We start from the raw sequence: 54,432 nt of genomic DNA, 5'->3' as shown, positions 1-54,432 counted from the left end.
CCTTGAAGGTGGAGGGGAAACTGCTAGACTTTCTAGTTGATACTGGTGCTCAGCATTCGATCCTGAAACAGCCCATGGGACCCCTGTCCACCAAAAGGACATGGGTCCAGGGAGCCACTGGGACAAATCAATATTCATGGACTACTCAAATAGAAATAATAAAGAAAAACCAGTCAGAATTACTAGCAATAAAGAACACAGTTAATGAAATAAAAAACTCTATAGAAAATCTCACCAGTAGAATGCATGAAGGAGAGGACAGACTATCTAAACTAGAAGATCAGATGGCAGATCTAATACAGTCCAACAAAGAGAAAGACAAACTAGTAGGAAAGTATGAATGGGAATTTCAAGATATTTAGGACAATATGAAAAGATCAAACATTCTGAGTAATATTTAAGTTTAGTTGTCAGGTGACAGTGTAAGGTATATCTGGGACATAAAAAGCATACACATTCTATAGTTTTTTGCTGTCTTTTTTTAAAAATTCATTTTTTTATTAACAACTTCCATGATTGTAAACAATATCCCATGATAATGCCCTCCCTCCCCCAACTTTCCCCTTTGAAACTCATGAAATCAAAATAAAAGAGAGACTGATTGAGATGGGGAGGGGTTATAAAGGAGAATGGAGTTTCAAAAAAAAAAAAAAAAGCCCCACTCCAGTGACTACTGGCCTGTGCAGTATCTGAGGGAAATTAATAAATGTGTGGAAGACATTCACCCCATGGTGCCAAACCCATACACTCTGCTAAGCAATCTGTCCCCTGACCAAAATATGTACACAGTGCTGAACCTCAAGGACATCTTCTTCAGTCTGCCACTGGCTCTGCCAGTCAACCTCTGTTGCCTTTGAATGGAGCGATCCAGAATGTGGATTCAATGGACAGTTGGCTTGGACCCGACTGCCCAAGGATTTAAAAACTCACCCACCATCTTTGATGAGGCACTCTAGAGATCTTGAGCAGTTTACAAAGGACCCGACCAGATCTTAAGGACGTTCTTCTTAAAGGGGCAGAGCTGACCTGGTATACAGATGGAAGCAGCTTCCTTAAGGATGGTGTCCAGTATGCAGGAGCTGCAGTGACAACTGAAGAGATAACTGTATGGTCAGAAGCCCTCCCTCCAGGTACATCTGCCCAGAAAGCTGAACTGATAGCCCTGACCAAAGCCTTGCAACTAGGCCAAGGAAAATATCTATAATATCTATATTGACAGCCATTATGCTTTTGCAATGGTACATGTTCATGAGGTCATTTATAAAGAAAGGGGACTATTGACAGCAGAAGGAAAAAAACATTAAAAATAAACAGTAGACTTTTGACCTCCTGTGGGCTAGATGGCTCCCCAAAGAGATAGCAATCATGCACTGTCCTGGTCAACAGAGAGGGGAGGATCCTGCTTCTAAAGGGAACTACAGGGCTGACAAGGTGGCACGAGAGACAGTCCTCCTGGTCACTACTGCCCTGGTGACAAAATTACCTCCAATGGTGGTGCCAACCTTGCCAGAGACACCAAACTACACTAATTCAGAACTACGGAGGATTAAGACCTGCACAGCAGCCTATAGGAACAAGGATGGTATAAGACTCCTGATGGAAGGATCATCCTCCCATCATACCTTGCTAGCCAATTCATCAGACAAATACACCAGAGTATTCATCTAGGACAACAGAAGATTGAGGACTTACTTAGACAGGCCCACCTTAAAGTTTTGACTTGAGACAAAAGGCAGCAGAAGCCATAGCCTGATGCCATGCCTGCTGCCTGGTAAATGCAAAAAGGGGAGTTTCTCAGTTGGGAATAAGGGAAAGAGGAACCTGACCAGGAGTAAATTGGGAAATTGACTTTACAGAGATAAAATGTAGTTTATATGGATACAGGTATTCACCAGTATTCACAGACACCTTTTCAGGATGGACTGAGGCTTTTCCAACTAAGAATGAGACTGCTACAACTGTGGTCAATAAACTATTAGATGACAGCATCCCAAGGTATGGTTTACCTGTTCTTTTGGGGTCAGACAACAGACCAGCCTTCATCTCACAGGTAACCCAGGCCACAGTTAAAATTGTGGGGACAAATTGGAAACTCCATTGTGTGTATTGTCCCCAGAGTTCAGGACAGGTAGAAAGAATGAGTTGGACCCTAAAGGTGACCCTAAGTAACCCTTGAAACTGGAGATGACTGGCTATCTCTCCTTCCCTTAGCCCTCTTCTGAGTTTGAAACTTCCTGTATACCATGGGGCTGACCCCTTTTGAAATCATGTATGCAAGGCCCCCACCCTTGTTGCCCAATATAAAAGCAGAAATATTAACTGAATTTGACGATGAAAGATTCCTCTCCTCCTTACAAGCTTTGTATCAGGTGCAAGAACATCTCTGGCCTCAACTACAGGCCATCTATGAGAAGGCATCTCCACCTACACCACACGGGTTCAGGCCAGGAGATCTAGTGCTCATCAAAAGACACTGAAAGGAGACTCTTGAACCTGGCTGGAAGGGACCCTTCACCGTGATCTTGACCACCCCAACTGCTGTCAAGGTGGACGGCATCCCTATCTGGATACATCACTCACAAGTGAAGCCTGTTGACCCACACGCAGATCCAGATGGCTACACACCTGAAGAAAGCCAGTACTGTGGTGAGCCATTGCACACCCGCAGGATCCACCCAAACTGAGGATTCGTAGGTTAGAGACTCAACAATGGTGCTAGGGATGTTTATGTTTCTTACTATGTTTGCTTGCTGCTCAGAACTCCGGGTGTCCCCCATGAGCCTTGCCTCCTGTCACAGTAACCCACATGAGCCTTATAATCTCACCTGGACAATCTCCAACCCCACCATCAGGACTGTTGTCAACTCCACCTGGCTGGCCCCACCGTATACATGGTGGCCAGAACTCACCGTAGACATGTGATATCTTTGAAGGGGAGTGGGAACCCAATGACCAAAACCCCTTTCCCCTTTTGGATGCACTCACCTGGCTAGAAGGCAGTGAAATTAAGCTTTATCTATGTTTGTCCTGGGAGTGACCTGACAAAAGCCCAAAAATCTAGATGCAGGGGCCCCCACTGCTACTACTGTGCCTCCTGGGAATGTGAAACAACTGGCACCTTTACATGGGCATCTTCTAACAACGGAAAAGACTTAATTACACTAGAGAGGGCTGCATGGGGAAGGATACAGGAGGACACCTTATAAATGGGGCATGTAAGAAAAAACAGTGCAACCCCCTAACCATCAGATCTACAGAGAAAGGAAAAAGGACTCAAAATTGGACCTGTAGCAGAACATGGGCACTCAAACTATATGGAACGGGGACAGATCCTGGTGCTCTATTCACTATTAGACTGGCAGTTGATCCAATGCCCCCCCCACTGCTGGCCCCTAGGGCCCAACAAAGTGTTGGCTCTGCCTCAAAGAACCACAGCCCCTTCCCTAATCGCTCAAACTTCTAGAGCCCCATCCCCATTCCCCAACACTGAACCAGCGACTTATGTCGTCCCTCCACTCACCATTGGGCCACTGGAACTATTGGAGGCAACTTATAAGGTCCTCAACTCCTCTAGGCCTGAACTTACTGAGGCCTGCCGGTTGTGTCTCAACCCACAACCTCCTTTCTATGAAGGCGTAGCAGTACCAGACAATTATTCCGCGGCTACAGAGGCAACAGGCTGTCATTGGCAACAATCAGGAAAAGAAAAACTAACCCTCCAGCCAGTGACAGGGAACAGACTTTGCATTGGAGATCAGGTTCCTCAAGCCTACTTCATCTATGTAACCAAACTCAGTATCCCACTGGTTCTGGGTACTTAATCCCCCCCAGAATATAGATGGTGGGCTTCTACTACAGGATTAACCCCCTGTGTCCATACCCAGGTCCTTAACCAAACAGAAGACTTCTGTGTGTTAGTACAGCTGATTCCCTGGATAGTCTACTACCCCAACCAAGATGTTCCTTCACAATTAGAGCCAATGGGATGGGAAAAATGAGAAATAGTTGCTGCTGTTTTACTGTCTTCTCTTCTAGGCCTTGGTGTAGCTGGGGCAATAGGCACTGGCACCTCTGCTCTGGTGCTTCAAGACAAAAACTATAAATACCTAAGCTCAGCCATCAATGCAGATTTAGAACAATTAGAAAAAATCAATCACCCACTTACAGGACTCTCTCTCCTCCCTAAGTGAGGTAGTACTGCAGAACAGATGGGGACTAGACCTACCATTCCTCCAACAAGCTGATCTTTGCACCGCCTTAAAGGAAGAATGTTCTTTCTATGTTAATCACTCTGGTGTTATAAAAGAATCCATGGCCATACTTTAAAAAAAAAAAATAAAAAGACTACATGAAAGAAAATTGGAAAGAAAAAAATCTCAGCTGGGCGTGGTGGTGCACACCTTTAATCCCAACACTTGGAAGGCAGAGGTAGGAGGATCACTGTGAGTTCGAGACCACCTTGATACTACATAGTGAGTTCCAGGTCAGCCTGGACTAGAGTGAGACCCTACCTCAAAAAATGAAAAAAAATCTCAAGGATGGTATGAGTCCATGTTCAGTTGGTCCCCCTGGCTAATGACTTTAATTTCTTCCCTAACTGGTCCCCTTATTCTTTTACTGCTTGCCCTCACCTGCAGACCTTGTATCACTAATGCTTTGGTCAAATTTGTTAAGGATCGCTTAGCCACAGTATGATTAATGGTTCTGAGACAGCAGTACGAACCTTTGGAGCCTTTGGATACATCTCAAGGATTCACAAGGGGGTAATGGTGGGATCAAACTCATGCCAGGACAGGCTTTAGTAAGGTGCCACTCTAACTAGGACTAAGTTTCAGTTTCCCAGAAAGGCAGGCAGGGCTTCTGGAAAGGGCCTGCCCTGACATGTGGCCAGCAAGATAGCAACCCAGAGGCTGAGCCAGTTCCTGGACATGCTGCTTGCCTAGCCAATCATTTTAAAAATTACCTAACCCATCTGAAATTCCCCTAGACCTAGCCCGCCAAAACCTTAGGACCAATCAAAAGAATACAAGTACAGTTACCGTCCAAATTAGCCAATCATATTAGAAAAGACTAAACCCACCAGAATTCCCCTACCTGTGCTTAAAAGGAGCCTGTGAGCTACTCTCAGGGCTGCCATTTTGCATGAATGGTTGACCCCCGCATGCTGGCTGATTCTGCAGAATAAACGCTCTTTGCTTTTACATACTATTTGAGTCTGTGGTCATTCTTCAGCAATTCTCGGACCCTTACATCCAGTCAAAAGCAGAGGGTGAGGACGAGTATGGGGGAGGGGTTGAGTGAGAGCGCATTCCTGAGACCTTGGCTAGAAGGACCTGGTGAGAAATGCAGGGAGAGCAGAGAGAAGGCCGGGCATGCAGAGTCAACAATAGGGTTTTTCAGACCATTTGCCTATACATTGGCAGAAGTTTGTTTTAAATCAGTGAGAATTTGGAACCATTGACCAGTTTATGGATGTTGCAGAGAAAGATATCGTCAAGGAGTTGTAGAGGCTTTAAGTTCTTAAGGAGACAGAGAAAGAGCAAAACAAGGGTGAGAGAAAAATAAACCAGAGCTTAAGCTGGGTTTACACAGAACTATGACCACCCCCCCCCGGCCCATTAGGGTGAATGGGCCTGCACCTCCCACGTGGGCAGAGGCCGTACAGGTTACAACTGTTGGCTTTTTAGTCTGTTGGTGGGTGAGGAGGGCGACTGTGCTCCTGTTGGCAAAAGCAGCTGGCTGTGGAAGACTAAAGATGCTGACAGGGGAAGATGAGAGCTCCGGAGGGAGAGGGACAGGAGGGAGGGAGGGAGGGGGAGTGTCCCAAGATGGTAGCTGAACCAAAAGGTGCCTCTTAGGGTACAGTAGACCAGAGAGTGAGACCCGAGGTGTCGAGAGTGGGTCTTTCTGGAGACCTGGGGTGGGGCCTAATGGCCCAGGGGTGTAGCCTGGCATGCCGGCACAATTTCCACGAGGAGGGTTGAGACCCGAGAGCAGGCCAACCCAAGAGGGACACTTACCGAGAAGGAAGGAGGAGACGGAGAAGAGAAGGGTGAGGCTGAACGGAGGCGGGTGTGAAAGCCTGTATCAGGCAGAGATGGTCCGCAGCCTTCTGAGGCTCAAATGGCAGCTCGGTGGTCTGGTCAGGGGAAGGAGTTCTGACCCCCCGAGAGGGCAACCAGAATCCTTCCTATCCAAGTCATGAGCACCAGATGTAGGGCTCAGGGGTGACCAAAACCACGGAGACCACCCTGAGGCAACGATTGAAACTTTTATTCAGGGAAAACACGAGCAGCCAGGACTGACTCTCGAGAGCAGAGCACAGTCAACTTTGAGATTATAGATAGTGGGCTATATAGAGCTCTTTAGTTGGGGGAAGGTGAGGAAGGAAAAAGAACTCCTTTGTTCTTTACATTAGCCATTTCAAATAGCTAGAATGTGAGACCAGAACAGTGATCTAATGACCTGGGAGATAAAGGGGCAGGAAACCAACACCTGGGGCATTGTTAGACAAGGAAGGGATAGTGGCTGGGTGGGTTTCTTGAGGAATGTGGATGACCTACTTCCTTGTGTCTGTTGCCATCCTGCTGTCTTTGGTGACTCCATTTTGTCCCACCCTAACAACTGTCACTAAGGGAGGGGTCCATGAGACCCTGCCCTCCCTGAATATATATAAAGGTCAGTGGTGGCTGAGACAGACTTATTCCCAGTTCAGTGGCTCTTACGTACCCCAGCTCTAGTGAGTTACTCTAGCTAGTGACTCAGCCACTCTTGGGTGGTATGTGTCTATGTTTGTAGTGTGGCATGGGTAAACATCATCGCATCTTCTGAAGAAAAGTTCACAGGGGTTGGGAGAGAGGGCTCGTGGTTAAGGCATTTGTCTGCGGAGCCTAACAACCCAAGTTCCATTCCCCAGTACCCACATAAAGCCAGATGCACAAAGTGGCTCATGCATCTGGAGTCTGTTTGCAGTGGCTCAAGGCCCTGGCACATCCATTCTTTCTGTCTGTTTCTATTTTTATCTCTTTTTCCTTGCAAATAAATAAATATATTTTTAAAAAGATAAAGGTCACAGAAACCTTACCCCTTGCCACAAGCCCATCCCTGACTCATAGCCCCACTCAGATATTAGTTCATTTGCCTTTTTAAAATTGTATTTAGAACACTCCAGGGACTTCCGGCCAAGATGGCGACCACCTAGCTGCGCTGCAAATACCGAGAAAAGAAAGATAGATGCAGATCCTAAGAAGAGAGCCACCCCATCATACCTCAAAAGGGCCCTGACTGAAACTAAGGAAAATTGGTGAAACAAGCAAGGGTGCTGTTTTCCTGATGAACCGGACACCAGCACAAGGGGAAGGAGACCAACACAGAGAAAACTCAACTCCTACCAAATCAGAGAGCCAGAGCCTCAGAGGCCCCCAACACCTCATCACTGAAGCAGACCAAAAATGAACCCAACATGGCTCAGGGAATGTTTGCAGAAGAGGGGGCAGAAATAATGTCAGAGCCACATGTTGGGTCATGATATGCAGAGACATTTATCATACCAATAACTATGGGCTAACTCCACAATGCACGACCCATATACATCAACAAGGAGGGGCCATTGGGGAGGGGGTAGGTCACAGATGAACCTAATAATAGTACCAAATTGCCTGTATTTGCTGAATAGAAAACTAATTTTAAAAAGGGAAAGAAAAAAAAATAAAATAAAATTATATTTATTCATTTTCAAGCAGACAGAGAGAGAGAGAGAGAGAGAGAGAGAGAGAGAGATCACACACCAGGGCCTCCAGTCTCTGCAAACGAATTCCAAATGCATGTGCTACTTTGGTGCCTCTGGCTTTATGTGGGTATTGGGGAATGGAACATGGATCCTTAAGCTTTACAGGTAATTGCCTTAACTGCTGGGCCATCTCTCCAGCCCTGCCTTTTCTTTTGTTTTTCTTTCTTTTTCTCTCTCTCTCTCTTTCTTTCTTTTCTTCTTTCTTTCAGAGCGACAGACAGAGAGAGAAAGAGGCAGAAAGAGAGAAAGAGAGAGAGAGAGAGAGAATGGGTGCGCCAGGGCCTCCAGCCACTACAAACGAACTCCAGATGCATGCGCCCCCTTGTGCATCTGGCTAATATGGGTCCTGAGGAATCCAGCCTTGAACTGGGGTCCTTAGGCTTCACAGGCAAGCGCTTAACCCACTAAGCCATCTCTCCAGCCCTCTTTTGTTTTTCTTTTGAGACAGAGACTCACTTTGTGACCCAGCCTGGCTTTCAACTCATAGCAAATTTCCTGCCTCAACCTCCCAAAAGCTGGAATGACAGGCACAAGTCACCATGCCTTGTTCATTTGTCTTTGCAGCTCTATGCTGCAGACATCGAGCTAGATCATTCTTGGACAGACACCTTGGGAGCCAAGTATTACACACATCCACACATGTCCTTATGAGCAGGTGTGGCTGCAGGGAAGGATCTGGCAACTGCCATGTGCTCACCATGCTCTGGCTGAGGTCCAGCGAGTAATTGCACCATGCCGGCCTCCAAGGCCTGCGGTCTTAATTAGGTGAGGCTTAGTTCCTATGAGGCAGGGCTCTTTCAGTCATCCTCTGGGCTGCATTCCTTTTCTCCTTTACTGTAATTTGTTTGTTTGGTGGTGGTGTGCAGAGTTTGTTTGGTTTTTGTCTTATTTTGTTTCTTTTTTAATATTTATTTTTTTTAAGAGAGAGGGATAGAATAGTCCAAACAGACTCCAGACACTTGCGCCACCTTGTGCATCTGGCTTATGTGAGTACGGGTAATTGAACCTGGGTCCTTAGGCTTTGCAGGCAAGTGCCTTAACCCCTAAGCCATCTCTCCAGCCCTTGTTTTGTTTCTTGAGAGAGGGTCTCACCGTGTATTCCTGGCTGGCTTGAAGTTCATTATTTCGCCCAGGCTGGCCTTGGACTTGCAGCAGTCCTCTCACATGTTCCTACCGAATGCTAGGAACGTAGGCATGCACACCATGCATGAATTTTGTGTCCATGATTCCTGTATCCAACCAGTCCTGAGAAATAGTTCTAGTTGATTGGTTTTTATTTTGTTCTATACTGTTGCGTTAGTGAACAGCAGCCATCATTGCTAAGAGAAATACACATGATAGAATATCATTCAACCATGGAAAAGGAAAGGCATCCTGACCCCTATCCCAGTGTAGAGGGACCTTGAGGAGATGATGTTCAGTGTCATGAGCTAGACAAAGGACATACCTTGCAGGATCCCACTTTCAAGAGGTCCCCAGAGTCCTTAGACCCACAGAGGCAGGAAGTGGATGATAGGGCCCAGGGACTAGGGAGAGAATAGGAGTTACTATTAAGTGGGGACAGAACTTCAGTGTGAAGAGATGAAACGTTCCAGACATTGATGGTAGGGTCACTCACGCAGCCATTTGAATGAGCTTCATGGAGTTGAGATGCATGCTTAAACATGGTTAAGATGTGCCAGGCATGGTGGCACACACCTTGAATCCTGGTACTTGGCAGGCAGAGGTAGGATCACTGTGAGTTCAAGGCTAGTCTGAGACAACATAATGAAGTCCAAGTCAGCCTTGGATACAGCAAGACCCTACCTCATAAAAAAAAAACAAAGAAATAAAATAAAATAAAAGGCTGGGCTGGGTGTGGTGGCACACGCCTTTAATCCCAGCACTCAGGAGGCAGAGGTAGGAGGATGGACGTAAGTTCGAGGCCACCCTGAGACTACATAGTGAATTCCAGGTCAGCCTAGGCTAGAGTGAGACCCTACCTTGAAAAAACAAAACTGAGCCAAACTAAAAAGCTGGGTGTGATGACACCAGCTTGGGAACCCAGCACTTGGGAGGCTGAGGCAGGAAAATCACTGTGAGTTCCAGGTCAGGCCAGACTAGAACAAGACCCTGTCTGAAAACAACAACAACAACAAATAAGCTAGATGTGGAGGCACATGCTTTTAGTCTTAGCACTTGGCAGGCAGAGGTAGGAGGATTGCTGTAAGTTCAAGGCCAGCCTGAGACTACATAATAAATTTTAGGCCAGCCTGGGCTAGAGTGAGACCCCTACCTCAAACCCCACCCCCGCCACCAAAAACACAGCGAAGATGTAAATTTTATGTGATGTACATGTTACCACAATTAAAAGGAAAGGGAAACAACAAAAGGACAGGTTGCTGCGCGAAATGGCCCCTGGAGTTCAAGAACGGTGGCTTCAGCACTCTGGACAGCTTCCTGCGCACTGTGATGGGCGGAGCTGCTCTCTGCAGAGCTTGGGCCTTCTCTGCTGGACTGCGGCCGGGCTCCGAGTGCCCTTTTCTCTCTCCCTTTGCCTGACTCCTGCTCACTCCACAGAGCCCCATCCCCACTGCCCTGTTAATGCCTCTGTGGGCCTTTAATGATCTCTAAATCAGCAAAACTTCCGAAAGGTCCACTTTCTTGGCTGGATGAGCAGATGCCCCAGCCTTGTGCCAGGGGTTCTGGGTTTTTGGCCTCTGCTGTGCTTACTAGAACTGGGACTATGCAGGCAAATTCCCTGGAATCTTCCAGTGAGCCAAGTAAACCTTTTTCCTTTATAAAGTAGCAGCCTTAGGCATTTCATTGTGACAGTGCAAACCACTGCATTGCATTTCCTGAACATTTAAACAAATATTTAATTAATTTATTTGAGAGAGAGAGAAGCAGATAAATATAGAGAGAATGGACAAGTCAGGGCCTCCAACCACTGCAAATGAACTCCAGACGCATGCATCACCATGTGCATTAGTGGGTACTAAGGAATCAAACCTGGGCTGTGAGCCTTTGCAAGCATGCAAAGACATTTGCTTCCTGAAAAAAAAAAAGAACAGACTGCAACAAGCCAGAGGTAGAGACACATGCTTTCACAGTTTGTAGACCACAAATCTGAAACCAAGGAATAGTGTTCCAAAGTCTAAGAGAACCCTTCCGGGCCTCTTGCCTTCCAACGCTGTGGACTTCAGCAGCTTGTAAGCAGGCAAATACATCTGCTCAGCTCAGCCTCCAGCTTCCACAGGGCCTGCCCACTCATATGCCTCTTCCTTCTAGGATGCTGTCAACAGATTAGCGATCACCCTAATCCTGGGTGACCTCATCCCAGCATCTTTAGCCCATTACATTAACAAAAACCCTCCTACAAATAAAGTCACATGCACAAGCTCCCCAGACCCAGGCTTATGGGGAAGGCACCAGGGACCTGGCAAATGCTAGGCAGATGCTGTCCTGCTGACCACGCCCCCAGCCCTCACTGTGGATTCTAGGCTGTCACTCTGCTGCTGACCACGCCCCCAGCCCTCACTGTGGATTCTAGACTGTCACTCTACTGCTGACCACGCCCCCAGCCCTCACTGTGGGCTCTAGGCTGTCACTCTATCCCTGAAGACACCCCCAGCCCTCACTGTGGATTCTCAGTGTTGTTTTTTTTTTTTATTTGTTTTTGTTTTGTTTTGTTTTCAAGGTAGGGTTTCACTCTAGTCCAGGCTGACCTGGAATTCACTGTGTAATCTCGCGGTGGCCTTGAACTCACAGTGATCCTCCTACCTCTGCCTCTCAAGTGCTGGGATTAATGTTGTGTGCCACCACCCCTGGCTTTTTTTTCTCTCTCTCTTTTTATTTATTTTTTTAAAAATTTATTCACAAGCAGAGAAAAAAGAGAGACAGAGAGAATAGGTGTGCCAGGGCCTCCAGCCACTGCAAATGAACTCCAGAAGCATGCACCTATCTTGTGCATCTGGCTGTATGTGGGTGCTGGGAAATAAAACACAGGTTGTTAGTCTTTGCACCTTAACTACTGAGCCATCTCTCCAGCCCCTTTTAACTTTTTAAAAATATTTATTTATTTATTTATTAAAGACAGAGAGAGAGATTGAATAGGCACACCAGGACTTCCAGCCACTGCATACAAACTCCAGACGCGCGGGCCACCTTGTGCATCCGGCTTATATGGGTCCTGGGAAATAGAACCTAGTTCCTTTGGATTTACAGACAAGAACCTTAACTGCTAAGCCATTTCCCCAGTCCCCCCTTTTAACTTTAAAAATTTTTTAAAGTATTTATTTGAAAGAGACAAAGAGGCAGGTGAAGAGAGGTGGGAGGCAGGGAGAATAGGTGCCTCAGGGCCCAGTGCCACTGCAAATGAACCCCACACACATGTGCCACTGTCCATCGGGCTTTATGTGGGTGCTGGGGAATAAAATTTGGGCTGTCAGGCTTTGCAAGTAAGTGTCTTTAATGGCTGAGCCATTTCTCTAGCCCTTGTTTTGTTTTACTTACTTATTTTGTTGTTGTTGTTTTGAGGTAGTGTCTCACTCTGTAGCTCCAGCTGCCCTTGAACTCACAGCAATTCTCCTGCCTCAACCTCCTGGATGTTGGGATTAAAGTTGTGTGCCACCATGCCTAGCCAGTTTTGTTGTTGTTGCTGCTGTTGTTTTGTTGTTGTTTGTTTTTCAAGGCAGGGTCTCACTCTAGCCCAGGCTGACCTGGAATTTACTATGTAGTCTCAGGGTGGCCTCGAGCTCATGGCAATCCTCCTTCCTCTGTCTCCCAAATCCTGGGATTAAGGGTGTGCGCCACCATGCCCAGCTTCCTAGCCAGTTTTTTATTTGTTATTTTGACCTAAGGTACTCACTAAATTGCCCAAGCTGACCATAGAGTCGCTCTGTAATGCAAGCTGGCCTTGAACTTGCAATCCTCATGCCTCAGCATCTGGAGTAGGTGAAGATGGTCTACAAACCCTGTTTCTTTTTCTTTTCTTTTTTTTTTTTTTTTTTGAGACAGGGTCTCACTGTAGCCCAGGCTGACCTGGAATTAGTCTCAGGCTGGCCTTGAACTCATGGCGATCCTCTTACCTCTGCCTCCTGAGTGCTGGGATTAAAGGCATATGCCACCAGGCCCTGCTTCCTTCCTTCCTTCCTTCCTTCCTTCTTTCTTTTTTTTTTTTTTTTTTTTTTTTTTTTGAGGTAGGGTTTCACTCTAGCTCAGGCTGACCTGAGATTCACTATGTAGTGTCAGGGCGGCCTCGAACTCACGGCGATCCTCCTACCTGTGCCTCCCGAGTGATGGGATTAAAGGCGTGTGTCACCACGTCCTGCTTCTTTCTTTTTAAAGATATTTTTTTATTTATAAGGAGAGAGCGAGAGAGAATGGGCGTGCCAGGAACGAACTCCAGATGCACACGCCACTTCGCTGCAGCTGGCTTACGTGGGTACTGGGGACTTGAACACGGGTCGTTAGGCTTTGCAGGCAAGAGCCTTAACCACCGGGCAAGCCCTCCAGCCCTCCAAACTCTCCACCATCCTGCATCACCCAGGGTCGGGCGCCTTTAGCACATCCATGAAGTGGCAACCGGAGTCCACAGCGGTTTCAGAGGCTCGCCCGGAAATACTTTGCTGCGGGATGGTTCCCCAGCCAGGGGGCCTCGGCCTCCGAGCGTTTATTTACTCCTCTCTCGTCGGGGTTTTGCGGGGCAGATCGGCGGTGCGGGCGGTGGGAGCCGCGGTCCCCCAGCCAATGGGGACGCGAGGCCGGAGCTTGGGCTCCTCCCCCGGCGGTCCGCGCACACAAAGCGCCCCGAGCCGCTCCGGGAAGCCGGGCTCCTCCAGCTGCGATGGGTGCGGGGACCTGAAGACTCTCGGTAACCCCAAAACCGCGAGTGACCTTCCTCGGGCGGGGTGCGGCGCCCCCGGCCCCGCGCGCTGAGCACCGTCGCCAGCAGCTGCAGGCCAGGGACCAGCTGCGGGAGATGAGCAGCCACCTTGTGGGCCTGTGACCGGCGCCCAGAGTGAGGTGAGGGCCTTTCCCCGTGGGCTGGCAGGTCGCCTCCCCTGCCTCCAGCCCAGCAGGTTGATCCGGGTCGCGGGCCTTGGCAGCCGGGTGGGAGCCAGAGGCTCAGTCAGGGAGGATGCGCATCCCTGTACCCTGCTGGTGCCCCCACCCTCCTTTCTCCAGGCTTGGGGACCCTCGGAAAGACGGGCTCACCCCGCCTCTGCACCTCCTATTTATAACTCCTGGAGCCTGCGTCAGCCTTGGGGTGGGGGGAAGAGGGAAAAAAAAAAACGATTTTAGAGTTGTGCCTAGGGAGAGGGTTGCAATGGATGCTCGTGTTTTCCTGGCCTGGCCTGCGATGGGCGGATAATCCACTTCTGTAGACATCCCTTCTCATGCCTCCTTTCAAAGACCCACCACGCCCGTATGTATATGGGGGCCTGTGGTTGTGGGTCTCCCAGCCCCAGAAGAGGGGAACAAATAAATGCAAGGACCCCTGCCTTTCTCAAGCCGGCGCCCCGCTCCTTTCCTCCGGATTTGCTGCGGCCTGTAATGTGTAGAAGGATTTGGGGGTGGGTGTCTCTCCAGTACTGCGTCTCAGGTCCCTCCTCCATGAATGAATGACGACATTCCCGGTGATGCTCCGCTGGCTCCTCATCCCTCCCTGTCACTGACACAAACCTTCCCTGCGGGGTGTCAGCCATGGCCAGCCCTGCAGAGGCGCGGCCGAGGGGTGAGCCGGGCTGGGAGTCCGGGATTAGCGGGTGGCCTGCGGGCAGCTCTTACAGTAGTGTTCTGCCATGGCTGCCGAGCTTGAACCTGATGTTCTGCCGTCCACATGCAAATAAGGAAAACATCAGCTACTTCTTTTAAAATGGGGTCTTTCAGCCATGCTGCTATGGACACTTGGGAAGGGTCATTGGTTGGAGGTCCTGGGCATGACTGACCTCCATCCAGAAAGGCCTGTACCCATAATCAACAACCCAGCATGCCACCATATGTTCCAAGATGTCCCTTGAGGGAGTGGGGAGGTGGAATAATTGTCCCCAAAATGAACCACTGGTTTAGAAGACAGAACAAGGCTGTTGTTATTGTTGTTGTTTTTCCTCCAGCCATAAGATCCTGGAAGGTTCCCTACAATATATGTCTAGGTCAACTCCTTGACACAGGGAAACTGAGGCCCAGGCTAATGATGACTGTGATGTAGCCTTAATGGAGGGCTCAGATCCCACCCTGTGTTGTACATCAGAAAAATAAACAAAATCAACCTCAGCCACTGAAATATTGCCTTCTATTATTTTTTAATATATTCATTCATTCATTCATTCATTCATTGGAGAGAGAGTGTGTGTAAGGGAATGCCAGGGCCTCCTGCCACTGCAAATGAACTCCAGCTGCAAGCACCACTTTATGCATCTGTCTGGCTTTACGTGGGTACTGGGGAATCGAACCTGGGCTGTCAGGCTTTGCAAACAAGTGCTTTTAACTGCTGAGCCATCTCTCTAGCTCCACATTTCCTTCTTAGACCTGGGACTTGCTTCTTTATGAAGACAGAAGGACAAGAGCAAGTGAGTTAAAGCAGACCAGGTTGTTTTAGAAAGTGTCACTTCCAGTGAGGAAAAAAATAAGCATATCAGTCATTCACATTTTAGTATGAGTTAGTTTTTTTTAAATCATTGCTTCACAGTTGAGGTCCCAGAGAAGAGAGAAAGAATGAGTGTCACAATTAGTTCTAGAAATTGGATTTCAGATCCCTGTGGAGGGGCTTGTGGCTGAGGCTCAGTCCCTCACCTAGGTTCTGACACCACATAGATATCCTTGGTTCTTTCTCGTCTGTGGAGTGGGGATGCCTCATGGGCTGGTTGGTGATTGGTAAAAACCTGAGGTGGATGCTGATCTGTGTCAACAGGGCAGACGAAGCTGTTGCTGAGATGATGGTCTAGCTCAGTCCATCCCTTCATCCTCAGATCTGGGATTTCCCCTGCCTCCAGTTGGCTCCTACTCCTGACCCCATGGGGACCACAGAAGCCACGCTCCGGATGGAAAACGTGGATGTGAGGGAGGAATGGCAAGATGAGGATCTGCCCAGGTAGGGCTTCCAGTGTCCTAGTGCACCTCATCCCTCCAGGTAGGGGTGCCAGAACTTTCTGGAACCTCTGCCCCCAGAGCATCTTAAGAACTGAAGCTGAAGCTGGGCATAGTGGCACACTCCTTTAATCCCAGCACTAAGAAAGCAGAGGTAGGAGGGTGGCCATCCCTGAGACTATATAGTGAATTCCATATCAACCAAGGCTAGAGTGAAACCCCACCTAAAAAACAAAAAAAGAAAGAAAGAAAAAGAACTGAAGCTCAGAGCCAATGTGATGGTATACACCTTTAATCCCAACACTGGGAAGGCAGAGGTTGAAGGAGTTTGAGGCCATCCTGTGCTGCAGAGTCAGTTCCAGGTCAGCCTGGCCTAGAGTCAGACCCTGCCTCAAAGAATTAAAAAAAAGAAATGAATCTAACTCTGATAGACACAACTGTATGCTCAGAACTTCAGAAGGATACTGAGTTCCAGGCCAGCCTGAGCTACATTGTGAGGCCATAATTCAAAAAACCTAGGACTGAAGATGGAGCTCCACAGTACAGTCACAGCCTAGAATCCACAGTGAGGGCTGGGGCCATGGTCAGTGGTATAGTGACAGCCTAGAACCCACAGTGAGGGATGGGGGTGTGGTCAGTGGTAGAGTGACAGCCTAGAACCCACAGTGAAGGATGGGGGCATAGTCAGTGATAGAGTGACAGCCTAGAACCCACAGTGAGGGATGGGGGTGTGATCAGTGGTAGAATGACAGCCTAGAACCCACAGTGAAGGATGGGGGCATAGTCAGTGATAGAGTGACAGCCTAGAACCCACAGTGAGGTCTTGGGGTGTGGTCAGAGGCATAATAACAGCCTAGAACCCACAGTGAGGGCTGGGGGTGTGGTCAGAGGTAGAGTGACAGCTTAGAACCCACAGTGAGGGCTGGGGCGTGGTCAGAGGTATAGTGACAGCCTAGAACCCACAGTGAGGGCCGGGGCCGTGGTCAGAGGTAGAGTGACAGTCTAGAACCCGCAGTGAGGTCTTGGGGTGTGGTCAGAGGCAGAATGACAGCCTAGAGCCCACAGTGAGGGCTGGGGGCATGGTCAGAGGTAGAGGGACAGCCTAGAACCCACAGTGAGGGCTGGGGGCGTGGTCAGAGGTAGAGTGACAGCCTAGAACCCACAGTGAGGCCCGGGGGCGTGGTCAGAGGTAGAGTGACAGTCTAGAACCCGCAGTGAGGTCTTGGGGTGTGGTCAGAGGCAGAATGACAGCCTAGAGCCCACAGTGAGGGCTGGGGGTGTGGTCAGAAGTAGAGTGACAGCCTAGAACCCACAGTGAGGGCTGGGGGCATGGTCAGAGGTAGAGTGACAGTCTAGAACCCGCAGTGAGGTCTCAGGGTGTGGTCAGAGGCAGAATGACAGCCTAGAACCCACAGTGAGGGCTGGGGGCATGGTCAGAGGTAGAGTGACAGCCTAGAACCCACAGTGAGGGATGGGGGTGTGGTCAGAGGTAGAGTGACAGCCTAGAACCCACAGTGAAGGATGGGGGCATAGTCAGTGATAGAGTGACAGCCTAGAACCCACAGTGAGGGCTGGGGGCGTGGTCAGAGGTAGAGTGACAGCCTAGAACCCACAGTGAGGGCTGGGGGCATGGTCAGAGGTAGAGTGACAGCCTAGAACCCACAGTGAGGGCTGGGGGCATGGTCAGAGGTAGAGTGACAGCCTAGAACCCACAGTGAGGGCTGGGGGCGTGGTCAGAGGTAGAGTGACAGCCTAGAACCCACAGTGAGGGCTTGGGGCGTGGTCAGAGGTAGAGTGACAGCCTAGAAGCCACAGTGAGGGCTTGGGGCGTGGTCAGAGGTAGAGTGACAGTCTAGAACCCGCAGTGAGGTCTTGGGGTGTGGTCAGAGGCAGAATGACAGCCTAGAGCCCACAGTGAGGGCTGGGGTGTGGTCAGAGGTAGAGTGACAGCCTAGAACCCACAGTGAGGTCTCAGGGTGTGGTCAGAGGCAGAATGACAGCCTAGAACCCACAGTGAGGGCTGGGGGCATGGTCAGAGGTAGAGTGACAGCCTAGAACCCACAGTGAGGGATGGGGGTGTGGTCAGAGGTAGAGTGACAGCTAGAACCCACAGTGAAGGATGGGAGCATAGTCAGTGATAGAGTGACAGCCTAGAACCCACAGTGAGGGCTGGGGGAGTGGTCAGAGGTAGAGTGACAGCCTAGAATCCACAGTGAGGGCTGGGGGTGTGGTCAGAGGTAGAGTGACAGCTTAGAACCCACAGTGAGGGCTGGGGCCGTGGTCAGAGGTATAGTGACAGCCTAGAACCCACAGTGAGGGCCGGGGGCGTGGTCAGAGGTAGAGTGACAGTTTAGAACCCACAGTGAGGTCTTGGGGTGTGGTCAGAGGCAGAATGACAGCCTAGAGCCCACAGTGAGGGCTGGGAGTGTGGTCAGAGTTAGAGTGACAGCCTAGAACCCACAGTGAGGGCTGGGGGCATGGTCAGAGGTAGAGGGACAGTCTAGAACCCGCAGTGAGGTCTTGGGGTGTGGTCAGAGGCAGAATGATAGCCTAGAACCCACAGTGAGGGCTGGGGGCGTGGTCAGAGGTAGAGTCACAGCCTAGAACCCACAGTGAGGGCTGGGGGCATGGTCAGAGGTAGAGTGACAGCCTAGAACCCGCAGTGAGGGCCGGGAGCGTGGTCAGAGGTAGAGTGACAGTCTAGAACCCTCAGTGAGGTCTTGGGGTGTGGTCAGAGGCAGAATGACAGCCTAGAGCCCACAGTGAGGGCTGGGGTTGTGGTCAGAGGTAGAGTGACAGCCTAGAACCCACAGTGAAGTCTTGGGGTGTGGTCAGAGGCAGAATAACAGCCTAGAACCCACAGTGAGGGCTGGGGTCATGGTCAGAGGTAGAGTGACAGCCTAGAACCTGCAGTGAGGTCTCAGGGTGTGGTCAGAGGCAGAATGACAGCCTAGAACCCACAGTGAGGGCCGGGGGTGTGGTCAGAGGTAGAGTGACAGTCTAGAATCCACAGTGAGGGCTGGGCGCATGGTCAGAGGTAGAGTGACAGCCTAGAACCCACAGTGAGGGCTGGGGTATGGTCGATGATTAACATTTGTCTAGGATTTCAAACTCCTGAGCTCAGTCTCATAACCAAAACACTGGAAACTCTGTGCTTCTGGATACACCCTGCAGGCCCCACCTCTTCAAGTTCCCAGTACTTCCCATATCTTCACACAGTGGACCAAGTGATCCTTGAAGACACACTCAACCCTGCTACATAGTCAACACTTCCTACAGTTGTTGTTGTTGTTGTTGTTGTTGTTATTATTATTATTATTATTTTGGTTTTTCGAGGTAGGGTCTCACTCTAGCCCAGGCTGACCTGGAATTCACTATGGAGTCTCAGGATGGCCTCAAAGTCACGGCGATCCTCCTACCTCTGCCTCCCGAGTGCTGGGATTAAAGGTGTGTGCCACCATGCCCGGCTTATATATTTTATTTTATGTTTGGTTTTTCAAGGTAGGGTCTCACTCTAGCCCATATAGACCTGGAATTCACTATGTAGTCTCAGGGTGGCCTCTTCCTCACAGCTATCCTCCTACCTCTGTCTCTAGAGTGCTGGAATTAAAGGTGTGCGCCATAATGCTCACCTCCTATGGTTATTTTTTAATAATTTATTTATTTATTAGATAGAGAGAGAAAATGGGAATGCCAGGGCCTCTAGCCACTGCAAATGAACTCCAGATGCATGTGCTATCTTGTACATCTGGTGTTCTATGGGTACTTGGGAATTGAACTCAGTCCTTAGGCTTTGCAGGCAAGTGTCTTAACAGCTGAGCCATCGTTCCAGCCCTTCCCCCTCCATGGTTATTTTTTACACACTTTGTCTTGCCATTAAAGTGACCGCCACAAAAGTAGAAGTCTGTTTTTAATCAATTAACTTATTTTTGTACGTGTGTCTGTGCGTATGCATGAGCTTGTGTGTGCTTGTATCCAGAGGTCAAGGAGGAACTTTTGGGTCTGTTCTTACCTTTTTTCTTTCCTTTCCTTTAATTTTTTTTCCCTGACGTCAGGTTTCACTCTAGCCCAGGCTGACCTGGCACTCACTCTTTAGTCTCAGGCTGGCCTCAGACTCATATCAATCTGCCTACCTCTGCCTCCCAAGTGCTGGGATTAAAGGTGTGCACCATCACACCTGGATCTTTTTTTTTTTTTTAATTAAAAAATATTTTATTGACAGTGTCCTTACTTACAGACAATAACCCATGATAATTCTCTCCCCCACTTTCCCTTTCACAAACCCACACTCCATCATATCCCCTCCCTGGCTCTACTAGTCTTGCTTTTATTTTGACGTCATCATCTTTTCCTCCTATTATGAGCGTCTTGTGAACACATCTGGCTTTTAAAAAGTTATTTTTTAAAGATTTTTAAAATTTATTTATTAGAGACAATGAGAGGGAAAGAGAGATAAAGTGAGAATGGGCATGCCAAGCCTCTATCCACTGCAAATGAACTCCAGACACATGCGCCACCATGTGCATCTGGCTTACATGGGACCTGGAGAATCGAACCTGAGCCCTTAGTCTTCACAGGCATGCACCTTAACCACTAAGCCATCTCTCCAGCCCATGCCTGGCTTTTAGAAAAATGTTTTTAAAATGTTTATTTGAGAGACAGAGAGAAAGATGCAGACACAGAGAGAGAGAGAATGAATGGGCATGCCAGGGCCTCCTGACAGTGCAAACAAACTCCAGACACATGCGCCACTTTGTGCATCTGGCTTTATATGGGTACTGGGGAATCAAACCTAGGCTGTCAGGCTTTGCAAGCAAGTGCCTTTAAATATGAGCCACCTCTTGAGCCCTCCCTTTTTTTAAATTTTTTTTTACATTTTTTTTTGTTTGTTTATTTGAGAGTGACAGACACAGAGAGAAAGACAGATAGAGGGAGAGAGAGAGAATGGGCGCGCCAGGGCTTCCAGCCTCTGCAAACGAACTCCAGACGCGTGCGCCCCCTTGTGCATCTGGCTAACGTGGGACCTGGGGAACCGAGCCTCGAACCGGGGTTCTTAGGCTTCACAGGCAAGCGCTTAACCGCTAAGCCATCTCTCCAGCCCAAGCCCTCCCTTTTTTGAGGCAGTGTCTCACTGTAGCCCAAGCTAACCTCTAACTCATTGATCCTCCTACCTCACCCTTGAGCACTGGGCCTAAAGGCACGCAGAGCTCAGACCAGGTCTGTCTGCCTCACTGAGGCAGTGTCTCCACCTGGATCTTACTCGGCTATTGTTTTATTCTCCTGTCTCTGTCTCCCATCTTGCCTCAGCTTGCTGATAACACAGAAGCCTGCCACAGTTCCTGCCTGCTAGCTTTTCCCATGGGACCTGGGCATTGACTTTGGGTACGCAGGTTTGAGCAGCAGTCACTTTATCCACTGAGCTGACTCCCCAGCCCATGGTTCTGTGCTGTACCTCGTGTGCATGTGTGCTCTTGTGTTTGAGGACATGCGTGTGTGCATGGAGGCCAGAGGCTGAGGTTGGGTGGTCCTCCTCAGTAGCTCTTCTTGGTTTTTTTTTTTTGTTTTTGTTTTTGTTTTTAATTTTAGATAGAGCGGGAGAGAGAGACAGAGACAGAGACAGAGAGAGAATTGGCCACCACCATAGAAAAAGATGATGACATCAAAACAAAAGAGAGACTAACAGAGAGAGGGAGGAGATATGATGGAGAGTGGAGTTGTGAAGGGGAAAGTGGGGGAGGGGAGGGAATTATCATGGGTTAGTGTCTGTAAGCATAAAAGTTATCAGTGAAGTCAGACTGGCTGGTCAACAAGTCCCAGGGGTCCTTGAGTCCCAGGGTCCTTCTGCCTCTACCTCCCCAGCTATGGGGTTATAAATGCCCACCACCATGCCCAGCTTTTATGTGGGTGTTTGAGATCAGAACTCCAGTCCTCATGCTGGCATGGCAAGCACTTTACCCCCTGAGCCATCTGCCCAGCCCCCTTCTGTTTTGTTGGTTTTTGAGGTAGGGCCTCACTCTGGCCCAGGCTTACCTGGTATTCACTATGTAGTATCAGCCTTGAACTCACAAGTGCTGGGATTAAAGACGTGAGCCATCGGGCCTGAGAGAGAAAGATGGAGAATGGGTGTGCCAGGGCCTCTTAGCCACCACAGTCGAACTCCAAATGCACATGCCACTTTTTGCATCTGGCTTTATGTGGGTACTGGGGAATCAATCTCGGGTCATTAGGCTTTGTAGGCAAACGTCTTAACTGCTGGGCCTTCTCTCCATTCTAGTTTTTGTTGTCGTCATCATCTTTTTTTTTTTTTTTTAAGAAAGGAACTTAGGCTGCAAAGATGGCTTAGCAGTTAAGGCACTTGCCTGCAAAGCCTAAGAACCCAGGTTTGACTTCCCAGTACCCACATAAGATGCACATGGTGGCACATGCACCTGGCGTTCCCTTGCAATGACTAGAGGCTCTGCTGTGCCCATTTTTTCTCTCTCTCTCTGAAATAAATAAATAAAAATATTTAAAAAGAAAAAACGAAAGAAAGGAAGAAAAGAAAGAAGGGAGGGGGGGAGCCCGGGCGGTGGTGGCACAGGCCTTTAATCCCAGCATTCAGGAGGCAGAGCTAGGAGGATCACTGTGAGTTCAAGGCCACCCTGAGACTACATAGTGAATTCCAGGTCAGCCTGAGCTAGAGTGAGACCCTACCTCGAAAAACCAAGAAAAAAAATAAATAAATAAAACAAACAACAAAAGAAAGAAAGAGACTCACTGTGTCACCCAGACTGACCTTTAACTTGTCATCCTCTTGTCTCAGCCTTATGAGTGCTAGGATGATTGGTATGTGCCCCCACACTCATAGTGCCTGCTGTACAGTTGGCATACGGGTATTAGATAGATGTTGAGTGAATGGGTGATGGGAACGAAAGTCTCATGCTGATGCTGGGTATGGTGGTGCACGCCTTTAATCCCGGCACTCAGGAGGTAGAGGTAGGAGAATCACCATTAGTTCATAGTGAATTCCAGGTCAGCCTGAGCTACAGTGAGACCCTACCACGAAAAACAAAACAACAAAAAAAAATTGTTTTCATGCTGTTGCGATCCTGAGTCTGATTGGTTTCTGACACATTTAACACACTATTGACCTCCCTCTCCCTGGGGGCCAGGGGTCCCACTGGGAGACAATGCCCAGAGTTGCTTTCTAGCTACCAGGGGAGGGACAATATGAAGAACCAGGTATACTCAGCCTGCTACAGAGAATTTGCAAACAATTTCTAGTTCTAGAAAAATCCAACTGTGACAGTTCCCAAAATTTGAGTGGCATAAAGGTGACTCAAGCCAGGCATGGTGGCTCATGCCTTTAATCCCAGCACAGAGGTAGGAGGATTAACGTGACTTCGAGGCCACTCTGAGACTACATAGTGAAATCCAGGTCAGCCTGAGCTAAAGTGAGACCCTACCTCGAAAAAAACAAAAATAAATAAGTAAATACATAATTTTTTAAATTTTTTATTAGCATTTTCAATGATTATTAAAAAAAATCCCGTGTTAATTCCCTCCCTCCCCCCCCCCACTTTCTCCTTTGAAATTCCATTCTCCATCGTATTACCTCCCCATCACAATCATTGTACTTACATATATACAATATCAACCTATTAAGTACCCTCCTCCCTTCCTTTCTCTCCCCTTTATGTCTCCTTTTTAACTTATTGGCCTCTGCTACTAAGTATTTTCATTCTCACGCAGAAGCCCAGTCTACATATTTTTTTTTAAAAAAGGAGACTCAAAGAGAAGTGGAATTGAACCCAGAACCGTTGGAGCTTACCACTGCCATCCCTGCTCATATTGAACCAAACAGCCCAGGGTTTCATATGTCATTGTGGGATGGAGGCACCCCATTTTTGAGTTCTTTATCCCTGAATCTATTCATTTCATTTCCAGACCCTGAGTCCGTGAAACTGCATGTGCTCAGGGCAAGAGGGGACTCAGAGCAGCCCAGGATCTCTTTTCCGCAGGGGCCATTGTCTTTAAGGGTCTTTGCAGGTGTCGCTCTCTGATACGGGACAAGCCGGTGCTCAAGCCCATTCTACAATGGCACAGTGTTTACACAGAGCCTGTGCACACCCCCCACATGCTAGATATCACCTCCAAGATCTGTAGTTCTAGGGCATCCTCAGCAGACAGGGAACTTCAGCCCAGCCTGGGCTATGTGACACCCTGTAGGAGGGGCGGGGACAAGGAGAGGGGCTATTCCCATTCCCAAGCCTTCTGGGGACAAAAATGGGGCTGAACATAGTCCCACATCACAGCAGGTGAGTGGCCAGCTGGGCAGGGCTAAGAGGGACTTGGCCATGAAGACTCCAGCTGCTGGGCATCCCCTCCCAGCTCAGCTGTTCAGGGTTAGCAGAACAGTGGCCTCGCTGTGTGCCCAACCTGGCTCTTGGCCAGCAGGCCTCTGCCCTCCGTGTCGTGAAGCAGAGCTGCTGCCCATCACAGATGCCTGTGTGGCAGGAGGCCTGAGTGTGACCAGAGCTTGGGGAAGCCAGGTGTGCTGGCATATGCTTGTATCTCAGCAGTTGGAGCTAGAGACAGAGCAATCCCTGGGACTCGCTGGTCAGCCAGTCTGGCTGAATTAGCTCCAGACCAGTGAGCTAAAAAAAAAATTGTATAGGCAGGGCATGGAGGCCCGCGCCTTTAATCCCAGCACTTGGGAGGCAGAGGTAGGAAGATTGCCATGAGTTCGGGGGCCACCCTAAGACTATGTAGTGAATTCCAGGTTGGCCTGGGCTAGAGCGAGAACCTACCTCAAAAAAACAAAAACAAAAAGAAGAAGAAGAAGTAGATAGGAGGTACCAAGAGATGGCTCAGCAGTTAAGTGTGCTTCCTGTGCAAGCATGATGTCCTGTGGGAGTCTAAGACCACCCAATTTTGAATCACCCACTCAAACAGCTGGTCATGGTCACACATACCTGTAACCCCAGCTCTGCAGGAGAGCAGAGACTAGAGAATCTTCAGACCCCCACAAGCTCCTGAATCAGTAAAGAGACCTCAGCTCAAAACAAGACCCTGGCTCAAAGCTGAGCAAGGGAGCAGGACACCTGAGATTCTGGCCCATATCCACCACAGGAGAATGCCTCCTACTGTAGGCGAGGGTGTGGGGCACTGTTCCACACCTCACAGAAAACACACACACACACAGGACAGTGTTCCTGAGGGTGACACCTGAGAATGTCCTCCGGCCTCAATAGACACACACACAAGTACCCACACAGATATGAATATGCACTCACACATAGCGAAAAAGGAACCAGAGGGCTAAGAATGCAGATCACAGTAGCAGAGCTCCTCCCTAGAATTCACAGAGAAGGACTGGACCGTCATTCTTGGGTCTCTGCTCCCCTGCAGAACTGGGGTTATAGATGTGTATGGCCATGACTAGCTGTTTAAGTGGGCAATTCAAACTTGGGTGGTCTCAGCAGTAGATTAACAGTCTAGCAACCACAGTAAAAGGGCTGGGGGCATGGTCAGAGAGTAACAGCCTAGGATCCACAGTGAGGGCTGGGGGCGTGGTCAGTGGTAGAGTGACAGCCTAGAACCCACAGTGAGGGCTAGGGTGTGGTCGGAGGTAGAGTGACAGTCTAGAACCCACAGTGAGGGCTGGGGGCGTGGTCATAGGTAGAGTGACAGCCTGGAACCCCCAGTGAGGGCTGGGGGCGTGGTCAGAGGTAGAGTGACAGCCTAGGACCCACAGTGAGGGCTGGGGGCGTGGTCAGAGGTAGAGTGACAGCCTAGAACCCACAGTGAGGGCTGGGGTGTGGTCGGAGGTAGAGTGACAGCCTAGAACCCACAGTGAGGGCTGGGGGCGTGGTCAGAGGTAGAGAGACAGCCTAGAACCCACAGTGAGGGCTGGGGGCGTGGTCAGAGGTAGAGAGACAGCCTAGAACCCACAGTGAGGGCTGGGGGTGTGGTCAGAGGTAGAGAGACAGCCTAGAACCCACAGTGAGGGCTGGGGGCGTGGTCAGAGGTAGAGTGACAGCCTAGGACCCACAGTGAGGGCTGGGGGCGTGGTCAGAGGTAGAGTGACAGCCTAGAACCCACAGTGAGGGCTGGGGGCGTGGTCAGAGGTAGGGAGACAGCCTAGAACCCACAGTGAGGGCTGGGGGTGTGGTCAGAGGTAGAGTGACAGCCTAGAACCCACAGTGAGGGCTGGGGGCGTGGTCAGAGGTAGAGTGACAGCCTAGAACCCACAGTGAGGGCTGGGGGCGTGGTCAGAGGTAGAGTGACAGCCTGGAACCCCCAGTGAGGGCTGGGGGCGTGGTCAGAGGTAGAGTGACAGCCTGGAACCCCCAGTGAGGGCTGGGGGCGTGGTCAGAGGTAGAGTGACAGCCTGGAACCCCCAGTGAGGGCTGGGGGCGTGGTCAGAGGTAGAGTGACAGCCTGGAACCCACAGTGAGGGCTGGGGGCGTGGTCAGAGGTAGAGTGACAGCCTGGAACCCCCAGTGAGGGCTGGGGGCGTGGTCAGTGGTAGAGTGACAGCCTGGAACCCCCAGTGAGGGCTGGGGGCGTGGTCAGAGGTAGAGTGACAGCCTGGAACCCACAGTGAGGGCTGGGGGCGTGGTCAGAGGTAGAGTGACAGCCTGGAACCCACAGTGAGGGCTGGGGGCGTGGTCAGAGGTAGAGTGACAGCCTAGAACCCACAGTGAGGGCTGGGGGCGTGGTCAGAGGTAGAGTGACAGCCTAGAACCCACAGTGAGGGCTGGGGGCGTGGTCAGTGGTAGAGTGACAGCCTAGAACCCACAGTGAGGGCTAGGGGCGTGGTCAGAGGTAGAGTGACAGTCTAGAACCCACAGTGAGGGTTGGGGGCGTGGTCAGAGGTAGAGTGACAGCCTAGAACCCACAGTGAGGGCTGGGGGCGTGGTCAGTGGTAGAGTGACAGCCTAGAACCCACAGTGAGGGCTGGGGGCGTGGTCAGAGGTAGAGTGACAGCCTAGAACCCACAGTGAGGGCTGGGGGCGTGGTCAGAGGTAGAGTGACAGCTTAGAACCCACAGTGAGGGCTGGGGGCGTGGTCAGAGGTAGAGAGACAGCCTAGAACCCACAGTGAGGGCTGGGGGCGTGGTCAGAGGTAGAGTGACAGCCTAGAACCTACAGTGAGGGCTGGGAGTATAGCTCATCTGAAAAAGTTTTGATGCAGATGGTTCATTTTCTCAACCAAAGGATAAATCTATCCATGTTCATGATTACCCTGAACTTAATGCATCTTGTTGCTCTTGTCTCTTTCTCTAATGCACTTAACGGGACCTGCCTGGCTCACTGTGTTCCTCTGGCTGTACTATGGACTCCTGTTCCTGCCTATTCCACAGGCCAATCCCAGAAGAGACAGGGATGGAGTTGCTGGCTGGCGAGGTAGAGGATGCATCCTGTAAGTTTACACGTCTGCGTGAATTGAGAGCCTGCCCTCCATGGTTCAGAATGGCGGGACGTTGAGGGAAAGCACTGTGCTCTGAGGCCTGCAGGGGAAATTGAGAACATCATCCTGAAGATGGCACCATGTTTGGCTGTGTGTCCTTAAGCTGGTTTCTGTGTGTCTCCATACCTCCAGTTCTTCATGGACTGAATTCCAGTAGTGAGGTTCCCAAAGAGGGAAGGAGCAGTGTGCGTACCATAGCCAGAGGGTGCCAGGACAGAAGTCAGCATAGCCAAGGGCACTTCTGCCAGCCAGACTGCTTGGGAGACTTCACATTTGGAGAGACAGAGTGCTACCACTGCAATTTTGTGCCTCACAATTCCTGTGTGTAGCTGGATGTGTGGTTCAGGCTTGTTATCCTAGCATTTGGAAGGCTAAGGCAGGAGGATTGCCACAAGTTAGAGGCCAACCTAGTATACAGAGTGAGTTCAAGGCCAACCTGGGCAATTTAGTAAGATGATACCCTTTAAAATAAAAATTAAAGAAAGTAGAACCTGGTGTAGTGGCACACGCCTTTAATCCCAACACTCAGGAGGCAGATGTAAGAGGATCACAGTGAGTTTGAGGCCACCCTGGGACGACATAGTGAATTCCAGGTCAGCCTGAGGTATAGTGAAACCCTACCTCAAAAAAGGTGTGGTGGCTCACGCATTTAGACCCATCACTCTGGAGGCAGAGGTAGGAGGATCACTGTGAGTTCAAGGCCAGCCTGGAACTACAGAGTGAATTCCAGGTGAGCCTAGGCTAGAGTGAGACCCTACCTCAAAAACAAGTAAAATGGGCTGGAGAGATGTCTCAGTGGTTAAAGGCACTTGCTTGCAAAGCCTGACAGCCTGGGTTTGATTCCCCAGTGCACACATAAATCCAAATGCACAAAGTGGTGCATGTGTCTGGAGTTCATTAGCAGTGGCAGGAGGCCCTGGTATGCCCATTCTCTCCCTCTTTCTGTCTCTCAAGTAATAAGTAAATAAGTAAGTAAGGGCTGGAGAGATGGCTTAGTGGTTAAGCGCTTGCCTGTGAAGCCTAAGGACCCCAGTTCGAGGCTCGGTTCCCCAGGTCCCACGTTAGCCAGATGCACAAGGGGGCGCACGCGTCTGGAGTTCGTTTGCAGTGGCTGGAAGCCCTGGCGCGCGCGCGCTCTCTCCCTCTTTCTCTCTCTCTCTCTCTCTCTCTCTCTGTCGCTCTCAAATAAATAAATAAAATAAAATAAAAATAAGTAAATAAGTAAGTAAAAGAGCATCCACCCCAGGAGCTTGAAGATCATGGTGCCTTGGCTGGTGTGAACATGACCCCCATCTCTGCCTCTAGTCACATGAGTCTCCCTAAGTATGTCTAGTAAGTCCTACAGTTATTTTCTTTTTTAAAAAATATATTTTTATTTATTTATTTATTTGATACAGAGAAAGAGGCAGAGAGAGAAACAGGGAGAGGGAGAGAATGGGCATGCCAGGGCCTTCAGCCACTGGAAACGAACTCCAGATGCATGTGCCCCCTTGTGCATCTGGCTTATGTGGGTCCAGGAGAATTGAGCCAGGATCCTTTGGCTTTGCAGGCAAATGCCTTCACCGCTAAGCCATCTCTCCTGCTCAAGTTTTTTTTTCAATTAATGTATTATTTTGCAGTACTAGGAATGGATTTTGTTTGTTTGTTTTTTTGTTTTTCAAGGTAGGGTCTCACTCTAGCTCAGGCTGACCTGGAATATACTATGGAGTCTCAGGGTGGCTTTGAACTCACAATTCCTACCTCTGCCCCCCGAGTGCTGGGATTAAAGACATGCGCCACCACACCTGACTTTGAACTTTTATAAATTTTAATTTTCTTTTATTTGACAATTCATACATATATGATGATCATATTACCCCCTCCCTCTCTTATTCCCCTCCCACTGGACCTTATTTTCTTCCCAACTAGATCCCCTTCTTTTTTTGTATCTTTTCTGTGGCCTGTTGAGTTAAATTAGAGTGGCTTGCAGGGCGCTTGTTGGGGATTACTTACTGGTGCATGAGCAGCTACCAGTGGCTACTTCAGTGAAGAAAATGCCTCCCTCAAGAAGGGATAGGGCCCATGAGTCCTTCCTCTGTCCGTGGTGGAGGGTTGACAGGTCCAGTCTTGCGAAGGTCACCGCAGCTGCTGTGAGTGCATGAATGTGACAGCCATGTCACATCTGGAAGACAGCACTCCACAGCCCTCCTCTTCCTTTGACTCTTTACGATACTCTGCCCCCTCTTCTGTGATGCTCTCTGAGCTTGGAGGGGGTGATGCAGATGTGCCATTTAGTGCTGAGCACCCAGCAGTCACTTTCTGCATGTTGGCAAGTTTGGAGTCCTAATAGTGATCACCAACTGCAAAAAGAATCTTCTCTGGGGCTGGAGAGATGGCTTAGCAGTTAAGCGCTTGCCTGTGAAGCCTAAGGACCCCGGTTCGAGGCTCGGTTCCCCAGGTCCCACGTTAGCCAGATGCACAAGGGGGCGCACGCGTCTGGAGTTCGTTTGCAGAGGCTGGAAGCCCTGGCGCGCCCATTCTCTCTCTCTCCCTCTATCTGTCTTTCTCTCTGTGTCTGTCGCTCTCAAATAAATAAATAAATAATTAAAAAAAAAAAAAAAGAATCTTCTCTGACCAGAGGCGAGAGCAGCACTAATCTATGGGTATGAACATAATAAGTATTGACATGACAAATGAAGGGCACAGAGTGTCCATTTAGCCAAGCAACAGTAGTAGCTTCCCTGTAGGCTTTTGGCTTTCAATCCATGCAGAAATTATTTCTCACGGAGCCATCTCAGATCCGGACGGGAGAGCAGCTGGTTGCTCCATAATAGACATGCGCCATAGGCACCTCCTGCCTGGCTGCCTGGTGTGTCGCCTCCTCTGGACCTCACTGGCCCTCTGTACCACAGAAGGAACTAGGCATCTGGGCCCTGACACCATAACCCTGCCTCCTTTACAGACATCACTTTGGGGCCGATGGCTGCCTTTTCTCCCAGGTGACCTCTGCAGGGCCAAGCGCTGATCAGCTTGTTCCCAGACTGACTTAACTCTGGGGACCACGGAGGGGACAGGGACTGCCTTAACCCTGGGGACCACGCAGGAGATAGAGCTCACCTTAAAGGAGCTCAGTGGGTAGGTGTTTGTCTCATGTGTTCCAAGGCCCTGGGTTTATCCCCAGCACCACAGAAACTGGGCATGGTGGCCACTGCACGTCTCTTATCCCAGCACACAGGAGTTGGAGGTGGAAGCATCAGAAACCCATGGTCAGTCTCAGCTGAGAGAAGGATTTTTCTTTTTTTCCCTCAGCCCCTCCCACCACCTTGAACTTCAGTGGAGCCCATAGGAAGAGGAAGACGCTGGTGGCTCCCGAGATCAACATTTCTCTAGATCAAAGTGAGGGTTCCCTGTTGTCTGATGACTTCCTGGACACCCCTGATGACCTGGACATCAATGTTGATGACATCGAGACCCCCGATGAGACCGACTCACTCGAGTTCCTGGGGAATGGCAACGAGCTGGAATGGGAGGGTAAGGCCCAGCTTACAGCTGCCCACATCCCCTACCTGTTCCCATGCTGTGCCTTGAGTGAGTGCTGTGACCCCGTCAATGCAGATAGCAGCAGCGCCTACAGGGCCAGGACACCTCACAGAACACACTGTCGCCAAGCAGTGCTGAAGGACAGAGACCCAGGACCAGGGTCATGGCATGGGGGCTTTGTAATTTTACTTATTTTTAGTTTTTAAAATATCTTATTTATTTTTATTGATTTATGTGGCAGAGAAAGAGGAAGAGAGAGAGAGAATGGGCACGCCAGTTCCTCCAGCCACCACAGATGAATACCAGATGCATGCACCCCTTTGTGCATCTGGCTGACATGGGTCCTGGGGAATCGAACCTGGGTGCTTTGACTTTGCAGACAAATGCCTTAACCGCTAAGCCATCCCTCCAGCCCTTTATTTTTATTTTAATTGTTTTGGTTTTTCGAGGTAGGGTGTCACTCTAGCCCAGGCTGACCTGGAATTCACTCCCTATTCTTAGGGTGGCCTTGAACTCACAGCAATCCTCCTACCACTGCCTCCTGAGTGTGGGGATTAAAGGCATGTGTCACCATTTTTTATTTTTTTAAGTGTCTCATGGCATCAAAATAAAAGAGAGATTAGTTGGAAGGAAGAAGAAATTCACTGGAGAGGGGATTTGGGAGGGAAAAAGGGAAGGTGGAGGGAGGGGATTATGATCATGGTATATTGTTTATATTTATGGAACTTGTCAATAAATAAAGTTTAATAGCTGGGCGCGGTGGTGCATTTCCTTCATACCAGTACTCAGGAGGCAGAAGTAGGAGGATTGCCTTGAGTTTGAGGCTACCCTGAGACTACATAGTGAATTCCAGGTCAGCCTGGGCTAGAGTGAGACTTTACCTCAAAAAAAAAAAAAAAAGTTTAATAAGGGCTGGGGAGATTGCTAAGGGGTTTAGGTATTTGCCTCCAAAGCCTAAGGACCCAAGTTCAATTCCCAAGAACCTACATAAACCAGATGCACAAGGTGGTACATGCATCTGGAGTTCATTGGCAATGGCTGGAGACCCTGATGTGCCCATTCTCTCCCTTTTCCCCTCTTTCTCTCTCCTTTTCTGTCTCTCTCTCTCTCATAACTAAATAATTGTTTGAAGTTTAATAAAATTCAAAGAGTCTGGTGTAGCTAATGCTGTTCTCAAACTCCCTATGTAGCCAAGGGTGCCCTTGGACTCCTGATCCTACCTCTACTCTCTGAGTGCTGGGATGACAGGCATGATCCACCACACCTGGATTGTGACATTGGGGTTGGAACCCAGGGCCTCATGCACGCCAGGCCAGCGCTCCAGCAACTGAGTCCCCGCCCGGCCCTTTCCAAAGAGCTCTGTGAAAATCATTTACAATCCCAGCACTGAGGAAGCAGAGGCAGAAAGATCATATGCTTGATTCCACTCCAGAGAGTGAAACACTGTCTCAAAAGCAAAAACAAGAGCAAAATAGCTGGGTTGGAGCTGACAAAGGGCTGTAGCCATCAGGGTAATTGCTGGCTGGAGTGCAGTCGTGGAGAGGTAGCAATTCAGACAGAGAAAGAAAATGGAGGAGCAGAGCGGGTGGGCGAGGGAAGGACTTGGGTTTGAGAAACAGCCATGACAGACATGATATCCAGACTCAGGAACCTCTTCTGCTTGGCTGCTCACAGATGACACTCCCGTGGCCACTGCCAAGAACATGCCAGGAGATAGTGCAGATCTCTTTGGGGATGGAGCAACAGAAGACGGCAGTGCTGCCAATGGTCGTCTGTGGCGGACAGTGATCATTGGAGACCAGGAACATCGCATAGACCTGCACATGATCCGACCATACATGAAGGTGGTCACACACGGAGGTGAGCACATACACAATCCGACTGTGTGTGAAGGTGTCGCCCGTGGAGGTGAACACAACCCTCCAAAGTCCTCTTCCCACTTTTCCCAGACCCTGGCAACTGGTCCGTTCAAAGCTCCTCTCTGACCATAGGCCCTTCTTTATGTCTATGTTATTTTCAAGGTAGGGTCTTGCTGTAGCCCAAGCTGACCTGAAACTCTCTCCATAGTTCCAGGCTGGCCCCGATTTCACAGCAATCCTCCTACCTTTGCCTCCCGAGTGCTGGGATTAAAGGTGTGAGCCACTATAATGGCTTCTTTGTGTGGGGGGTGGGGGAAGGTGTGCACATGTGTGCTCGCTCTTGCTGCTGTAAACAAATTTCAGACACTTTACCTGTGTGGTGTTTTTTTTTTAATTTATTTATTTGAAAGCGACAGACACAGAGAGAAAGACAGATAGAGGGAGAGAGAGAGAATGGGCGCACCAGGGCTTCCAGCCTCTGCAAACGAACTCCAGACACGTGCACCCCCTTGTGCATCTGGCTAACGTGGGACCTGGGGAACCGAGCCCCGAACCAGGGTCCTTGGGCTTCACAGGCAAGCGCTTAACCGCTAAGCCATCTCTCCAGCCCACCTGTGTGGTTTTTTAACCACTGAGCCACTTCCCCAGCCCTGAGCTCTTCTTTTGACCTGGGGGCATATTAAACTCACATCTTTTAAAAAAAATTTTTTTTTAATTTTTATTTATTTATTTGAGAGCGACAGACACAGAGAGACAGATAGAGGGAGAGAGAGAGAATGGGCGCGCCAGGGCTTCCAGCCTCTGCAAACAAACTCCAGACGCATGCGCCCCCTTGTGCATCTGGCTAATGTGGGACCTGGGGAACTGAGCCGCGAACCGGGGTCCTTAGGCTTCACAGGCAAGCACTTAACCGCTAAGCCATCTCTCCAGCCCAAAAAAAATTTTTTTTAATTTATTTATTTGAGAGTGACAGACACAGAAAGAAAGACAGATAGAGGGAGAGAGAGGGAATGGGCGCGCCAGGGCTTCCAGCCTCTGTAAATGAACTCCAAATGCATGCGCCCCTTGTGCATCTGACTAACGTGGGACCTGGGGAACCGAGCCTCAAACCGGGGTCCTTAGGCTTCACAGGCAAGCGCTTAACCGCTAAGCCATCTCTCCATCCCTAAACTCACATCTTGCTTGAAGGGGGTGGACAGGTTGAGGACACTGTGGGTGGTTGTGGTGGTTGATTCCCCCCTCACCAAGGTACAGACTAATGGGGGTGTGGCTGGTCCCCCATGTCAGAATGCTGGATGCAGAGCTGTCGCACACGTGCGTGCATGTGTGTGTGTGTGTACAGGGACAGGGATGGCTGGAGACAGGGTGGGCTTAACATAGTCCGTGGAGCAGTCCAGAACCAGAGGAGGACTTGGACATTGTGACATTCATGCCACTTCTCCCCAGGCTACTATGGTGAAGGTCTCAATGCCATCATCGTCTTCGCTGCCTGCTTCCTCCCAGACAGCAGTTCACCTGATTATCACTACGTCATGGAGAATCTCTTCCTGTAAGTCCATGTCACTGTGGGCACTGTGGGCACTGTGGGCAGATCGGGGCAGTATCGGTGGAGCTGAACCCCAGGAGTCACTGTGGGGACTTCCCTAAGGCTCTGGCCTAGAAAATAGTGGCTGCAGACACCTGACCTGAGGCACACCACTACCAGAGACACCCAGTGGTAGGAGGCTGAGGCAGGAGGCCATATGCTCCAGACTTGCCTGGTTAACAGTCAAGACCCTGCCTCAGAAAACTTTCAAAAAACAACAACAACAAAATACATCTACAGATATATAGGTAGCACCTGATGGATAATGGTAGAGGCTTAGAGCCAGGGAACTAAGCCAGAACCTTCCTGCACGCTAGGCAGCTTTTTACAACTGACCACGCCCCCAGCCCTCCCTGTGGGTTCTAGGCTGTCACTCTACTTCTTTTTTTAATTTTTTTGTTTGTTTATTTTTATTTATTTATTTGAGAGCGACAGACAGAGAGAGGAAGAGGCAGAGAGAGAGAGAGAGAGAATGGGCATGCCAGGGCCTCCAGCCACAGCAAACGAACTCTGAGGCATGCACCCCTTTGTGCATCTGGCTAATGTGGGTCCTGGGGAATCGAGCCTCAAACCAGGGTCCTTAGGCTTTACAGGCAAGCACTTAACCGCTAAGCCATCTCTCCAGCCCTCACTGTACTTCTGACCATACACCCAGCCCCCACTGAGGGTTCTAGGCTATCACTTTACTGCTGACCATGCCCCCAGCCCTCAATGTGGATTCTAGGTAGGGGCTTCACCAGAACTGCCCCTCAGCTGGACTAAGGGTTTCAATCTCACATGGTAGAGCTTGGCAGTGAAGCTGGACCCAATGAGAAAGATTGGCAGAGTTTGCTAACATGTCATCTAGGCTGCTTAGTCTCTTGGGTGGAGGCCAGGATGCTGCTCAGCTCCCAGCAGAGTCCAGGATCCTCACTGCAGGGAATGCCCTGGCTCGATATCCACACAGCAGGGAGAGACCCTGTTGTTGACCCCTCCCTCTGACACATTCATCTCTTTCTCTCTCCTCTCCTCTTTCTAATTCTAATCTAGTCACTCCACATCGCTTGATTCCTGCCAAGCAATGTCTGTCACCCAGGATCCTCCCCCAGTCTCTATTTGGAGTCCTTTCCCCCACATCATCTCCCCATCTAGAAACTTGCGCTGTATGTGACTTGGAGCAGGGTGGGGCCCAGGTTCCTCACTCCACAGAAGTGTCATGACAGCCTCACCCCAGTTCTGGCTGCGGTGGTTGGGCTGACGCTCCCTCAGGTGGCCTCCGGAGGTGTTAAATGAAACATACATACAAACCAGTTGCGCTGAGCATGTAATTACTGCTTGGCTGTTACTTGAAACATTTTACTCCAGGGCGATGCAAACATACATCTATTCACCCCGATAGGGCTCAGACCACAAAGTAACAATTCCACCAAAATCCGATTTTGGTGACCCATCAAGTATTGGGGTCACTTACAGGGCACAGGCGAAGGGTTGCTTATAGGAACGTCAATGACTCAAGGCCAGCTGCGTCGCTGGAGTCCCACCACGTCCTGGACAGCGACCTCATGGAAGCTGTGCGTGGAGTCCCTCTTCCAGTTAACCTTCCACCTCCTGTATGATCTAGCTTCTCCCAGGATCACTTGCAGCTGGGGAAGGCAGGAGGGAACAGTCACTGGAATTCCAGGCGAGGGTCCTGTGACACCCCCCCACACTCCTCCATCTACTAGGAGTGTCAATAATAGCTCATTATCATGACTGACCCTCAACCTGGCTATCACTGCATCAGTTCTGTTGTGCCTGGAGGAAAAACGCCATACAGGGGCTGGGGAGATGTTCAGTGGGTAAGAGTGCTTGCTACACAAGCATGAGGCCCTGAATTAGATCCCAGCACCATGTCTGGCTGCTGAGGCCTGTGACCCTAGCCCCAGGGGGGCAGAGACGAGAGGATCCCTGGGACTGCCGTCCCTGACTATCAAAGAACAAGGAAGCTCCAGGATCAGTAAGTGACTCTCAGAGACATGAGACGGACAAGCACTAGAGGGCACTTGCCGTCTTCCTTGGGCCTTTGCACATGTGCACACACCCACCAAAGATAAATACATAAAATCAGTTTTTTATTTTTTTAATTCTATCCTTTTTTAACATTTTATTTATTTAATTATTAGAGAGAGAGATAGACAGTATGTGCATATATATATGGGCGGGGGGAGGGAGAGGGAGAGAGAATAGGCGTGCCAGGGCCTCCAGTCATGGCAAATGAACTCCAGACATATATGCCACCTTGTGCATCTGGCTTACATGGGTACTTGCCTGCAAAGCCAAAGGACCCAAGTTCGATTCCTCGGGACCCACATAAGCCAGATGCACATGGTGGTGCATGTGTCTGGAGTTCATTTGCAGTGGCTAAAGGTCCTGGTGTGCCCATAAAATAAAATAAATAAAAAATACTTTATTTTTATTTATTTATAAGAGAGAGTGGAAATGCCAGGGCCTCCAGCCGCTGCAAATGAACTCCAGAAGCATGCACCGCCTTGTGCATCTGGCTTACATGGATACAGGGAAATTGAATCTGGGTCCTTTGGCTTTGCGGGCAAGTGCCTTAACTGCTAAGCAATTTTCCAGCTTTCTTTTTTTCTTTTAGGTCGGGACTCACTCTGGCCCAGACTGACCTGGAATTCACTATGTAGTCTCAGAGTGGCTTCAAACTCATTGTGACCCTTTCCCTCTGCCTCCCAAGTGCTGGAATTAAAGGCATGCACCACCATGCCCAGATTTTTAAAAAAATATTATTTATTTATTTATTTGAGACACACACACACAGAGATAGAGAGAATGGGTGTGCCAGGGCTTCCAACCACTGCAAATGAACTCCAGATGCATGTGCCACCACCTTGTGCATCTGGCTTACGTGGGTTCTGAGGAATTGAAACTGGGTTGTTTGGCTTTGCAAGCAAGTGCCTTAACCACTAAGCCATCCTTTCAGCCCTTTTTTTTTTTTGCTTTTTCAAGACAAGGTCTTGGGCTGGAGAGATGGCTTAGCCGTTAAGCTTAGCCTACAAAGCCTAAGAACTCATGTTCAAATCTCCAGGTGCCACATAAGCCAGTGTACACACAGTGATATAAGCACACAATGTTGTACATGCATACAAGAGGGTGCATCATCTGGAGTTTGTTTGCAGCAGACTGAAGGTCCTGGCATGCCCATTCTCTCTCTCTCTCTCTCCCTCTGCCTCTCTTTTTCTCTCTGTCTCAAAAAAAAAAAAAAAATCTGGGCGTGGTGGCACACACCTTTAATCCCAGCATTCAGGAGGCAGAGGTAGGAGGATCAGAATGAGTTCAAGGCCACCCTGAGACTACATAGTGAATTCCAGATTAGCCTGGGCTAGAGTGAGACCCTACCTTGAAAAGCCAAAAAAAAAAAAAAAAAAAGACAGGGTCCAGGGCTAGAGTGAGACACTACCTCGAAAAACAAACAAACAAAAAAAAAAAAAAAGCAGGGGTCCTGATACTAGGTGCCGCCCCACTGGGTCCCTATCTTCTGTGTCTCCAACCAGGTATGTCATTAGCAGTCTGGAATTGCTCGTGGCTGAGGACTACATGATCGTGTACCTCAACGGTGCCACACCACGGCGGAGGATGCCTGGCATCGGCTGGCTGCGGAAGTGTTATCAGATGATTGACAGGAGGTGAGAGCCAGGTGGGGAGTGATCTTGATGGGTTTGGGGACAGGAAATTCACACAGAGAAAGCAAGAGAACTTGTATTTTTATGCATGTGTGTGTGTTACTATATATGTGCCTGTGTGTTTGTGTGTGTGTGTGTGTGGGTGTGGGTGTGTGCGCACGCGCGCGTGCCTTCAGAGGCCAGATGACAACCTTGAAAGTTGTTCCTCAGGCCACATATATCTTGTCTTGGAACAGGGTCTTTTATTGGCCTGGAGCTAACTAATTAGGGTAGAGCAACTGGCCAGTGAGACCCAGAGATCCACCTGTCTCCATTTCTCTGGCGCATATTCACCACACTGACAATTTATGTGGGTGCTGGGGATATGAACTTGGACCCTGACATTTGCATGACAAGTGCTTGGCCCACTGAGCTGTGGCCCAGCCTCTGTCATAGATCTTAGGATTTGTACAGCAAAACAATAATCCTAAACCGGGCTGGAGAGATGGCTTCACAGTTAAGTGCTTGCCTAAGAAACTTAAGGACCCCCGTTGGAGGCTCAATTCCATAGTACCCACATAAGCCAGATGCACAAGGTGGCGCATGTATCTTGAGTTCATTTGCAATGGCTGGTGGCCCTGGTACGCCCATTCTCTCTCCCTCTGTCTCTCTGTCTCTCTCTCTCACTGTCACTCTCAAGTAAATAAATAAAAATACTTAAAAATAATAAATTGGGCTGCACAGATGGCTTAGTGGTTAAGTACTTGCCTGTGAAGCCTAAGGGCCCCAGTTTGAGGTTCAATTCCTCAAGACCCACGTTAGCCAGATGCGCAAGGGGGTGCACGTGCCTGGAGTTCGTTTGCAGTGGCTGGAGGCCCTGGTACGCCCATTCTCTATCTATCTATCTATCTATCTATCTATCTATCTATCTATCTATCTATCTATCTGCTGCTTTCTCTGTCTGTTGCTCTCAAATAAATAAATAAAAATAAACAAACAAAAAACAATAATGATCCTAAACCACACAACTGGGGAAGTGTAAACAAACAGCCAACAGTGATTCTCACAGGTAACAGGAGGCAGAAGTCCAGCACCAAGGTGGGCAGAGATGAGGCCTTGAGGGAGAATTACCCCAGATGCCTCTGAGCATCTTGTGTCTGATGACTCTGGGAACCTCTTGGGAGGAGATCCTGCTGTGGGTGTCCTTCTGTGTATGTCACTAAGCATCATGTCCTCAAAGGCCATCTGTGTTGGAGCAGGTGTCATGTCTGAGGAATACTCTGGCATGTGGCTGCACAGCATTATGTCTGTTCATGTGTTACTGGACCCTTGCTTGTCTGCTGCTGGGGTTTGTGAACAGCCTTAGGATGGCCTAAAACCACACCAGTGCTTCCTGGCAGGTGGCCAGTGGATGAGGCTGAGGATATGCTGGTCCTTCTTTGAGCATGAGATGATGACAATATAGTGTCAGATGCCTCAGTTCTGCTCACTTGGTACACTTGCTGTGCATCATAGAGGGTTAATCTTTGCACAACCCATCATGGGGTCTGAGGGACCCATGGGGTGTGAGTCCCATGGGTCCCTCAGACCCAGGACTCCCAGATGGGTGTAAGGATTTGTCAAGCACCTAGAGCCTCATGAGGGACGGTGGGTGAAGATAGATATTCACATGTGTCCGTCTCTGTTCCTGCCCTTCATGTTAGGGGGAAGGGAATGATGGTCTCTAACCCTAAGGCTACCCTGCCAGGCTGCCCACCTTCCTCTGCCTCTCCCCTCACAGGCTTCGGAAGAACCTGAAGTCACTGATCATCGTTCACCCCTCCTGGTTCATCCGCACAGTACTGGCCATCTCCCGGCCCTTCATCAGGTGAGGCGCAAGAGGTGTCTGCGGCATGCACGCGTGTGTTTACAGGTGCTTCAGCTTCTCTGGTTCAGTGCCCCACTGCCTCCCATGGGCTTAACACATGCATACTTACCAGGTCCTGATCCCCATCCTGGTCCCAAGCCACACCCCAATCCAGATGCTGCCACAGCATCTCCTGTTCATTTCTTTATTTCATTACTTCCTCATTAGTTGGAGCTTAGAGAAGGTCTCACCATGTCACCCAGGCTGGCCTAAAACTTGCCATTTTCTTGCCTCTACCTCCCAACTGCCAGGGTTACAGGCATGTGCCACCACACCCCTTAAGTATCTTATTTTATATACAAATATTCAAAAAATCAGAAATCTGCTGCAATACTTGTCCCAATCATTTTGAGTGAGGAAACTCTGCCTATAACTGTACATTATAAACCAGTATACATAGACAGTATACATACACAGTGGTTGAGGGTGTGGCAAGTGGTAGAGTGACAGCCTAGAGCCCACAGTGAGGCTGGGGGCGTGGTCAGAGGTAGAGTGACAGCCTAGAACCCACAGTGAGGGCTGGGGGCGTGGTCAGAGGTAGAGTGACAGCCTAGAACCCACAGTGAGGGCTGGGGGCGTGGTCAGAGGTAGAGTGACAACCTAGAGCCCACAGTGAGGGCTGGAGGCACAGTCAGCGGCAGAGCTCCTGCCTGAGGGTTAAAGTGCTTAATTCCATCTCCAATATTTCAGTAAGTATGGGAGAGAGGTGCTTTCCTGCAAAGCCTATCAGGTTCGATTCCCCAGTACCCAGGTAAAGCCAGATGTACAATGGAGCTCATGTGTCTGGAGTTCCTTTACACTGGTTAGAGGCCCTGGCATACCCACTCACTCTCACTCTCCCTTTCTCTTTCTCCCTTAAATAAATAAATAATATTTTAAAGCCAACTCCGGTGAACTCAGTTGCTCATCAGTCAGGATACTCTTGAGAGTTCACAGCTCACCCTGGCTCCACAGCTGGCTGCTTCCTTGGGGTGTGTGAGGCTGACGTCACCACACCATGTAAACTCTCCAGAAACAGATCCAGAGAGACAGGATGAGGCTGCTGTCTCTGATCGGTGGCAGTGTGAGTTCACTTCCGCTGGCTTCACAGAACGACCACACTAACAAGTTGTGCCACTGGAGCTCTGAGTTCTGCTGAGTTCACAACTACTGAGTTCAATACAGACCCTTTACCTTTATGTTCTATTAGGGACTGATGGTGAGCTATACCTTGCAGGCACGCCTCCACTGCACCCCTACATATGTTTTGAGACAGGGTCCCACAAGATGGATCAGGCTGCTGGCAGCAATCCGCCTACCTCAGCCTCCAAAGTATTGGGATGCCACACCCAACATCACATTGTATTTTTGAGAAGACTTTAAGTACTCTCACAGGTCTTATTAAATAATTTATTGTGCACATTACTTTGGCTCATTTGCACGGCATGCAAATGATCATCCTTTGTTCAGATATTATGCGTATTGTGTGCGTGTAGTATTTGCTTAATGAGAAATTATGCTAATGGTGAGTGTTGCAGTCAGGCTTGCATTGCTGGCAGAAATCACCCGACCAAGAGCATCTTATGGGCAAAAAAAAAAAAAAAAGATTTATTTTGGCTTACAGACTCAAGGAGAAGCTTGATGAGGGCAGGGGGAAATAATAACATGGACATCACTCCTGGCCAATATAAGGTGGACAACAGGAACAGGAGAGTGTGCCAAACACTAGGAAGGGGGAGCTGGCTATAACAACCATAAGCCCGCTCCCAATAATACACTGCCTACTGGAGGTATTGATTTCCAAATCTTCATCAGCTGGGAACCTAGCATTCAGAACACCTAAGTTGATGGGGGACACCTGAATCAAACCACCACATTCTGCCCCTACCCCATAAACTGATAACCATACATGATGTAAAATGCAATGCATTCATCCAACTTTAAAAGTCTCCATTGTTTTTATCAATTCTAATGATGATCATACATCCCCATAGTCCAAGATCTTTTAGCTGAGTCATAATACCAGAAAATAATCTCAAAAAACCCATGATGAGCACGTGCCTGTGGATAATTGCTTTTTTGTTTGTTTTTGTTTTTCAAGGTAGTGTTTCACGCCATTTCAGGCTGACCTAGAATTCACCATGTAGTCTCAGGGTGACCTCTAACTCACAGCAATCCTCCTACCTTTGCCTCCCAAGTGCTGGGATTAAAAGCGTGCACCACCATGCCTGGCTTTGCTATTTTTTAAACAAAAGTTTGTTGCAGGGCTGGAGAGACGACTTAGTGGTTAAGGCATTTGCCTGTGAAGCCTAAGGACCCAGGTTCAATTCTCCAGTACCCATGTAAAGCCTGACTTGCAAGGTGGTGCATTTGTCTAGAGTTCATTTGCAGTGGCTAGAAGTCCTGGTTCACCCATTCTTTCTGTCACTCTCTCTCTCTGTGTCTGTCTGCCTCTCCCTCTTTCTCTCTCTCTCTCTCTCTCTCTAATAAATAAATAAAACTTAAATTAAAAAAATAGTTTGTTGAGCCGGGCGTGGTGGCGCACGCCTTTAATCCCAGCACTCGGGAGGCAGAGGTAGGAGGATCACCTTGAGTTCAAGGCCACCCTGAGACTACAGAATTAATTCCAGGTCAGCCTGGACCAGAGTGAGACCCTACCTCGAAAAACCAAAAAAAAAAAAAAATTTGTTACAATGTATGCCAGACTCCAAAACAACACTTCATTCTAGTTATATGTGGGGAAAAAAAAAGTCATGGCCCTGATCTCTAACATATAATTTAGAAAATAGTTGCCAGGTGTGGTGGCACATGCCTTTAATCCCAGCACTTGGGAGGCAGAGGTAGGAGGATTGCTAGGAGTTCAAGGCCAGCCTAAGACTACAAAGTGAATTCCATGTCAGCCTGGGCTAGAGTGAGACCCTACCTCAAAAAAACCAAAAATAAATAAATAAACAAATAATATAAAGTCACTTAGAGAAAATACTTGTGAACTTGAGATGTCATCCCTCCCGTTACACAGTGACCACTGCATGACATTCCAAGAAAAAGTGTCAGTCATTTTCAATCCCTGGCTGTCACCTGTTTGTCTCATTCACTGTCTCTTTCCAAGAGGACATCCTCTGTATATTCTATCTTCATCAAGGGTCTCTCTTTGCATTTGATGCCATAACCCTTGAACCCAATATCCAGACAAGCCAGTGTGGTGTCGCAGGCCTCTTGTCTCAACACTCAGGAGGTTAGGGTAAGAGGGGCGAGAGTTTGAGGCCAGCCTGGGCAGCTTAGTGAGGTCATCAAAGTGCAGCCAAGGTTCTTTGTGGTGATGCATCCCCCTTCTGTCTTTCCATCAGCGTCAAGTTCATCAGTAAGATCCAGTACGTGCACAGCCTGGAGGAGCTGGGGCATCTTATCCCCATGGAACACGTGCAGATCCCTGACTGTGTCCTGCAGTAAGTGTCAACACGGTTACAGCCCCAGGAATCATGGGGGGAGGGTAAACTAAACCCCAGGCACCTACAGCTAGAGCCCAGGGTGGGGTGAGAGCTGTGTGTCTGGGGGTTTTCACCCAGTGACTACATGGTCCTCACGCCATTGCTTCCTGCGGTAGAACATCTCCTTAGCCTGCTCCTTCCCACTGTGACAGATCCGTCACCATGTCACCATGCTCAGCACACAGCCCAGAGCAGGAAGCTTGGTCACACGACTGTCACCATCCCTGCCATCCACCTCCAGAATGCTTTCTTCCCCCACACTGAAGCTCTCCCCTGTTCAACGTGAACGACCCCCCTACACACACCACCATCCCACTTCTGAGGACTCCAGGGACCTCCTGGAGGTGGGGTCCTGCAGTGTGCCACCTGTCTGATTTATATTATGGAGCACAGGTGTCCTCAGGTGTGACTGTTCTCTTTTTCTTGCTTTCTTTTTTTTTTTTTTTTTTGTTTTTTATTTACTTATTTGAGAGTGACAGACAGAGAGAAAGAGGCAGACAGAGAAGAAAGAGAGGATGGGTGAGCCAGGGCCTCCAGCCACTGCAGATGAACTCCAGACACGTGCGCCCCTTGTGCATCTGGGTAACGTGGGTCCTGTGGAATTGAGCCTCGAACCGAGGTCCTTAGGCTTCACAGGCAAGCGCTTAACCGCTAAGCCATCTCTCCAGCCCTGCTTTCTTTTTTTTTAAGGGTTTAGTCTTCATTTATTGTATTTTAATGAATTTATTTATTTATGAGAGACAGAAAGAAGAACACGGAAAGAGAAAGAATGGGTGCACCAGGGCCTCCTGATGCTGCAAATGAACTCCAGATGCATGTGTCACTTTATGCGTCTGGCTTTGCATGGGTCCTGGGGAATCAAACCAGGTTGACAGGCTTTGTGATCAAGTGCCTTTAACTGCTCAGCCCTCTCTCCAGCCCTTTCTTTCTTTGCTCTTTCTTTCTGTCTTCCTTTCTTTCCTTCCTTCTTTCTTTCTTCCTTTCTTTCTTTCTTTCTGGCACTTGTGTAGATTTATGAGGTAAGCTGTGTGATGTGTATGGCATATGCACATCGTGTGCTGATGCACGTGCCTCGAGTGTCCTCCATTGCTCCTCTGTGTGTTTCCTTGAGATGGGGTCCCTCACTAAATGTGGAGCAGCTGTTTGTAGTCAGCAAGCTCCATGATTCTCCAGTCTTTGCCCTCCACAGGCCTAGAATCGGGGCGGGGGGCTGGCCATGCCCAGCTTTTTACCAGGGTGCTACAAATCAAACTTGGATAGTCTTGCACCCTCAGGCTTGCACACTAAGCTCACCTGCTCAGCCACCTCCCAGCCCCATAATACGCCACTACTAACCAGGTGTAGTTCTACTGAGAGTACCTGTGAGACTTCCCGTAAAGCAGGGATGAGCAAAATAAGCACGTATGAGGTCTATAAACAGATCTGAAGCATTGAATGCAAGACAGAGGTTGTTAAGCCCAGCCCTCTACTTGTTTTATGAGTGAAGTTTCACTGGCATGCTGTGACTCTAACTCATTTACCATCTTCTATGACTGCCTTTCCACCACAGTAGCAGACCTCCACCTTTGCAACAGAAATCACCAGACCCTCAAAGCTGAAATGCTTACACCCTTTAGAAAGATTCTGACAGGACCCCATGAGAGCCTCAGGAGAGGTGTGGAGGGCATTGCTATGGAAGAACACTGCCCACTCACCAGCACCGAAATGGGCAAACACTGTAGCCTATCAAGGGGACAAGACTGGCCCAGGTTATTGAGGGTTACCCAGGAGGCATGTCAACAGAGGAAACAGCAGAGCCACGAACAACACCTGTTTCTTTCTTTCAGGTATGAAGAGGAAAGACTCAGAGCCAAGAGAGAGAGGTGTGTGGGCATAGCTTTTGTGAGGAGTAATGGGAGGGAGGATCCCCTCTGTGAGGGATCAGGGTGAGGTGGGGTCTCCTCTGTGAGGGAGCAGAGTGAGGTGGGATGTCCTTTGTGAGGAAGCAGGGTGAGGTGGGATGTCCTCTGTGAGGGAGCAGGGTGAGGTAGGAAGTCCTCTGTGAGGGAGCAGGGTGAGGTGGGATCTCCTTTGTGAAGGAAGAGTGTGAGGTGGGGCCTTCTCTGTGAGGGAGCAGTATGAGTTGGGGGCTCCTCGGTGAGGGAGCAGGGTTGTATTAGTCAGGATTCTCTAGAGGAACAGAACCGATAGAATGAATTGTATTAAAAGGGAATTTACTGGATTAGTTTATGGCAGTCCAACAACAGCAGATTACAGGCCTGAGAGTCAAGGAACCTGGTAGCTAGCTGCTCAGTCCACAAGGCTGGATCCCTCGGCAGGCAGTCGTGATCTGTCACTGAAGGCCTGGGGGTGTTCTGGGGAGATGCTGCTCTTCAGTCCACACTGGAAAGCAGCAGACAGCACAGGCAGCCAGGTGGGAGGGGAAGAGGATACTTTTCTTCCCAGAGCTTCTTTGGATAAAGCTGCCTCCGAGAGGGGCCGCCCACTCTGGGGGAAGGATTCTTCCTTTAGTTCTTACTGGAAGCAAGCTCAGAGACCTTATGAGGAATGTCTGTGAATTCCTAAGCAGATCAAGTTGACACAAACTTAACCATCACGAGGGTGATGTGTGGACTGCTATGTGAGGAGCAGGGTAAACTGAGATATCATCGGTGGGGGAGCAGAGTGAGGTGAGATATCCTGCGTGAGGAAGTAGGGTGAGGTGGGATCTCCTCTATGAGGGAGCAAGGTGAAGTGGGGTATCCCTCTGTGAGGAAGCATAATGAGATGGGGTCTCTTCTGTGAAGGAGCAGTGTGAGGTGGGGTCTCCTCTGTGAGGGAGCAGGGTGAGGGGGGATGGCCTGTGAGAAAGAGCATGGTGAAATCAAATGTCCTCTGTGAGGGAGCAAGGTGAGATGCAGTCACCTCTGTGAGGAGCAGGATGAAGTGGGATGTCGTCTCTGGGGAAGCAGAGTGAAGTGAGATGACATCTGTGAGGGATCAGGGTGAGGTTGGGTCTCTTCTGTAAAGATGTGTGAGGTGGGGTCTCCTTTGTGAGGGAGCTGTGTGAGGTGGGATGCTGTCTGTGAGTGAGCAGGGTGCGGTTTGTGAAGGAACACTGTGACCTTGGGCCTGCTCTGTGAGGAAGTAGGGTGCAGTAGGATATCCTCTGTGAGGGAACTTGAGGTGGGGTCACTTCTGTCCTCTGTGAGGCAGCAGGGTGAGGTGATATGTCTTCTGTGAGGGAGCAGTGTTATTTGGGGTCTCCTCTTTCAGTGATAAGTGTGATGTGGGGTCTACTCTGTGATAGAGCAAGGTGAGGTAGGATTTCCTATGTAAGAAGCATGGTGGGGTGGGATGTCCTCTGTGAGGGAGCATGATGAGGGTCTCTTCTGTAAAGGATATGTGTGAGGTGGAGCCTCCTATGTGAGAGAGCTATGTGAGGTGAGATGTCCTGTGTGAGAGAGCAAGGTGAGGTGGGATGCCGTCTGTGAGTGAGCAGGGTGAGGTTGGGTCTCCTTTGTGAAGGAACAGTGTGACCTGGGGCCTGCTCTGTGAGGGAGCAAGGCAAGGTAGGATGTCCTCTGGGAGGGAAGATGGTGAGACTGGATGTCCTCTTTGAGTGATCAGTGTGAGGTGGGGTCTACTCTGTGAGGGATCAGGGTGAGGTGGAGTGGGCTCTGTGAGGGAGTAGGGTGAGATGGTATGTCCTATGTGAGGTTGCAGGGTGAGGTGAAGTGTCCTCTGTGAGTGGGCACACTGAGATGGGATGTCCTCTATGTGGATCATGGTGTGGTGGGGTCTCCTTTGAGAAGTAACAAAGTGAGGTGGGATGTCCTCTGTGAGTGAGAATGGCTAGGTGTGATGGAGTAGGGTGAAGTGGGACGTCCTTTGTGAGGGAGCATGATGAAGTTGTATCTCTTCTGTGAAAGAACAGTGTCAGGTAGGATCTCCTCTGAGTGAATAGTGTGAGGTGTGGTCTCCTCTGTGAGGGTGTAGGGTGAGATGGGACGTCCTGTGTGAGGGAGCATGATGAGGTTGGGTCTCTTCTGTAAAGAACCATGATCAGGTGGGGTCTCCTATGTGAGGGATCATGTTGAGGTTGGGTGTCCTCTGTGAGGAAGCAGGGTGAGGTGGGATGTCCTCTGGGAGTGAGAATAGCAAGTTGTGATCTCCTCTGTGAGGGAGCAGTGTGAGGTGAGTCTCCTCTGTGAGGGAGTATTGTGAGATCTGGTATCTTCTGTGAGGAGCAGTGTGAGATGGGTTCTCCAATTTGGGATGAGTTTGTGTCTTCTCTTTGAGGAAGTAGGGTGAGGTTGTATATCCTTTGAGTAGTGGTCCAGTGGCTTCTACTGGGCAGTGATCATTGCATGTTCCCCTATGGCTCAAGAGACTTCCCTTCAGTTGAGGGCTCTTGACTTGTCTCAGTTCAAACTCTACCTCCCCAAATGGGATATCAGTATAGTATTAAGCAAGTAAAAGACCTTAGTGTTTTTATCTTCTTTTATTTATTTCCATATTTGTTTATACATTTGTGTATAGGCATGCCAAGGCTTCTTGCCACTGTAAACCAATGCCCAACACTTAGATCATTTAAATATATTTCTATTCATTTGTTTACAAGTATAAAGAGAAAAAGGGAGAAAGAAAGAGAATGGATATGTCGGGGCCTCTTGCCACTGCAAACAAACTCCAGTCAATGCACCACTTTGTGCATCTGGCTTCACATGAGTAATGGGGAATTGAGCCCAAGCTGTCAGGCTTTGCAAGCAAGTGCCTTAACCACTGAGCAATCTCTTCAGCCATTAGGCCATTTTTTTTTTCTATCCAGTTAATGAGGGTGCCTTGAGAACTGAACCTATACTAGCAGGCTTTGCAAACAAGTGTCTTTAACCACTGAGCCATCTTCCCAACCCATACCTGAGTATATTGTGAAGAAACAGGGCAAAAAGAAGGAACGTCAGAATTCATCCTCAGTGACAAACATGATAGTCACCCTCATAGTACCAAACTGTCCTTCTTCAGTTAGCATGAGCCAGACACTCAGACCTGTGGTAGCTGGCTGGCCTGTTGTCCTTCCTGGAATAAACATTGTCATGCATACAGAATTTTAGGGTTATTCTGTCCTTTCCCACTTATGGAACTTACCCATCTCTTGGGTACTTTCATAAGCCCTCCCTCCCCCAAAAGCAAAGCAGGGCAACATTCATGATTCCTACTGTAACTGAGCCACATAGTAACTACTCCATTTTGAGCTTGTTATGGAGATAAGGTCTCAAGAGTCCAGGCTGGTCTTGAATTTGCAGTGATCCTCCTGCCTCAGCCTGCTGAGTGCTGGGATCACAAGCATATATCACCATGTCAGGCTCTGTCTGCTGGTCTGTGTTATCCACCTCTCCCTTCCACTCTGAGACACAGTTTGTACCTTCCACAGGTCTGCTTAGGAATGAACGTGGCAGGCAGGTTCCCTCCCCACAGCCCACTTTCAGCATTGTAGGTCCTTCCTCTCCTGTCCTGGGCCATTCCCACTTTCCAGCACTCCCAACAAAACCATCTCTGGCTGGGCATGGTGGCACACGCCTTTAATCCCAGCACTTGGGAGGCAGAGGTAGGAGGATCACCGTGAGTTCGAGGCCACCCTGAGACTACATAGTGAATTCCAGGTCAGCCTAGGCTAGAGTGAGACCCTACCTCAAAAAAAAAACAAAAAACAAAAAATCTCTGGACTGCCCAGGCCGGAGAGGCCCCTGGGAGCTGAGCATCCCCTTATCACCTGGTTCTGTCTGTCCGTAGCACAAGACCTCAGCCAGAGTTTGTCCTTCCCAGGCCAGAAGAGAAGCCAGAGACAGTAGAGGCAGAAGACAGGTGAGTGTGCAGGGACCATGGGGGAGAAATGACACCACCAGGGCTGCTAGTCCCTGGAGGATTCTGGGGGTAAGAATGGGGCATAGGGGAGCCTCCACGAGTGTGGCAAGTCCTGAGCAAACTTTACTGGTTGGATTTTTGAGCTGTGGAGGGCCTTGGCTGGTTTTCTCGTATACCTGTGTTCTGGCTTGTTTGTTTTGTTGTTGTTGTTGTTTTTGTTTTTGTTTTTTCGAGGTAGGGTCTCACTCTGGTCCAGGCTGACCTGGAATTAACTCTGTAGTCTCAGGGTGGCCTTGAACTCATGGCAATCCTCCTACCTCTGCCTCCCGAGTGCTGGGATTAAAGGCGTGCGCCACCACGCCCGGCTGTTTGGGCTTGTTACGCAGCAGCTGTGCTGCAGCCCGAGTTGTACCAGATTCATGTGAAACAGCCAAGACTGAGTTCAGAACCTCAAACGGGTGGGGATGCCCAAGCACCCAAAATAGACGAGTAACACCAAACTTCTTCCCTCTCCTGCAGGGCCGCTGAGGTCACAGAAGATCAGGAAACGAGGTGGTGTGATGCAGGGCCATCTGGGTGCCTTTCTTGAAATGTTCTTTTTTTTTTTTTTTTTTTTTACTTTCATGCTGTGTGTCTGTATGCGTATATGCACGTTCATACACGTGCAGGTGTGAGTGGAACCCAGAAGACCATCTTGAGTGTCTTCCTCAGGCATGACATCCATGTCCTTTGACACAGGGTCTCTCTCTGAACCTGGAGCTCACCAATTAGGCTAATCTACCCTAGCCAAGGAGCCCCAGACCACTTCCCCAGTGCTGGGGCCATGCCTGGCATTTTTATGTGGGTGCTGGGGATCTGAGCTCAGGTAATTATGTCTGTGTGGTTAGCGCTTTGCCCCTGAGCATCTCCCCTGCCCTGTCCTCCAGGTCAGCTCCTATCAGTCAAGATGTTCAGAGGGATGGAGATTATTCCAATAGCCACACAAGAGCCAAAACTGGCATCAGACATGCCACACTCTTACATGTTAGTAACATGTCCAAGATGAAGGCCTTAACACCCAGGGACCCAGACTAAAAAATAAACATCAAAAATGGTGTAAACTGCCGGGCGTGGTGGCGCACGCCTTTAATCCCAGCACTCAGGAGGCAGAGGTAGGAGGATCACCATGAGTTCAAGGCCACCCTGAGACTACAGAGTTAATTCCAGGTCAGCCTGGACCAGAGTGAGACCCTACCTCGAAAAAAAAAAAATGGTGTAAACTCTTCTTCCAGGGATGGTGGTGTACTCCTTTGATCCCAGCACTCATGGATCAGAGGTAGGAGGACCACTATAAGTTCAAGGCCACCCTGAGACTACATAGTGAATTCCAGGTCAGCCTGGGCTTAGAGCAAAACCCTATCTCAAAAAACCAAACAAACAAAAACATGTAAAGTCAGTGTCCATCCCCAGAGCATGAAGCAGAGGCAAGCTGTCAAAAGATCTCTGCAAAGATCTCCTCAACCCAAGCTTTCTGGAGATGCATTCACAAGCACAGGCAAAAGTCATGAGGGGGTGGCTGTCATGAGCAAAGTCATCAGCAGACAGGACAGACAACAGAGCCAGACCCTGCAGTGGGGGACAGTGGACGAGAACAAGAATGTATACGTGGCCTAAGAGTGACAGCATCTGTGACCCCGGAGTAGTCAGGAGCATCTCTGGGAGGGGCTGGCCAGACAGTGTAGCATAATTGGTGACACCCAGGTTCAGTGAGACCCTGTGTCAATAACTAAGGTGGAGAGCAACTGAGAAACACACCTGATGTCAACCTCAAGCGTGTGCGCACACACACACACACACACATGTGCACCCATACATATACAGACATATGATGGGTGGATGGACAGGATAATGGGCAGGTGTGTGGGTAGGAACTCTGAAGGCTGGCATCCCATGGCCTCTTCTACTGAGGTTCCAAAATGGAAACCCCCTTCTGAGCTCACCGGGCAGGTGGGCAGCCTGTCCCTGCCTTGATACCCAGGTACCTGTGCTGGGACACCAAGGCCAGATGAGGTCACTCTTCACTGCCCGCCCCAACACACACACACACACACACAAACACACACAAGAGGACATCTTACGCTTTAGAACAATGATTGTGTTGTGGCCTGTGCTTCCCCTTTAGCATGTCCTGATGTCATGGGAGCATCTTGATAGACATGAGAGAAGATTCCAGATGACAAGAAACTTCTTTCAGATGCCCTCTGGCCCTGGATTTCATCCCACTTTGCCCTGAGTCCACTTTCGAGGTTCCAGGCTCTTCATCCACTCGGACACCCCGTGCCCTTTTCAGCTGCTTCAATACATTGTCTTTCTTCCACACGATGCAGTGTTAGCATGTTCTGGAAAGGACCAGGTCTGTGGCATGGCCCATGGTCCTTGGTGACTTTTGTTCTTCCTCCTGACCTCCGCAGCCACAGGATAGCTGTCCTGTCTTGTTCGGGTTGCCTCACAGCAGACCTTTTGCTCACTTGTTGCCTGTCCCAGGTTGGAGTTGCGTCTGCCCATCTGTGAGCTGTGGCCCATCAGCCTGGATGCCCAGCAGCCCATGGGCTGGGCAGTGGCCTGAACACTCCTTCTCTATCATCTCACAGCCCTCATCACCTCAAAGGACACCTGCTCTGTCATCTGACAGCCCCTATCACCTCAAAGGACATCTGACAAACCCCCATCACCTCAAAGGACACCTGCTCTCCTTGGAAGCCTTGGAGCCCACCGCACAAGCGCAAACGCCATGACTGGCCTGGTGTTTGCAAGACCATAATATCTGTCTCAATCTAGAGCCTTTCCCAGACCCTTTAAAGTGGTTGCCACACCACAAGGCCACTCAAACCAATGTCTCCTCCCAAGGGAATGCCCCCTAGCATCCCAGGGCCAGGGTACAACACAGTCCCTATGGTTCCCACCGTATGCGGGTGGGGCTGAGACACCATGTCTGTAGGATGAAGATCCAGGGTACTTGGTGCTGGAGATCCCTTAGGAACATAAGTCCCCATGAACTGGTCACTGTGGCTATCTGCTTCCCAAACAAGGACTATGGGGCAAATTTCCCTTGGGTGAAAGAGAATCTAAGCAGATGGGGCCCAGACACCATTGGAAGAGGTGTACAGGGGGTGAACCTCCTGAATCTGGAGGCATTTCAGTAAAGACTGGATGGGGTTTGCAGAAAACAGCCGCTAGTGCCCTGCAGACCTAATCACCTCCAAGTGGAGAAAACCAGACCACTTTCTGGGGGCCCCTTTCCTGCCTCTGCAGTGGGGTCTTAGCAAGTATCACCAAGAGCCCATCAGGCCCCACCATAAGGTTCTTAGCCTCTGTGACATGTCCCATGCTTCACGACCTTGGACGATGAGAGGATCCGGGAGCTGGTGGCCATCCTGACCTATTTTCTGACCAGTAGCTCCCTCCTTGAGAAGGTAGGATAGGCCAGCAAACTTGAGCTTGCAAACGTTGTGAAGCTGGAGACATCTCTGGGTCTCTCCCATCTACCCTGTTGACAGTTGGGAAACCAGTGGAATATTTTGTTTTGTTTTTGTTTTTGTTTATCGAGGTAGGGTTTCACTGTAGCACAGGCTGTCCTGGAACTCACTATGTAGTCTCAGGGTGGCCTTGAACTCATGGTGATCCACCTACCTCTGCCTTCCAAGTGCTGGAATTAAAGGCATGCACCACCATGCCTGGATTTTTTTTTTTTTTTTGAGACAAGGTCTCACTGTAAACCCAGGCTGGCTTTAAAATCCTGATCCTTCTGCCTCAGTCTCCCTAGGACTGAGAAGGTAGGGATATGCCACCATGCTGGGCTAAGGCTTTTAAAATTTGTTTTCCCAATGTCAAGTAATAGAGGGGAACTAAGGTGGTGTCCAGGGCTCAGATATGTCACCAGAGGAGGAGGCAGTAGCTGGTGGTTCACCCTCTCTTGGCTGTTGAAAACAGAAACAGGGGTGCAAACAGGTTTTGTATTCAAGTGATCTCATAACCATACAGTGTCAGTGACAGATTCACAGTGTGATCCTCCTACCCTCTGGGAGACTGTGGGCTGATTCTGTCACCATGGCCCCTGGGAGACTGGAACGGGACTACGTGCCATGTCCCCGCTATTTGGCATGCCCACCTCCCCTTATGGAACACCAGCAACCATGGTCCACGGGCAAACAGAACCGAGGACCCCCTCATCCACAGAGGACCCTCAAGACAGAAGAGGGGCCCTGGCAAGAGGTTCCAGTATCTGCACCCCAGCTGGGCCACCATTCCCTGGCTGGCCACTCTGCTCACCATCCAAACACTGGTTTTGTGGTCTATCTGTACTTAGGGGACTATGTTGGCCAAAATGCAAGAGGTCTGAGCCCTTGTTGTGAAAGGACAGTGGGCTTGTTCTCTCTGGGTACACTTGAGACAAGTCTTAACACTTCCCTGAGTCACAGTTTGCACGCCCACCCTTCAGCATATTCTGTCGGTTTTAAACGGAAAAGATGGTGATGGCCGCTGTGGCCATGCGAGGATGCTGTCCATGCAACTTTGGGGATTATGTGAAATAAAACTATTACAGAGAGGGAGGCATGTGGCCTCGGTTCTGTTTCAAGATGTGAGTGTAGCAAGGAGGGAGTATTCAGGCTTGACCTTCTGCCTGTGAAAGTTGGCCATCTCCTCCCTCCACTGGGGATCTGCAGCAGCGTGTGCCTGCTGTAAGAACAGTGGGGTGGCCCAGGCAAACCCTCAAGGCCAGGGGCAGCAGGACGCCTGCCCTATACCTGGACTTTGGGAGACACCGGGATGGCAGAGAGACGGAAGCAAGTGCCCCATGTCTCTAATGTCACTGCCAGGACACTGAGAGGGAGCCAGGCAGGGCACATGCCTGTCATCCTCACACACATTCGGGCTACGCAGGATTCTGTCTCTGATGAACAAACTAACAAGTGACAGAGGGGACAGTGTAAGGTCACCTGCAGTGTCAGGGTCTTCAGAGGGGTGGCCTCAGCTGGGGGGACAGAGTGGGCCAGCACATGTCATGGCTGAGAGCTGAGGGTGGACTGTGCTAGGATCCTGAAGGGCACTCATGCCTTCCCATTGCCCAGGATTGGGTCACCCTAACAGGGTTGTGACAGCCTCACTGACTTACTAACTTATCACCATCCATTCACTAAGTCATTCTCTCAGTCACGCATTCATTCACTAATTCATTATCACAATTATTCGTGCACTCATTCTCATTCATCACTCCCTCACTTATCCACTCACTCACTCACAGTCATTCTCATCCCAAGCACA

General features: G+C 49.6%; 1 protein-coding gene across 3 annotated transcripts; it reads left to right on the top strand.

The window, feature by feature from the left end:
- Nucleotides 1-13,586: 13,586 nt before the first annotated feature.
- Nucleotides 13,587-51,487, top strand: Atcay (ATCAY kinesin light chain interacting caytaxin). 3 transcript variants are annotated; one of them, XM_045135019.1, is made up of 13 exons: nucleotides 13,587-13,795; nucleotides 15,742-15,863; nucleotides 27,207-27,265; nucleotides 30,602-30,823; nucleotides 32,507-32,692; nucleotides 34,138-34,240; nucleotides 37,807-37,938; nucleotides 39,695-39,781; nucleotides 43,147-43,245; nucleotides 45,114-45,149; nucleotides 49,060-49,131; nucleotides 49,651-49,707; nucleotides 51,293-51,487. In XM_045135019.1, the coding sequence occupies exons 2-13, from the start codon at nucleotides 15,787-15,789 to the stop codon at nucleotides 51,300-51,302; spliced, it is 1,140 nt and encodes a 379-aa protein (XP_044990954.1). In that variant the 5' UTR covers nucleotides 13,587-13,795; nucleotides 15,742-15,786; the 3' UTR covers nucleotides 51,303-51,487. The 3 variants fall into 3 exon arrangements, with proteins under 3 accessions (XP_044990954.1, XP_044990955.1, XP_044990953.1); XM_045135020.1 differs by having other exon boundaries at nucleotides 15,684-15,863; nucleotides 49,651-49,683; XM_045135018.1 differs by having other exon boundaries at nucleotides 15,684-15,863.
- Nucleotides 51,488-54,432: the final 2,945 nt, after the last annotated feature.

This window comes from Jaculus jaculus, chromosome 15, assembly GCF_020740685.1.
Source record: "Jaculus jaculus isolate mJacJac1 chromosome 15, mJacJac1.mat.Y.cur, whole genome shotgun sequence".
NCBI classification, from domain to species: domain Eukaryota; kingdom Metazoa; phylum Chordata; class Mammalia; order Rodentia; family Dipodidae; genus Jaculus; species Jaculus jaculus.
Note: the sequence above shows the minus strand (reverse complement) of the source record. Positions and strands in the feature narration are given on the sequence as shown.

What these genes read in the sequence shown, in the direction of transcription:
- Atcay (XM_045135019.1), top strand. Translation starts at nt 15,787, where the DNA reads ATGGGGACCACAGAAGCCACGCTCCGGATGGAAAACGTGGATGTGAGG. An exon ending in CAACGAGCTGGAATGGGAGG is followed by an intron (nt 30,824 to 32,506) that starts GTAAGGCCCAGC and finishes GGCTGCTCACAG; the next exon opens with ATGACACTCCCGTGGCCACT. An exon ending in CTCAGAGCCAAGAGAGAGAG is followed by an intron (nt 45,150 to 49,059) that starts GTGTGTGGGCAT and finishes GTCTGTCCGTAG; the next exon opens with CACAAGACCTCAGCCAGAGT.